The 62,437-nt window shown below is 32.3% G+C and overlaps 4 protein-coding genes across 5 annotated transcripts in view; 2 read left to right on the top strand and 2 right to left on the bottom strand.

The window, feature by feature from the left end:
• Positions 1–11,270: 11,270 nt before the first annotated feature.
• Positions 11,271–16,480, bottom strand: LOC141677761 (uncharacterized). 2 transcript variants are annotated; one of them, XM_074483828.1, is made up of 3 exons: positions 16,358–16,480; positions 13,739–14,519; positions 11,271–12,914 (listed from the first exon to the last, which is right to left on the bottom strand). In XM_074483828.1, the coding sequence occupies exons 2-3, from the start codon at positions 14,453–14,455 to the stop codon at positions 11,406–11,408; spliced, it is 2,226 nt and encodes a 741-aa protein (XP_074339929.1). In that variant the 5' UTR covers positions 14,456–14,519; positions 16,358–16,480; the 3' UTR covers positions 11,271–11,405. The 2 variants fall into 2 exon arrangements, with proteins under 2 accessions (XP_074339929.1, XP_074339921.1); XM_074483820.1 differs by having other exon boundaries at positions 13,739–14,455; positions 16,358–16,430.
• Positions 16,481–32,440: 15,960 nt separating this feature from the next.
• Positions 32,441–35,425, bottom strand: LOC141677754 (protein GAMETE EXPRESSED 1-like). The gene is made up of 7 exons (XM_074483806.1): positions 35,328–35,425; positions 34,247–34,749; positions 33,490–34,077; positions 33,278–33,404; positions 33,008–33,194; positions 32,790–32,940; positions 32,441–32,697 (listed from the first exon to the last, which is right to left on the bottom strand). The coding sequence occupies exons 2-7, from the start codon at positions 34,738–34,740 to the stop codon at positions 32,445–32,447; spliced, it is 1,800 nt and encodes a 599-aa protein (XP_074339907.1). The 5' UTR covers positions 34,741–34,749; positions 35,328–35,425; the 3' UTR covers positions 32,441–32,444.
• An 8,754-nt stretch (positions 35,426–44,179) lies between these two features.
• On the top strand, positions 44,180–58,177 carry LOC141677744 (sucrose nonfermenting 4-like protein). The gene is made up of 14 exons (XM_074483796.1): positions 44,180–44,435; positions 44,671–44,806; positions 44,917–45,004; positions 47,061–47,243; positions 49,969–50,103; positions 50,199–50,258; positions 51,574–51,663; positions 52,813–52,947; positions 53,864–54,008; positions 54,510–54,683; positions 55,273–55,336; positions 55,443–55,512; positions 56,676–56,790; positions 57,777–58,177. Exons 2-14 carry the CDS (start codon positions 44,676–44,678, stop codon positions 57,866–57,868), a joined length of 1,482 nt encoding a protein of 493 aa, XP_074339897.1. The 5' UTR covers positions 44,180–44,435; positions 44,671–44,675; the 3' UTR covers positions 57,869–58,177.
• Positions 58,178–59,944: 1,767 nt separating this feature from the next.
• Positions 59,945–62,437, top strand: part of LOC141677736 (putative serine/threonine-protein phosphatase 2A regulatory subunit B'' subunit TON2) — an 8,389-nt gene continuing 5,896 nt past the window's right edge. Inside the window, exons 1-4 of the mRNA XM_074483786.1 lie at positions 59,945–60,242; positions 60,967–61,058; positions 61,255–61,317; positions 61,603–61,701. Coding sequence (XP_074339887.1) covers positions 60,113–60,242; positions 60,967–61,058; positions 61,255–61,317; positions 61,603–61,701 — 384 coding nt within the window. The 5' untranslated portion in view covers positions 59,945–60,112. The remainder of the gene's footprint in view (positions 60,243–60,966; positions 61,059–61,254; positions 61,318–61,602; positions 61,702–62,437) is intronic.

Raw genomic sequence — 62,437 nt, 5'->3', positions numbered from 1 at the left:
TATTTCAATATATATATAAATTAAAAAAAAACTATCAAAACAGTGATCTAACTTTACTTGCTGCAATAATTTTTTCACCGGTATTTTTTCTTACAGCAATCCCACTAAACAAACATACTAAGTATGAGTGTAGTAGTGTAGAGAGGTTATACTATATTGTATATAAGATTGCGACTTCCGTTTATTTTAAAAAGCTCATGAAAACTTCTTTTTCTTTTCTTTGTTTTTTTGCTAAGAAAAGTGTGGATATTGATGTTTTCACTACGGAAATGTTACTTCCACGTTGACATTACTCTTTTTATATTTTTTTATTAGTTTTGGTTGAAATTGAGGTTGTTATTACATGTTCCTTCTTTTATTTGTTGATGCTAAGAAATTTATAATTATACTATTTTTTTAAAGAAGAATATAAAATTAATTTCCAAATAATTTCAAAATATCATATATCGGTATTTTATTTGTTAAATAAAAATAAATCCCCTTTATTGACTTATTTGACACCCACGGTCATGCCAGGTTATTTAATAACATTTCTTGTACTTTGTTGTGACTCTACTGTTACTAATGTTACTTAGGGGTTAGTGCAAAAAAACCCCTATTAAGAAAGGTGTTGGATTCTATTAATTTTAATTAATTTTGATCACAAAATTTTTGCAGGTGGAAAAATCATTAATCTTTCCAACAAGAAATGAAACTTAATGAAACGAAAGTGAAATATAATATCTAAAAAGTATACGATTTATACAACTTATTTCATATAGGTATTATATAAATCCACTTATTTGATATCACGTGTTTCGTACTTTTTTCATAATATCTATACTATATTATAATAACCGGAATAAAGATAATTTGGTTCAACGGTTTGGTTCAACGATAATTCCCTAATTTTGATTATTACAAAAATAGATAAATAGTATTATATATCTAATAAACTACTAAATTATTAAACTGCTACTAAATATAATATATTTATCCTACTAAACTACAAATACAACTTATCATATTATTAAAAGATATAAATAATAGTGTTACATATCTGCTAAACTACTAAATTGTTAAACTACTAGAAATAGTCTATTTATTCTACTAAATTACGATCACATGTTATTCTATTATTTTTATTATAAATTTATAATCATTATATATTTATATAAATATTTTAAAAATATAATATAACTTGATAAATAAAAATTTAAAATATTAATGGAAACTCGTGCATCGCACGGAATTTATGCTAATATTATGTAAATCTATGCATGTGATATCACACGTATTTCGTAATATCTAAATAAAATTTTCATGCATCTCTTATTAGTAACCGCTCATTATATTTTTGTTAGATGAATATTGCATGATTTTTTATCATCTTAATTTCATATCAAATTAGTAAGTTACAAATATTTATATTATTATATATTATTAATAAAAAGTTTATAACTTTATATTCATAATAAATGTGCAATCACATTTCACAACAGAAAAATATGATTTTAAAAATAAATAGGTAAACAAATAGAAGTATATACATTGTTTTTAGGGGAAAAAAGTGTTATTAAAAATGAGAAGACAAATTGTTCATGAAAATGACTATTTAATCACTCAACTCATCTATAACTTGCAAGTAAATCATTTAACTGAAAAATGTATAAACTCAATTATTCTATCGCCCATCTACTGAATCCATCCGTTGAACCCATTTTTCTCTAATTCTACTCAAAATCTTAAACATATCCACATTTATTTTTATAATAAACTTAATGAACCAAAATTGATAAATATAAAATTATTCTAATAACGTAGCAACTGCATTAACAACAAAATATTTTAACACTTGTATATTCATTTCTCTTACCCTCTTCTTTTCTAAAAAAATGTATAAAATGATAAAAGATTAAAAGAAAATACCCATATCTCTACCTTGAAACTTATGGTCATTTTTCGCACAAAACCCGCACCAACGTCAATAAAACAATGTTATCGACCTTAGAACAAGTCCAACAGTGCGCTAATAGCTTACTTATAAATATTATAAAATAATAACTTTTACTAAGTTAGGACATGATTTTATATTTAAACTCCAACAATGATCTCTAAACCCAATCTTTATCATAATTATAACAATAAATTTGAAAAATATATGAACACAAAATGGAAGAAAGAGAAGGAAAAAAGTGGAAGAAAGAATAAGAAATGAATATTTTATTAATAAAAATGATATAAGGCATGACTAGTTGTCCTTAAAGATAAGATATGAAGGTGGTGTATTAGTAATTTAAGAAATCAATGTGTTAACATGTTCCTTAAAAATATTATTATAATAATGAATGCTAGTGTTTCAAGATATTTTATTGTATGTCAACTCCAACAACATTCCTTATAAGTGTATCCTAATAATATTTTATTAATATATTCAAACTTTAGTTATGCATTTGATATGGAGAAATAGAGAGAATTGAATTTTTTATTATTAAAATGAAGGTAAGGATTCACTAGTGGTTACTTATAAATAAGGCATGAAGGGATGATGCTAACTTTTTAAGGAAATATTAAGATGTTGTTGGAACTCTATTTTATACTATATTCCCTAAATTTGAGTTTAAGATCTTAAATAACTAACTTGTTGGAGTTGCTCTAAAATACTGTCGGAGTGCAAATTTAAGCCAAGTTCCTTATATCTGAACTTAAAGCTCATTTAAGAAAGTTGTTGGACTTACTCTAATTCTAGGGTAAAGATAGATTCTCGCTCGGAAGAAGGTGATCAAACAGAATCTAATTCTAGGGTAAAGATAGATTCTCGCTCGGAAGAAGGTGATCAAACAGAAGCACATTGACTTTATTGTTATTTATATGTCCTAACTCTTTTTACAAGGGGTGTGTATTAAATTGAGATTTTGAATTTTTTTTATGGATCTTGAAAATTATGGGATATTCAATTTGGATTTTAAATAATCTTTTAAAATCTGAAGATATTCAACAAGAATTACAAAAAATCTTTTAAAATCTAAGGGAGGTGTATTCATTTCATATTTTAAAGGATTGATAATAATCCATCGATTTTGGAAGATTTTAATTGTTCGTGGATTTTGACAGAGTTGATGGAAAAATCTTGCAAATTCTTGCTGATTTTGTGAAGTTTTCCACAAATCCTTCAAAATCTCATGTATTTTAAAGATATTTCAAAAGATTAAAAATGAACTAGCAAATCCATTAAAATCCACAACTTTTTCAAATAAAAAAAAGTCCACGGATTTTTGAATACCAGCAGATTTTGATGGACTTTAAAAACTCCAATTGAATACCGCCAGATTTCAGTAGACTTTTTAAAATCTGAATTGAATACACTCAGATTTTAAAAAACTTTTTCTAATATGTATTGAATACCATCATATTTCAAAGGATTTTTTAAAATCTAAATTGAATACCTCTTGATTTCAAGAATCCAAAAAAATTGTTTAAAATCTTGATTGTATACACCCCTCTAAGTGTATTCAATTTAGATTTTAAAAAGTCAATCAAAATTTGGTGGTATTCAATTTGGATTTAAAAAATCCATCAGAATCTGATGGTATTCAAAAGTCCATGGTTTTTCTTTTTATTTAAAAAAGTTATGAATTTTAATGGATTTGCTAATACATTTTTAATATCTTGAAATCTCTTCAAAATACATGAGATTTTGATGGATTTTTGAAAAATTTCGTAAAATCTGCAAGACTCTGCAAGATTTTTGGATAACTTCATCAAAATCCGTGAATAGTTAAAATCAACGAAAATCTTTTAAATTCATAAATTATTAACAATTTTTTAAAATCTGAAATGAATAGAAACTCGTAAAAATGCAGCTCAGATTCTCTGTCTTCTTAATTGAGGGTTGTAAAGATGTATGTATTTATATGTAAATATATGCGCGTGGAAAGAATTAGAACGATGATATAAATAAGATAAAGATAATAAATACGAATATGGATCAGGTTTATAAAATATTTGGGTTAGTTATAGGATACTTTAATATGATCATAGTCTAGCTGAAAACAGATGTGTAAATACTTAATGGAATTCTATTAAGTCAAAGGTAATTTAACGATAATGAAATTTTTTTAGTGTTAAATAATTTAATTGCAAGTTACTTTAATTTAATGACCCGATTAAAAGTTTTTCAGTTGAATGACCCAGTTACAAGTCCGTCATTTAAGTAACGGAACTGTTATTTAACCCGGACAAAAAGTTTACCCATACTGTTTTGTTCCAAATGACAGTAAGTTTAACCACGTAGTTATCTTATATTCTAATATGAGACCGAGAAATAAAATTAATTTTTTTTACTAACAACTAAAATATTTTCCAGCCAAATCAGTTAGAAATGTCACCACTCTATCAAGGAATGAATGACAACGGGTCGGGTTCGGATCGGGTATTATAAAATCCAATTCCAAATATTTTCGGGTTATCCAAATTTAAATCCGTCGGGTTTCGGATCGGATTGGGTATTTTTCGGGTATCCAAAAATTACGACTAATGTAGTCAAATTTAATATTACTTATACATATAAACACTATTAATCACATTTATATGATAACTAAAATAAAATAAATTAACTAATAAGTATTTAAACACATTATATTGCACGGGCTGGCACGATAAGTAATATCTAAGATATGTTGATAACATAATATTTATTATTTGATCACAAATTATTTATTTTATAAATATATACAAAGTACATCTTACATAATAAAAGCTGATTTTGAAATTAAAAGTTATAATTCAGTAAATAAGTGTTGACAATCTTGATAATAATTTATTATTGCTCAAATAATATAAGAAAAATATGTAAATTATATGTATTACATCTAAAATATTACATATAATCTATAATAAATGTATCGGGTTTTAACCGGGTTTCGGGTTTGGATTGGATTTGGATTGAATTTCGGATTTCGGATCGGGTATCGGTTCGGTATAGTTGAAATCCAAATCCAAGTCTAAATCCAAAATTTCGGGTTCGATATATCCAAAACTCCGGGTTTCGGATCGGATTAATTTGACATCCCTAACCCTATCCAACCTTGTAATGATTTTCTGGCAATTCGATTCAATGATCACATTACCCAATCTAACGTAACATCAAACAAAATGGTTTTACTTTCTGCAATTTTTGGAAGCATGGACTGCTTGTCCTGCAAATAAAACATTAATTGAAGAGTTTCGAGGTGCTATACCTAAACCCATCCAACGGCCTCACCAAGGAAGGTATCATAGTTTATTTTAATACAGTCGAAGGGGGAGCTTGCCATGTTCTTGGACTGCTCAAAACCGATTAATCACCGCTTGATGTGGTATCTCTTTGTTATTGAAAACCTTCTCGTTACGCCTACTCCAAATGAACAATAAGAGCAACTTCAATGGTAACTTCTCCACATAAGCAAAAATATTTAAATTCTCTCTCTTCCAAATCATTTTTAGCACCCTTTTTTCAAAAAACACTTCAATGGTTGGCACCCCAAGATGTCAACTGGAATTCAAAATCTCGATAGATATGTATTATATTCTAAATGTCAAAGCAAATGGTACAGTCTCTTATACAAATGGGACAGTTACATTACTAATGAGACGGGGGAATGAGACAGTCTCTTTTAACTGCAGAATAAAAATAAATGCAGTATGCTGAAAACTGAATAAAGTAAAAATATCAGGAGTTTTCACTTGGTTCGGCCCTTAATCCTAATCTATGGCCTACATCCAAGTCCCTATGCCAACTAGCATAGATAATGTGTTATATCAACTTTAATAAAGAACTTACAGTTTTGCTTGATTACAAATATAGCACCTGAAAGAAACTCTTTCCCTGACTACCTTGCTACCTAACCCACTGCTATTCCTTAGCTTTCTAGCTACATTGCTATACTTTGAAATCAAGTCTTGCCACAACTCGGCACAAAGTTGATATGAATACACGAGTACAAAAATAAACAAATTGATTACAACTCAAACTATATCTTGTTTGACTGGATTTGTATTTCGAGAATAATGAACAAGAGAGTGTTTCATATGAAGAGAATTAGACGTGAAAGCATTAGGCTTAAATCTGAAATACTGGAGTTATATTTATAGGCAAAGTCCAACAGATTTTTGTTTCAAACAAAAGATAAGATAGCTGATATATAAAACGGTTTTGTCTGAAATGATTTGAATAAGTTCTGAAGATAATCTGTTAGAATGTTCGAAAATAGATAAACTTAGTTAAAGATAAGTATTTGAAAGATTCAAACTAAGTTTAAGATAGGGTTTGTTGAGAAGAAGAATATATCCAGTCAAACTAAGATGTACATTTAACCCTAAACCTTATCTACTAGAAAGTCTCGGGAAACCTTGTATCTGTTGAAGTATTCTCATTCTGTTGTATGTAGTTCATCATCAGAAATCTGCAAACTAACATCAACTTTATTAACTCAATAAAAAAATGCTTAATTGAAATATATTAGGAAAATGATATTTTATGCACCATTATGACCACATTGGGAGTACAAATGAAATTGACACCCTAATTTATGTGATGCCAACTTTTGGCACCACAATGACATCCCTGAATTCCAATGGAGTGCTAACAAGGATATCAAGCTACGTTATGCCACATGGCGTTGGCACCCCTTTTTGCACCCTCCATTGGAGTTGTTCTAATAGAGTTTCCCCCATTTGACATAACTTATAATATTTTCTATTCTATCAAACATATCTTTAAAGTCTAAGATGTTATCATTCGGGATCAATTCCTCGCAGTTACTCTATGTCCACATGTCACGTACAACCAAGTAACCAAATAATGTGGGACTGAGGGTCTCAGTCTGCATTACATTAGGCACATAAATCTTCGGTCAGTGAAATATCCCAGTTTCACATCGATAAAATTTGGGTCTTTTGTTTAATTTATAAGACAAAGTACTATTACTAAGTGCACCAAAAAATTATAATCTTTTGGGGGCCTGTGATGGGTTTATTGTTACCCAAGTTGGCTTATTTCGGACTCGGAATTGGGACTTGAACATGTTTTCGGAAAAGTCTCGAAATTTGACCTGGGTTGTCACATATTTGTAACATCCCACATCGATAAAAATAAGAATGTTTGGGACCTTTACAGATACAAGTCAACAATTAATGTGTACCAAATTATCAACTTTTTCGGACTAAACTGTGGTGGGTTGTTGGGTTTGGTATACATTCGGTTGTGGACCTGGATGTTATAAATGGTATCAGAGCTCTTTGAGGTCGTAAGTGCAGAGATACTGTCCGGGTTTTGCATGTGTGTTTGTAAGATCGACGGGGACATCAATCCTATAAGAGCGGGTGTATGTAATATCCCACATCGATAATAATAAGAGTGTTTGAGACCTTTATATATTAAAGTCAGCAACTAATGTGTACCAAATTGCTAATTTTTTCATACTGATCTATAATGGGTTGTTGGTTCCAGTATGCAATCGGTTGTGGACCTGGATGTTATAGTCAGTATGTGACAATTTTTAAGTAAACTTCGTACTGGTAGATGAGCTAGATGAGCTTGTGCAAATCTCTCCACAGGGCGAACTTTTAGAGTAGATTTTAGCTTCCAAATATCAACCCCAAGCTTGATAAAAATCAATATTCTTATAAAGAGGAGAAGGGGAAATTTAGGTGTCTCCTCTTAAATCGTCTCATTCCATTTTTATAATTTTCTCGATTTTTTGAGTTAATAAATATTAAAAACTACAATTACCATATATTTTGCTAAATATATTATTGTCGTTCGTAATATTCTTCTAAAATTTCTACAACATCATCCATTAAGATTTTTGAAATCAACTTACCATCATAATATTCTTCCAAAATTTCTACTTTCTTTTTAAATAAACCTATCATGTTAATATTCTCCTAAAATTCCTTTTTAATACCATTTATTTCTCTTCTCCTAAATCAACTTACTATATTATATTTTCTTAAAAATTTCATTTAACTTTTAACCTATGAAATATTACAAAGACAAGTATATATATGTATATATATAGGCACATGATCAGATAGAAACTAAAATTAAAATGGAAACTAAAAACTAATTTAAGCCATTAGATCAATCTAATCTAATGGTCACCCCTAAAAGCACCAAACCCGACTAATTTGCACCCTCCCACACACAATCTCAACTTTTCCCCTCCATTTTTAATTTGATTTTTCCCGTCAAACGATAATTTTTTTAAATCTGACTTCACTGTATTTTTCTCCATCTCTCAACAATCAATTTGCATACCATATATGATATATTTCGAAGTAATTTTTTTTAAAAAAATATTTGGTTTCTAGTTTCTTGATAATTGGAATTTATATCCACTTGGAACGCTTCATTTCAGACTTAAGTTGGTATTTTGGACTCAAGTATTTGGTATTTTTGATGTATTTTGTGTAAATTGCATTGCAGAACATCAGTCGTAAGAGGAAAGAGCTTTACAAGGATTTTATGTTGATAAGAGATCATATTTTGAAGTCTATCCCATTCTCAAGTTGTAGAAAATCTCGTTATCTTCGTGTGGGCAGTTGAATCGCCTAATTCTGACAAGCAGAACTCAAGATACGGCCAAAAGAAGAATTGTCGGAATATCACCAAAAGGCAGGCGCGCCCGCGTTAGAATCCGCGCGCCCGCGCCCTAGAAATCAGTAAACCAGCGCGCCCGCGCTGATTTGAGCGCGCCCGCGCTACCATTTTTGCCCCAAAATCCTGTTTTGAGTGGAATTTGATGATTTTAAGAGTCCACGTCCACTAGGGGCTTATATATAGTGATAAAAAAAGACATTTTTAACAAGAAGGAGCCAAGGGAGAGCAATACGAAAACCTAGAGAGCACAAGACGACTACGGAGAAGAAAACTTTTATATTCTTCAATATAGTTGATACTTCAGATGTTTGTTTTCGATTTGTCTTTAAACCCTAGTACTCTTATATTGTTTATTATCATATTTTCATTGGAACCCATTGTGACGATGAGTTCGATTATGAACTAATCGTTGTCATGGGATCCTAACGGATTTATTTATGGATTTCAATAGTTAATTATTTTAAATATTTAGTGTGTGGTGATTTGTGATTTCCTAGTTTGGTTGTGCTTATTCGTCTTTGATGCGTAGCTAACATCTAAGATTGTTTGTTAATCTCTATTGAAGCGACAATGAATATAGAGGTTTAGAACTTGCCATGCTAGCATAGGTTTATGTATGAATTGACATGCATAATTCGTGGGTAATTTTAACCATCTTATCCACCCTATGTAATCACGATAAATAACTTGCTCTTAAACCATTATATTTTCAATCTTTAAAGACATATTGTGACTAAGCATAACTGGTGTCTATTCAACTTCTATCTTAATTATGGATGTTTGATAGTAGGGTATACGTATAACGAAAGTTAGCGTATACTAGTTTCGTGTTATCTGATTAGTTGTCATCACCATCACATGCTACTGTTAAAGAACATAACTTTGAATGAAGTATTTAATGAAGTTAGAATCTCATGTTTATTCTCATTTAAAGTAATTCAATTTTAATTCTCTTAGTTAATATTATTTAGTATAATCTCTTAGTTAAATCAAAACTCAAATTGTTGCTTGTCTTAGCATTGAACGATAACCATACATTGTTGCATAAGTGCATAATCTGAAGTTAACCTAAACTGAGTCTATGTGGGAACGAACATGACTTATATCTTATACTACTCGTGATCGCGTACGTTTGCGTGTATTTTCGCGTTTGAATTATAGCGAACTCTATTCTAAAATTGGTTTCTATTGGAGTAACCCCTATTTATTTATTTATTTATTTATTTATCATCATTCATGATATTCTCCTAAGATCTCTACAACATCTTCCATTAAAATTTTGAAATCAACTTATTTTATAATAAAAATCAGTTTTTGGATTCAAAATCTCTAGTATAACAACATATTTTAATTTGGTGTTATTTCGAGATATTTGAATTTGTTTTTTTTGTTTCAGTTGGTTCGAGTTATTTGTGTGTTTGATTGTCTCTTTTTATACGATGTGTCTCGTTTTGTGCGATGTGGTGATTGTGTTGAAAATAATTTTTACGGTGTTTGGGAGATCTGAATATCTCGCATCAAAAACACTTTCGACATGTTTATATTTGATGTCCGACATGTAGATAGCTGGAGTTCGTTTAGAACGGTGGTGAAAATCGCATGTGCTCACCTCTCACAAAATAATTTGTTCATAATATGAGGCCCACTGAGTCCTCCAAACATTACACTATTCATGGAATTAATGTGAATGTCAATTGTGAAACTATTGTTTACCGGGGAAAAACAAGATGGATTGCTGAGAAAATCATTATCTTTTTTTTTTAATTTTCAGAATATTTGTATTCAGTTAGTTAAGCAATCCGGAAACAAAGCGCCTAATTATTTAGCTCGTTTATTTGTTTTTCAACTTGGTTGGATGATAGTTGAGAATTTATCTCGATTGCATCTCTTTCATTTTATTAATAAATCTGCTTTAAATTTGGGGAAAAAAAACTTAACATCGGATATCCTCCTAATTTTTTTTTATTTCAAATTCTTCTCTTTCTCCTCAAATAAGTTACTATATTATATTTTCCTAAAATTTTCTTTTGATTTTTAGTCAATAAAATATTCCAGAGATAAGTATTTATAAATATGTAAAATAGAAGACAAGGGCTGTGACGTGACGCCTATAGATATCGTCTCAATCTATTTATGTAATTTTCTCATATTTTTATATTATTAAATAGGAAAAAAATTATATTCATTATCGACTAACAAATAATATAATTTTATGATATTAGATTTGTGAATAATGAGAAAGCGACTCATTTGAGTAAAAATGTTAAACGAGAGAAAGCTTTATTAATGATTCATTTTATTTATTTATAATTTATAATTTCAGAATGATCAAGGTCATATAAGAAAGGCCTCTAAAAAGATCAGATAAAAAATAAAAATATTTTAGAAGGCCACTATAAGCGTTTAGTATTGCCATGATGCATTTAATATACCTCATTGAAAGTTGCTCCAATAAGGTCATAGTTCGATGTCAAAAAAAAAGGTCATAGTTCAATTCTAATTTTTCAAAATTTATAAATATTTACATCTTTTAATTGCCAACATCTTCTGATTGTTGCGAAAATTTAATATTTGTTTAATTATCCTATTAAAATATATAACAAAATCAACATTTCTCCTTGCACAAAACTTAATTTGAATAGTAAGTTGCTTAAAAATGTCCTTAAAGTTCATCAAATAGATAATTATATTTAAAAGACATTACTACAAAACCTGTTTTCCTAGCAAAATATTACAAAAATATTTTATAGTACATAGTAAATGATCTTATTGTTTTGTGGGCACATCAGTACTTCCCCCTCCTCCATGCTGTCAAATCTCCGTTTACTATAGCTTCAAGTGCTCTTGCAGTTGGTGGTCTGTTCCTAGTACTCTGTCTTCGAGAGTTTATGTTTGCAGGCTGCTTAGGAGCACTAATGTCTGCAGAGGTTTTTGGTGCACAGAAGTCATCCTGTCTTGTACTGTTGATATCATCTTGCATGTTTGGGAAGTCTGCTGGCTGTTGAGGTGAGTTCGGTATAGTAAACATGCTGGATTGAGTACTTTCTTGATCACAAAAATTATCATCTTGAGAACCTCCGGTGCTCCAACAGGGGCTTCCTTTTCGTGAACTGGTCGATGCCAACCTATCTTTCGATAAACCTACTTGAGGAGAAGATTTGTTGACTGGATCATGAATGTTTGAGTAGCTAGCATGGCTATGGTTTCCAAATAACTGAACTAATGGAATAGTGGTCTTGCTGGAACCTATCTCCTCGCTACAAGCAGCTATAGTCCTATACCTTTTCGTGACTGCTGAAGTTGAAGTATCAAGATTACTTCGCTTCAGCTTTTGCCTCGGGTGAATATCTACAGACTTCCTTGCCTGCTGGTCCCCATAATTTTTTTTCTGCTTCGTGGATTTTCCTGCTGGATTCATGGAATCTGGATCATTTATCTGAACCAGTTGGTCGGACCTGCTGTCAAAAATCTTTCCTGTATCCGAGGTAATCTTATCACGAGAGATGGAATTTGTCTCCTGAGCCAATAACATGTTATGAGCACAATCTGATATATTAGTTGGGGCATTGGAAGTACCCTGATCACCATCTTCTGGAACAATTTTCATATTTGAATTATCCTTAGGCAGAGTTCTCGGCGCTCTGAATTTAGAAAAATTCCCATTTTCAAGGCTTGTATCAACAATGGTAAATCTAATGTCATCCATATCACAAATTGAAGTCCGAGGCTGCAAACAACATTGACGTTTCTTATGCAAATTTTGTGGTTCCTTGATCTCCTCAATCCCCACATCCTCTTCTTTCTTCTTTCCTTTATTATTTTCAGTGTGAAGATCGAGAAGCTCTGGCTCAGAACTAACTTTGTCCAGAACATCTGTAACGGAGTCAAAAAATTGGTTTCCTTTCACTAATTTTCTTGAGAACTTCTCAACACCTGGGGTAAGAAAGACCAGGGAATCCTTTGCACCTGAAACATAAGTTTGGTTCTTTGGCTGTTCCGATCGCCATCCTCTTGCCAACAGAAGTGGCCATACAGCTTCCCAGAAAAAATCTCTAGACTGAGCTTTGCTTAAGCGATAACCTCCAGTTAGAAAATTGACAATCTCAGTACATGTGAGATCGGAACATGCTTTCCCAATTGGTATCCGCAAAAGCCCAATGTCCATGCTTGTGAGATCTTCCTTGCCTTTCCCAATGCCAACTGCATCAACAAAAGTTTCTAGCCCAACCATAGACTTTATAGAGAACACATACTCGATCAGTGAGATATCCTTCTTCGCATATGATTTAGTGACCTGCCAATTGAGCAAACAGGCACAACAAATAGAAAATTTTATTTTTCCGTGACAGAAATAAAAAAGAAATTCACCTAAAATTTTCAAGCAGTGACAATCTTTAACTCGACATAAAATACACTCGCACATACAATCCACCAATTAAAAGAAGAAGCTGAAACATCTTTTGGAGGAAGTAAGCAGTGGTCCAGTTTTACTGCCACAGGTTACACGTTTTCTTCACTTGAGCTTATAAAGTACCCATGTTGAAGTTGACTACCAATATATTGAATTGCTTTGGGTGGATATAGATTGGTCTTGTTTATATAGCTACTCTGACAACTAAAAATTATCCCAAGATATCTGTAGCCCGTGCACAAACTCCGGCACGTGTTAATTACAACATATTTGATTCTACTTGGGCAACAAAAAATTCTATGATGATTTACAACAAAACCATCAGAATGTTTTTTAACTAGATGAAGCAGTTTGGTAAAAATTTCAAGTTACAGATTATACATAAATAAGTATCTGGGAAATGCCTATTAATCTACGAGTGCACTGCAGTAATTACATACAATAAGTGTAACAAAAGCTTTTGCGTGAAAATTTTAAAGAAAATATCTGACCTAGAAACAACAGCAACAAAAAACCTAAGTTATGTAAATAATATTTAAGGGTGTCCATTGCTGTGCCTAGTCCAAAAGAAGATTTTGTGAGCTGCAGAATTTTGCATAATATGTCCTTCAGTTGACAGGATATAAATTTGTGTGGGTATTTAAATTCCTAAAAACTGACAATTTCTAATAAGAAGTAGAACACAGAGAAAGTAGTTGATGCATTACCTCTACTAGTGCTTTTTGGCATTCCTCGGACACCCGGGAAAGCAGACGAGATAATAGTTCCTGTTGCCTCAAACCACTAATTAACAATTTGCCAGATACACACTTTCTTCTTCTTCCTTTGCGGCATGTTGACCATCTATTGTACTCACCGGACCTATAAAACTTTGAGTAGTAGAATAACAATACATCGCCCATCTTTTTACTTCCAATAAATCTTTTCAAATGCACAAACTTCTTCTTTAAGATATAAACTCCTAGGAGAAAGCTTGTCTTTTCAATGTCATTCCACGAATCACCACAAACCTCAGGAACCAAAGAATAAGAAGACCCCTGGTATAAATCGATAGTCTTTTTGACACTTGCAAATATCGAAGGTGCAGTAGTTGATTGAATAGAAAAGCCTTGCTTTGTATCTTTAAAATTCTCGTTTGCCTTGTTGACATAATTGGTCCACGTGACTGGTACCGACAATCCCAGCCAAAAATCAAAGGCAATGTGATCTTTTTTTTCAGCATCAACTAGCGTCTTCAAATAGCTATCATACTCCGGTCCAGTGATAAGAGCTGGAATTTGAGCCTGGTATTCATCACCAAAACGAGGAAGCAATTTTGATTCCCCAAAGACACCACATGCAAAAGAAGAATCTATAGGAAGCAACTGCTGAGTAGATATATTGTCAATATTATCCCCATTCTGATTCACTTCAGGTGACACCATCTGATGTATATTGCTGACTGTTGTCAAATTATGCAGAAGCGAAATACAGTATCTAGTAGAAAACCTAAGATGATACAGTACGATAAATTCAATAGTAAGCACTGCCTTTATACTAAGCAAAAGTTAACACCTATAGGACCAAAGATACAGTAGCTAGATTTTACTTCTTACCAAATGAGTCCAAATTTAAATACCTATGCAGTTAAAATAAACAAGACATCATCTCTTTAAAAAAGGAGGACAACATTAACGCTCAATATATCAATGAGTTAATTAGGCATAGAGATAAGCATGAAATGCAATGTTGGTTCTACATGCCACTTTTAACATTTTGAACAACACACGTCCAACACTTACAGTAAATTTCACCAGATAACAAGCTGAGCAACATAAGTCTAGAAGTTCTACAATGTCGTTTTTATTTCAATCTTAGCACACAAACTCACCCTGTTTGAAACATAAAAGGTGGACAAATCTCCGGTTAAGAGATGCCCTTAAAAGGAACAAACTAATTTGTCATTCGAGCAGCACCAACAAGACTAACACTAAACCAAAACAGGGGGTTGCCCATTTTACATGTTTTAGTCTAACATGACCCTCTGTTTAGTTTGGTTACAAGAATACGAGGATCAAGGAGCATGTGCACATGAGCATTATAATTTTTGCCAAAGAGTAGCAAGTACCATTTCCAAACACACTTGCCCACTATATTGGAAAGAAATACACATGTATGTTGTAATTTTATTAACATAATAATAATAATAATTTATGATAACTAAAAATATATTTGGGCTCTACGAAGAACCACTTTAGTTGCAAAATATTAATGAATAATTTTTTTATTACAAACCAAACATAGATTATGATACAAAACTTATTGGTTCCCAAATTGGTTCTCATTCGGAGTATATAACACTAACATATAGTATTATGTAAAAGTAAAGATAACATGAAAAGCATACAAAGAAAGAAAATGTTCGAATTTTATTTACCAGAACAGCATAGTGTACATCCTTTCACAAATTTCTTAACTGGATTTAAACATCAAAAATACGATTAGTTGCAGCTAATATATCAATTTGGTCCCTAATCAACATCTTGACTCAAGTCAGCATTCCTTGCTTTTTAAAATATACATTACGTTAAGCACAATGATAAATCCAATTGCTACATTGAATGCAACGAGTCATGATTTTTTATTATTAATTATACATGGCTCATGCTACATCATCACTGGAAAAGAGTAGGACTATAATTTTCACCCAGATCCATTATTGAACATGGAAACCAACTCAAAATCCAGAATCATAATCAAACAATCAACATTAAATCACACTCTAATTTTTTTTAAAAAAAAGAGACAGCCAAACTAAATCAAATCAATGCCAAAAATCACATGAACAGCTCAACAAAAACAAATCGTCCATTGCCAACGAATGATGGTGCAGTGGTTGAGCTCTTGTCCCTCGTGAGGTCAAAAGTTCGTTTTCTGGTATGCGTATGTAATTAATTAACAATAAAAAACCGTCCATGTACATTAAATCATTATCTTAAATTCACTAATTAAAGTCCAATGCGATCTCCTTCAATTAAACACCTCAAAGCAACGAACATAAAATTGTGTTATACAAGAAAAACACTGTGTACATAAAATTGTACATGTTATGTATTACATACAATACAAATATATCAGAAAGACATAAAAAAATAGGAAAATAATAGTAAACTCAGTTGAGATAAACAACATGAGACAGAAGTAAAGTGGGTCAGAACTCAGAAGTTGCAGATGCAAGAAAATCATAACATGAACATGGAAACTAACTAAAATACATCTATTACTTGTAAGTTGTAACATAAATACATACATGAGCTAAGTATGTAGAGACTGGGTTAGAATTGTACCTTGTCTGTCAACACCATGGTGGAGTTCAGGGAATACGAGAGAGAGAGAGAGAGAGGGAGAGATGAAATATTGAAGAGTATTGCATAAGAATATGTATACACTATACACAATGTTGTAAATATACGGTTTAAAACATGTGAAGTAATTTACAGGTGTGTTACATAGATAACGTGAACACGGTACTAAATATTATCCGTGTTTGAATTAGAAATTTTTGGTACACGAACAAAACACAAACACGAAAAAATATGAATATAATTAGTATGTATATAATTAGTGTTGGGTTTGGTTTCCAATATAAGTACATGACCTAGAGAAAAGTACACGGAATAAATAAATAATTAAATTTCTAAAAATATATAATATACATATTAATAACCTAACCTTTATTAATAAGCGAAACCTCCTTTGAGATTGTACTTGATTTCACTTATTTTTTGGTACCAACACCTTTTTATTTCACTTTTCATGATTTATGTTATAAGTCTAACTCTAATTGTATTATAATTATCCTTTTTATTCCTATATTACTTATAATTCTATATATATATATATATTATATTTACCCGTTTTTCTTAGTTAATTAATTTTTTTTAAGTGATACTTTGTTTTCACTTATTTTTTGGTTCTATCACCTTTTGTTTTTTTGTTTTTATGATTCATGGTGTAACTCTAGGTGTAATATTTTTATCCTTTTTGTTTCCATATGACTTATAATTCTACAATATATATATTGTTTTTACCCGTTATTCTTTATTAATAAACGAAACATATTCAATTATTTTTTAGTTACACCACCTTTTGGTTTCACCTTTTATAACTCCAAGTGTATTATTTTTATCCATTTTTATTTCTATACGACTTATAATTGTATATGTATTATTTTTACTCATTTTTGAATTTTTTATAAGCCATAATTTTTATTATTATTTTTATAGGTTTAAATCCTATTTTTAATTATATTTTAAAATAATTAAGTTCATAAATTGGCTCAACTAAATAGGTTCCGAGAAATATAAACCACGACCAAGTAAATAGACCAGTGTTTAAATTGAAATTTTTTAATTTAGAATTTTTTAATTTGTAGGTAGAATTCCATTTTAATAAAATGGTATGAATATTATAAAAAATTGTATTTTGGTTTCACCACTAGAAAATAATAAAATTGTTTAAACCGTAATATGATTACAATTCTATTTTCGTAGAACTCCAAATTATTTTTTGATAGTGTACTTGGTTTCATCTTAGTACGATTACGCCTTATTTTGGTTTCACCCCTATAGTTCTCTTTCATGTAGAGTTCCATGTTATTTTTTAACAAAATATAGATTGAAATCATATTATAATTACGATATTTCTATTTTTCGTAGAATTCTTTTTTATTTTTTATTAAAATAATAAAATGGAATCCTTTTAACAGTGTTATTATTAATTAATAAGGAAATCATCTTTTAAGGGATACTTTGGATTCACCTCTTTTCGGTTTTACGAACTTTTGGTTTCCTCCAATTTTAAATCTTGCTATAGCTCTAAATATACCATTTTTATTCTTTTTTATTCATATATGACTTATAATTCTATATGTAATATTTTACCCGTTTTTTGATTCTTATATACCACATATTTATATTGTTTTTATATAAACAAAATCGTATATACATTGTAATATCTAGGTTCATACCTCCAGAATGCTAATTTAGCGCCAATTGTAAATTTATACAAATTCAGCTAATAATAAGAAATTTAATATATTAAATATTGATATTTTGATCTCGGCACGTGCTTCGCACAGGTTATCTACTAGTATATACTAAATACTAAATGTGAATTTAACTATTCAAAATAACATATATATAATTGTAAATACTAAAATATATTTTATTGTTCTTTTACTACGTGAGTGAGTATTTAATCATTTAATTATCTATTACATTTTTTAACAATTAATATTTTTCGTATATAAATCTGTGTACTTTAGTGTACTAAAGTGGGTAAGCATGAAAATATTAGTTTCGGGTTAGTGTCACCAAGTTGGTACACGAATGCAAATCCGAGTTGGGTTTGGGTTTAAGGTTTGGTACACGAAAACACGAATGTACACGAAATGTTTGTATACGACACGGGGCATTGCCAGGTCTAGGGCTATATAATATATAACGATTAATTTTGACATTTTAAAGTTTTCATCCGGTGTTAAAAGGCCAAAATTATTTGTTCGTTCAATTATCAAAAGTGTTGGTAACCTATTTTTGCAATCAAACTCTTTCAATTAATTAAAATCTATACTCCGATTCACGAAATCAAATCCGAAGTCTACAACTCGTGGATGATCCAAGCAACAAGCAATAAATAATTAGGTCCCATGTGAATAATATTATAGGTTAAGATTTATTTCCAATCTTTTTTTTTGTTTGTCTAGAGTTGATATTAATTTTTGTGTATACGTTGCATTGTTCTTTTCACTTTTTATTATTCTTTTCACTTTTTTATGTATTTTAACATGCACCCACAAACCATGTGTTGTATTTTATTATTCTTTTTACATTTTATCGTAACTTTACACGCACACGCAAGCTGAGGGTATTTCGGAAAATAATCTCTTCATTCGTTGAAACGAGGGTAAGGTTGCGTACATATTACCGTCCCCAGACCCTGCGCTAAGCGGGATATACTGGGTATGTTTAGTTTAGTTTATTTTTTATTATCAAGAAAACTAATCGTAAAAAATAATACTTTTTATAATACCTTAGTTAACCATAGTATTAGGTTAACCAATCACATATTTTCCATTCAATTTTAACTAATGGGAGACATATTTTAAAAATAGACCAATCAGATTACAAATATATTATTTCCATATGTATTCCTCCTCTGGGTCTTACTAGATATGCAGTTAACTAATCAGAAAATTTTATTTTCTATTCAATTTTAATCAATGGGAGGTCATACCTGAAAAATAAACCAATCAGATTATAAATATCCTATTTCCATACATATCCTTCCTTTACTTATCATATAAAACGTGAGTTTAACGAGATATGCAGTTAATCAATCGGGAAATTTTGAATTATTTTAGACCAATTAGGAGAATATTAAGTTGATTTAAAGAGAAAGTAAAAGTTTTAGGAGAATATTACGATGATGAGTTGATTTCAAAAATTTTAATTGAGATGTATAAATTTTAGGAGAATATTATAAATGATGATAAATAATTATAAATACCCGTCTTTGTAATATTTCATAGGCTAAAAATTAAAAGAAAATTTTGAGGAAAATTTAATATAATAAGTTGATTTTAGGAGAAAAATGAGAAATTAATAACCTTTATTAATAAGCGAAATCTCTTTTTAAGTGATACATAAGTATTAATTTTGATTTTACCAATTTTTGTTACCACCAACTTTTGGTTTCACTTATTCATGTATATCTTATAAATTTTACATTTGTATATCTTTTAATTCCCTTTTTAAGTTGTACACATTAATAACCTATATTAATAATCGAACCCCTTTTTAAGTGGTACACAAGTATTACTTTTGGTTTTACCAATTATTGGTACCACCAACTTTTGGTTTCACTTATTCATTCATGTATATCTTATAAATTTTACATTTGTATATCTTTTAATTCCCTTTGTAAGTGGTACACAAGTATTAATTTTGGTTTCACCAATTTTTGGCACCACCAACTTTTGGTTTCACTTATTCACTCATGTATATCTTATAAATTTTACATTTGTATGTCTTTTAATTCTACTAAAACTTTTGATTACACCCTTTATTCATGTATGTATATATTTTACTTCTACATGTCTTTATTCCTAATCCCGTTTATATTTTTTTAGCCTTTTTGAATCATATGCATTTTTCATATAATTATTAGAATTCTATTGTAATTTTACTACTTGATTTTTAAACAAAACCCAAATCATCCTAATTCCATATAAAAAAATATAGATATTGTAGCAGACTCATATTTGAAAATATATTATTTTTAGCCGTTTGATTTAGTATAATTAGTAGAATTTTATTTTATTATACTTCTTGATTTCTAAGTATCATTAGGTTATTCTTCTTTAATTTCTATATTGCTTGTAATATTATATGTATTATTTTATGCATTTTTTAATTGCAATTTTTATATTGATTTCAACTCAGTAATCCTATTTCTCATATGAACTGATAGTATATTTTAGTGAAATAACAAAATTTTTGAAATCGTATTATAATTATAATCTTTTTTTATTATAATTAATAAGCTTTATTAATAAGTGAAACACTTTTTTAAGTGGTACTTTGGTTTCAATTTTTTTTTATTTCATCAATTTTTTATTTCACCCTTTTTAAATTTTATTATAACTCTAAATGTATAATTTTTATTCTTCTACTACTTCTATATGACTTATAATATTATATGTATCATTTCTTATATTGATTTCAACTCAGTAATCATATTTCTCATATGACTCAATAGTATATTTTAATGAAATAATAACTTTTTTGAAATCGTATAATAATTATAATTTTTTATTATAATCATAACACAAATATCGTACCTATAAGAGAAACTCCTTTTTTAAACGGTCCCAAATTTTATATCACCTTATTTTTGTTTAACTCATATTTTGGTTTCACTCCAATCATCCTATTTCTGATACAACCCTATATTATTTTAAATTTAATAAAATATAACTAAATTGTTAAAATCGTATTGTAATAATCCCTATTTTTATTTTAGCTCGATAAGCCTACTTCCGATATGACTCTATAAAACTCTATAGTATTATTTTATGAATTAATAAAATTACTGAAATTATATTATTATAATATTTTTTATTATAATTCTAATGCAAAAAATGTATTTATCACATGTATATTACAATTTTTTACTTTTCTTAAATTAATTGTAAATAAAAAAAATTAACAATACATTTAATTCTGATTTCTCCTTAGCTTTATTTCAAATCTAGATTCATATAATTTGTATAATTCTAAATTATTTTTTAATAAATTAATCTGATTATTAGAATTATATTTGTAATTGTAATTTTTTTAATAATCAATTATATCGTAATAAATAATATATTTAGATTATAATGGTGATGTATAATAAGAAAATGCACGGACTACCCCACTTTTAGAACTGGATGCCCGAAAATACATATTAGCATGGAATAGTGGTTAAAATACCGATCAACTTATGCATACTAATATTTTATTTGAACTATACACATGTTTCTTATGCGTGACAATTGCAATAAAAGTTTTGAGTTTGGTCAACATGTGTATCATATATTAAAAGAAAATTATAAAAACATGCATGTTCGAAATGTTTATGCCTAGATATATAGAAGATGTATTACCCAAGTTCGTGTTTAGTGGATATTTTGGGCAATCGTTCTGACCACTAGATAATTTAAATTGGGTTTTCTGAGTAAAAATTAAAAATTTTGACATAACACCCATACTGTTATGATTTTTAAAAATTATTTAAATAAATTAACTCGGCTCGTGCTTGGCACGAGTTATCAACTAGTGATATTAAAAATGAAATTTATGAGAATATCTTGATGATAAGTTGATTTAAAGATAAAGTAAAAGTTGTAGGCCCGCAAGGGTTGGCTCAGTTGGTTAAAGAGGGGATAACTATCCACTTGGTCATAGGTTCGAATCCCACAGTGGTTTGTACGTTATTGAGTGAGCTCGTAGGGGTATTGCATGAGCCGGTAGGGTTTACCCAGCGCACCCGAAGGGTAGCGGCTGTGGGTTACCTACGATAAAAAAAAGTTTTAGTATAATATTATGATGGTAAATTGATTTCAAAAATCTTAAGGGAAGATGTTGTACAAACTTTAGGAGAATATTAAGAATGATGATAATATATTTAGGATAATATAAGGTGTTGTGCAAGACATGCCTTAATATAACAATGTTTTAATATGATAAGACTGAGTCGTATTGACAGTCCCAATATTTAGTTGACTTGTAATTTTAATGTAATATGTAATGGTATTTCTTGAGTCTGTAAAAATGCTGAAGAAGACTAAACCGGAGTATTTTTCAGTAAACAACCAACAAGTTAGGAATAAATCACTAGAAGAAGATCAAACATGATCATGCCTCTTAATGAAGATAAACAGCTTGGTGAAGAATGATGTTGTAGATTGAAAAATGTTCCAAGTCAAATGTTAAGAAGTCACTGATCAAGGAATATCGAGAGGTATATCAAGAAGTCAATTTGACTTGTAGAGAAGTCATTTATCTCATAGAGAAGTCATCCCACTTATATAAAAGTCATATTACCTATTGAGAAGTCAAAATGCATGTAGAGATATGGAGATGTCTACAAGTCAAAATGCATGTAGAGAAGTGGAAATATCGACAAGTTATTTACACATGTAGAGAAGTGGACATATCGACAAGTCACTTACACATATAGAGAAGTGAAGATATCGACAAGTCATTCTACATCGCGATACAGACATCTCTATACACTTTGAAGATCTCCATAACAACTTCAATTACAGAATACAACTTTCATGAAGATTCAAAGTTAGGGGAACTCTTTTGATGTTTTTAAGGCAACTACACCTAGGAAGCCTCTGTGTTGGTATTTTGCTCAGGGTTGCTGCACTATGATGAATAAAGACGTCCACACAGACACAGTTTTCTGGAGCTCGATACAAAGTGTTTTGATCTGAAGAATGTGCAGCCTTAATATTTTGACTATTTTCTTGTGCTTCATTTACAGTAAAATTTTGAGATTCTTGAATTTTCTATTCTGATGATTGATGCTAAGACCTTGGAGCTTGTTGATTTCTTCTACCGAATTATAAGGCCCATAAAATCATGGTCAGGACTTGAACGGTCTACCAAACAGCATTTTTGGAACTATAGTACTACCAGTATCTGACATGAGATAGCAATTCCATTTAGGAAAGTTATATCAGAGTTTGAAGATAGCAATTCCATGAGATAACATTTTTGTTATTTTCGTTTGAAGATGCAGGGTTATGGTTTATTGATCTTGTACAAGCCATGCATAATTGTTTATCTCATAGTAAATCCATTTTCTTCTTTAATCTCTTCAAGGATCAAGAGATTATAGCATTTGCAGATGGATCTTAGAATGCTCAAAGTGGTAAAGCTGGTATTTGAGGCATGATTGTATCTATATCTCTAGCCATAATATATGTTTTCTCTGGACCAGTTATAGTTTCTAATACTTTTGATGCTGAGTTCGCAGCCTGCATGCATGTCTGGAGGATCTTGGGAGATAAATTTAAATTTTCTCGATCAACAATCTATATAGATTTAAATTTATTGTCAGAAAAGATAGATTTATTAAAGGCGGGAAATGTTGAAGTTGATCAGAGAGAGAAAGAGTTGGTATTTTTGATTAAATCATTCCCTTGGATTAAAATTAATTACATTAAACGTTATTGGAATAATGTAGCAGATGATTTTGCTAAGGAGGGGAGAGAGGGTGAAATTAATCCACGGATGGTTTTAAATCAACTTTTGGGGATTATGGAAAAAAGTATGATATTTTATATGTATAACAGTAGTATTACTTTTGGTTTTACCAGGACGTTAGGATTGGGCAGCTTAAAACAGAGGTTAGACTGGTGCTCTATGTGCCAAGGAACAGTAATTATAGCTCTGCAGCTTAGTTGCTTTGATATCTACAATATTTGCATGGGAAATATGGGATTTTTGCATGCTCAGTAGTAAGTTGGCTATATAAACAGCAACTGAGCTATTCAAAGAACTCATTCCCAGCCTCTCTCTTCTAGCATTCTTTAGTTCTTATTTCTTTTCCTTTTACCTTCATGGCTGTAAATTGGGTACCTCCTCCCTTTGGCACTCTCAAAGTAAATGTGCACAGTGAGGCTTTTGCAGCTCCAATGCCTAATGGTAACATGAATGGCATTGGAGTGGTTTCGAGAGTTTCGGATGGTGGCCATGTTAACTGTATTGCTGGAGCGATTCCAGGTTTAACAAGTTTGGGTTCTCAATTGTGGGCAGTGCAAGTAGGGCTTCGTAGAGCTTTCGTTGAAGGTGCTAAATCAGTCATTATTGAGACTAATAACATTCAGGCTTACGGTGCTATCCAGTTTGCTCACCTCTACCTGCATCCTCATTATGATGATCTAATATATCAGATTCTGACTGTTCTTAGGAACCCTTACTGGACTTGTTCTTTCCGTCTAGTACTCTCCCAGGAACACTCTGGCCACTTATCTGTCTATCCTGGGAGGAGAACTTTTCTATGGGTTGTATTTCTTCTGTGAGCCAATTAGCCGCATGGCTGAGCTTATGGATCTTGACATGGGACTAGGTCCTCATGGACCTCAGTTTGTAGAAGCTCCCATGATTCAGGAAGAACAAGAGGTGTTTGATGAAATTTTGGAGGATGGTGATGGGATTTTGACAGATGCTTTCATGGAGAACTTGGTGTTCCAGCCTCTTGGTGCTCAGAATAAAGAGCCTCAGATGCAGGATGTGATGTTTGAAGAAAAGATTTTGGCCGACTCAGAGGAAGATGAAGACAATTTGTTTGATCTATTCTAATCGATTTCATAACATGGTGATGGTAGATGTTTGATTTCGCTGGTTGTGTTTTCAGTTCAAGAATTTAAGTCGTTGGTGTTGCTGAAGGAGTTGTTGGTGTCTCTTTTAATTTATTTATTAGTTGTCGTTGTTGTTGTTCTAGGTCTAGATTGTAGTGTCCTTGAATGTTAGGTTAAGCAAGTGTCTTATTTCCCTGGTGGCAGTTTGGTTTTGTTTGGTCTCGTGTTCTTTCGTTAGACTTTTAAGAGTCCACTCCTACTATAATTGGAGTTTGTTTTAATGCTATTGATATTCAAAAAAAAACTAGGAATAAATCTCTGGAAGAAGATCAGATCATGCCTCAGAATGAAGATAAACAGTTTGGTGAAGAATAATGTTGTATATTGAAAAATGTTCCAAGTCAAATGTCAAAAAGTCACACATCAAGGAATATCATAAGTATATCAAGAAGTCAATTTGACTTGTAGAGAAGTCATTTCTCTCGTAGAGAAGTCATCTCACTTATAGAGAATTCACATTGTCTATCGAGAAGTCAAAATGCATGCGGAGATATGGAAATGTCTACAAGTCAAAATGAATGTAGAGAAGTGAAGATATCGACAACTCATTTACACATGTAGAGAAGTGGAGATATCGACAAGTCACTTACACATGTAGAGAAGTGAAGATATCGACAAGTCACTTACACATGTAGAGAGGTGAAGATATTGATAAGTCATTCTACATCGCGATACAAACATCTCTATACACTTTGAAGATCTCTGTAACGGTTTCAATTACAGAATACAGCTTTCATGAAGATTCAAAATTTGGGGGACTCTTTTGATGTTTTTAAGGCAACTACACCTAGAAAACCTCTGTGTTTGTATTTCGCTCAGGGTTGCTGCACTATTATGGATAAAGGTGTTGGACAAACTTAGTATTTTAGACTAAGTTGTCAATCATTTTGAGACTCTATATGAGTGAGACACATTATGTGTTAGTGGTGTGTATTTATTGGAACGTATTCTTCTCTTCGAGGGGATTCCAACGCATATTAACACGCTCAAAATGAGTAAAAGGTGAATGAGAACTGATGTTCCAAAGTTTTACCTTTTAATATGAAAAGTGGTTTTGTACCACATCGAGAGTAGCACAAACCTATTCCTTAGTTTTTCTTATAAATACCATGTACCACATCGAAAAGAAAAACAAGTCCTTTCAAGCCTCTCTTTATAAATAGAGTCTTAGGGCACCAGTTTTATTAAGTCGAGGAAATAAGAGTCATCTCTTTCATTCTCGGTCTCTTTAGTCTTAAATTTTTCCAATATTCCGGTGATAGTTCTCGGGCTCAGTTCAAGTTCGCTGAGAGTATATTCGATCTATCGATTATACTAGTATCTCGTTTTATCCTGGGAAGCAGGTCGCTAAACACGGATGGTGCGGGGCGAAACTGCTTTAAGGAGACAGTTTTCTGGACTCGAGATTAAATCCAATCTCTGTTTGTTTTCTCAAACCCTTCTCCTAATTTAATTGTTAATTCTCATATGCTTATGTGATTTAAGAATTAACAATGTTTTGTGAAGTAGTTATATATTCAATATATATATATATAACAATGTCTTTATCGTACAAGATTGCTAACAATCTTAAAGCAGTTTTCTTCAATTTTCATACTTTCTTGTGAGTAGACGCAAAAGTCAATTTGATTGTTTAAATTGGATTTATTTATGGGTATATGAGTGGCCATTATTTGCCTCATTAATTAAATTAAATTTAGTGCGTTAATTTCTTTGATCACTTGTTGCCATGTGCTTGAAATTAATATAAATTTGATTTTAAGTGGTGCTTTGTTTAAGCATAACAGGTACGAGGCAAAAGTAAGCACAAAGTTGTTGGATAATTGGTTTCTTATAAGGCTATTGATGCTTTAATGGTTATTGATTTATGATCAACTTATATTCAAGTGGACATATTTGGTGACATCTCTTTCGGGTTGATCATTATAAATTGGTAGATTAAACCCAAATTTATAATTCGTCCATGTTTTTGCTATTAATGGATAGCTTATTATGTTTTGTTAACATGGTGATTGATTTCTTAATTCTGAATTGATTTTGGAATTATTAGTACACTGATACAAGAATCATATATGCTATAGTTTACATGCATGTTTGCAAGTTCATAACATGATATTGCTATGCAATTAAATGATATGGCTACATAAATGTGACCCTTCATGATGGAACTTGATTATTTGGTGATTAATTTTTTAATCATTGTTGAGTGATGATAAGGCATCAATTATTATTGTTTAATCTTTAATAATGGAGTTATATCACAAACTTGTAATACTGGATAGAATGCAGTAACATGTTTGTTGTTAAATAATGTGACGAGGTGGGCAGCTGAAGTGAACCAGATTTACAATTGCTCAGGATTCTCCACATTAAAAAACCTAATGGGCCTGGAGTACAGGTTATGGGTCGGCACATAAATTATATTTTTCTGGTTGGATTTTTCCTCCAGTTAAATAGTAATTTCACGTGTTGGTGTCGGTCTGCTGCGGCAGTGACACACGAGCCTATTATAGTGATCCATGTGATACTTAATACGGCGAATATTGATATCAGTATTTATGCTGAACTTTGGAGAGAATCCGAAAAGTTGTTAACCCTAACGCATCAGTTGATCAAGGATCACTGAATGTGGGTTTATTGGAGATTTATGTTCTTCCTTGGGCCTTTTCTGGTTGTACCAGTAGGTGAGCCATAAATGTAGGTTCGTGTGAACCATGTAAATATTTTCGAGAAATTCGGTAATTGAATTTTTAATGATAAGAACTACGGGAAGTTCTTTTAACATGATATTAAAATCTTATAGGTTTTAATGAATAACGTAAAACCTGCTCAGATGAGAGGTAGTGACACGATACGTGTTTACTGTCTAGTTTGATAGTAAAACATTTTTCACTCGTACTCGTAGTCGAGTCAATATTGAAGCTAAATAGAGAGATGTGTGCTCTATAAACTCAAGGGTAAATCCAACTTAATACAGATAATTAAGATGGCTGTGAATAAGTTTGATGATGAATAATCACCGGGCAAATTCTGTTTGCAACGTGAATATTCATGAGGTCGTTGCACCTTACTCGCATTATATAAATGGAGTAGATGCAGACTTGAGTTGCGCTCTGAAAAAGATGCAAAACGATTGTGATCAGCTCAGACTATCACTGAATTTGAGGATATTAGTTACGAAGGGCTAATCGTTCCTTAAACATGATACCACAGAAGGAAATAATTAAATTTCCTATTAGTTTTGGAATATTTTCTGACATTCTGTAAAATATTAAAATTGTGGGGGTATCTAAAATAGAAAATTATTGAATTTTCTATGAATAGTGGAATGTAATGAAACATTCTTGAAAATAATTGAAATGTGGGGGTATCTCGAAACTTGATATCAATACCTCTGTTGGTAGCATGAGATCCAAAATCAATTGAGATATTTTGGATGGATACATAGACAATGGTTGAGTCTAATAATATCCGATATATGAATCTAATTTTTGAGATTCGTAAGAATACTATTACAGAGTTTAGGAATGCTTATGCGATAAGCTAGTAGATCCTAGTAGATCTGTAATTAAAAGTCATCTAAATGAACTTACGAGTTATTGGATGAATGTGAGGATGAACCTGCAGAGAGCAAAAGACTTGGATAATTGCTAGTCCCGAATGTCTTGATAATTTGCTTGAAGGTGAACTCGTAAATTTAATAGAAGCAATGCGCTTCATTTATAATTTCTTGATAAGTGAATATATCAAGAGAAAATTTGACTATTACTGAGAGTCAATAAATCAAGATTTTCTAGCACGTGTACTAGAAAATGGATTGTGCATGTTCTCTCTATGTCCTTTGTGGGGGAAAGGATGTTAAGAAATAGAGAGAGTGGTTCTGTTTGACAGAATCTTGTTTAAAAAAATATATAGATCTTCTTACGAGATAGAAGCATTAGGACCCAAATGAATTTTTAAATTGGGAAAATATATCTGGGTCTGAAGGAAGTATAAGGTCAGACTGATACAAAAATATTACAGTCGAAAGTGATGACCTTATATAATTTATGAAATATTCTCGAGTTTTGAGAATAAGGTTCATTAAGATGATACTAAAATTATCGTATTGTGAAATTTAAAAGTACATCAATGAACATTGAGATGGTCTTTCTAAATAGATATTTGGAGAAATATCTATTTACGTGAACCCGAGGGTTGCTCTAGATAAAACAAGAGTAGAAAATCTGTATTTTCGGTGATCATGTTGAGTGAAACAACATTGACACGAAATAATGGCATATTAAATTTGATATTGCTATGATAAGCAATGGCTTCAAATAAATGACATGGTTGCCATTTTGAGGACGCTCAATATTGGTTGCTATGTGAATAATGATTGCCAGTTTAAGGACGCTTAAACTCGGTAATGATGCAAACTGAAATTGCTGGTTTTTGGGACGCTAAAATCTGGTAATATCAATAACAAGTGAAGCCTTAAGTAATAACTAGTAAAGTTATTTCACAAATATGAAATATGTCAATATGAGATGTCAAACTGATTCAAAATCAGAGAATTGACAAGTGTGCATGTGTTATTTACACATGATATGCAAGTCATAATTGATTGCATGTGAGTGATCTGATCATTACGAGAAGTAATGACAAGAGGATCATCTCTGAAAATCTTGATGAGATTGAAAAGTTTTGATTTGAAGATTACAATCTTCGTGACTTTAAAAGTTTTAGATGATACATGTCACATGTTGGTGATGTGAATTTTGAAGAGGTCAACGAAGCTAAAGTTGTCATAGCTGGAATGGATTTATATATATCCAAGCGTAGATGAACAAGGATCTCTCAAGAAGGATTGCAAGTCTGTTGTACTTTTTAAAATTGTACAAAATTAGACATAGGCTACACAGTTGGTAAACTGGGTAGATACACGAGTACAATGGAAATTGGTCACTTGGAAGTGATTGCAATGAGATTTAAAGTGTATGATATGTGCTCGTTAGCTTGGACTGCAATACGAAAGATATCTAATTGTACTATGTGAATATAGTATGTAAATTAGATATTTGACTTTAAGAACTTAAAAGTCATTCGAGAATACATTTCACACTTAGCAGCCGTGTCATGGAAATCCTAAACTTAGCTCGATTCATGATGGAATACGAGTCTGGTGCATAAAATAAATGCAGTTAAAAGGCCGAGTAGCCACTTTGTAAGGATATTCCTAAATGACAAGGAAAATGTGTCTTCAATATGCATATATCGTGTAATCAATATGCAAATTGGGAGATCACATTATTGTGTATGAAATGGTATGTCTCACATCTATGATGAGGACATAATACCATTAAACAACTATTCTCAACGAGAATTATCATGATTGACTATGTAAAGTTAAATGATAATGTTTGGATCCACTAACCAGATGGTTAAACTGAGCGAATCTGTTTAAGCCAAGGGAATCTAGTTAGACCGAGAGATAGTTGTCAAATCATCGAGAGGAATGGGCCTTGCCTATTGCTTAACGGCGTCATGGTGGACACCCAACCTTGCTGACTGGAGATCCCAAGAACTTGGTTCAATGGGACAACTAAATCATGATGACCAAATCACTGTGGGGGTAACCCCTGGCCTATTTCTATGATGATGAAACAGTGAGACCCGTAAGGTACGAGGTTAAGCTTTATGCTTTTAATGATCTTTGACGAATACAGGGATTTCAAGTTTGAATACATAATATTCGGTTAAGTAAATGCGGGTTACTCTATAAGATAAAGATCACCTATGTAAGAGAGAAGTATGGCCGCTTCAAAGGAGAATTGCGAGGCACAATTCTTTAGAAACTCTTGCAGAACCAGGACGATGTTCCAGGGCCAAAATGGACATAATCATGAGAACTGAATGAGTCAGGAAAGTTATAGTGATGAGTATGTCATCGTTTACACAAACGGTCGAACAGTTCAAGGACATCGCGTCATACTGTCTACCAGTAAAGTCGATATACTTATTCGAGCGAAGGTTCAAGGAGCATTCTCTACCTATCGTATGCTATATCCGACCGCCGGAACTATCACCAAGTCAAGCTCCGCGTCTGTCTGTCTATATGGTGCGTGCTACTGGACCATCAATCTCATTTGTGGGGGATTGTTGGACAAACTTAGTATTTTAGACTAAGTTGTCAATCATTTTGAGACTCTATATGAGTGAGACACATTATGTGTTAGTGGTGTGTATTTATTGGAACGTATTCTTCTCTTCGAGGGGATTCCAACGCATATTAACACGCTCAAAATGAGTAAAAGGTGAATGAGAACTGATGTTCCAAAGTTTTACCTTTTAATATGAAAAGTGGTTTTGTACCACATCGAGAGTAGCACAAACCTATTCCTTAGTTTTTCTTATAAATACCATGTACCACATCGAAAAGAAAAACAAGTCCTTTCAAGCCTCTCTTTATAAATAGAGTCTTAGGGCACCAGTTTTATTAAGTCGAGGAAATAAGAGTCATCTCTTTCATTCTCGGTCTCTTTAGTCTTAAATTTTTCCAATATTCCGGTGATAGTTCTCGGGCTCAGTTCAAGTTCGCTGAGAGTATATTCGATCTATCGATTATACTAGTATCTCGTTTTATCCTGGGAAGCAGGTCGCTAAACACGGATGGTGCGGGGCGAAACTGCTTTAAGGAGACAGTTTTCTGGACTCGAGATTAAATCCAATCTCTGTTTGTTTTCTCAAACCCTTCTCCTAATTTAATTGTTAATTCTCATATGCTTATGTGATTTAAGAATTAACAATGTTTTGTGAAGTAGTTATATATTCAATATATATATATATATAACAATGTCTTTATCGTACAAGATTGCTAACAAAAGGCGCCCACACAAATACGCACACATAGTTTTCTGGAGCTCAATTCAAAGTGTTTTGATCTGAAGAATGTGCAGCCTCAACATTTTGACTATTTGTCTTTTGCTCATTTGCAGGGAAACTTTGAGATTCTTGAACTTCCTGTTCTGATGATTGATGCTAAAACCTCCAGAAAACCGTGGTCACGAGTAGAACGGTAACAGCAGTTTGGGAAATATGGTATTACTAGTATCTGGCATGAGACAGCAATTACATTTAGGAAAGTTATACTACAGTTTGAAGATTGGCTGACCAAACATAATGTGTTGATAAAGGAGCTTGGTGGGCATTTGAATAAAGCTGCATTCATAACTTGCGGAAATTGGGATATAGGGTCTAAAATCTCTTTACAATGCAGAATATAATTTAGATAATGAATTAATAGCATGCTTCTATATAATTTTCTCATCATCAAATTGCAATATACATGTAATGACCATTTCAGAGTACATCAATCCTCCAGAGGTTACTTAACCATCTTGAAGTTGCTACATTGCATCTTAATTGCTAATCTCCTCGTATTCCAGTGCTATAAACTTGTGTGCTGAAGACTACTAACGATGTCGTCTGCGTAGATTATATCTGGTGGCAGTGGTAGAGGATACAATTGAATTCTCTTCGACTTCCTCTGGAATCATAAAATCGGGATCTTCCAATTTGTCTGCATCTTCTGGCAAGTCCGCGTCAATCCATGCAGACCATTCGTCATCGCTGTCTATGTCCTGTGACAGTTCTTTTTGTTTCTGCATGACATTGAACTTCTCCACTAGTGTTAAAAGCATCTGATAGTTCAGAGACTCGTAGTCCCTGCATATTTCGTATTATGTCAGATACCTAATGTTATAAACTCAAACCCTTTTAGTTGTACGATAAAGGTTTTACTATAGTTCTAGTCTCACCTGTAGTTATAAATTGCAGATGAATACTGATAAAAAGCATAAATCGCAAACGCTAGCCTGACTGCATTTGTTTTCCATGCACAATGGTCGATGATGGTGTTTGTCCAATACCTCAGCACTAAAAATTCGAACAAAAATGCAACACATAAACCTGCACAAATCAAACAATCAAATGACTAGTCTTAAGGTAAAGATGCAACTAGGTTGAACAAACATACCCATATAAAGCCTAGGTCTGACTGTGTGTGTCTGCTTGGCACTTGTGAGCATGTAGATGACAAAAATTGCCATGGAGTACACTATGAATGCTTTGATTAGTCGGGATTCGAGAAGAATAGCATTGTGTAGAGCAAATAGCTTGTCAATTGCAAGAAACATGGTTGCTTGCTTTGATTCAAAGGCTTCCTGTAAAGCAACAAAAACACCTTTACATAACATCAAGATGAATGCACTAATTAAACTACACATCTATTAAGTAACTTACTTACCTGAGCTTCCAAAATTTTCCCTGAATTCTCGACCAAGTGATCATGAGCTAGTTCTAGCTGTTTTTGTCGATTTAAAAGCTCTTCCTGCTGCCTGTGACCAAATTCAGCTAATTGTTGCATGATAACCCTGCAGAAAAGATTACGAAAATGACTTGATTAGTACTAAAATTCTTATATTTTATAGATCTGATTTTTACGTTCAAGGAACTTACTTGCTTTCCTCAAGTGATAGAGACATAAAATCATTGAGTCTGCGAAGACCTTCAACAGCTGCTGATTGTCCGGCTAGAAGTTCATTTTGTCTGTCGAGAGTAACTTCAGTTACATTCCCAATGTCTTCAGCAGTGCTTTGCAAAATATTCATTTTTGACGACATTGCATCCCCAACCCTAATGATGTGATTTTGTATATCTACCGTTTTACTTCCCAAGAGACTAATGTCCTGGTCTAATTTGTTGTGAGAGTCGCGAAGCATTATCATTCCCTCTTCAATTGTTTCAACCATCTTTCCTTGACCTTCGCGAAGTTCTCCTTGTGAAGTTGCTATCACTGCAGATAGCTCATAAACTGCTTCAGTGTTAGTTAACACGACATTCACATCATCTCCAACGCTTTTCAAGGTCTGAGCCACTTGGTTGGTACGAAGATCAACCAATGATAAAGATTCCTTAATTTGATTCGAGCTCTGTATTAGTTCATCTGCCCTCTCTTCTATATTCTCTATCTTGGTTTGTGTATTTTCTGCACTCTCTTTTAATTCATTTACCAGCCTCTCCATTTGACGCTTGAATGCATCAGCCCTGGCATCAGAAACACACAATTCTATTAACTTCTTTTGAAAAGTTGATTAATACACAATGATTAGTTAAATTTATGCCCTGATCACACAGGATGACTACAAAGGATCAAGTATGATAAGTAGGATAGACCAAAACATCGATAAATTAAGTGGACAGGTATGGTACTTACTGTAATTGATGACATATGGAGTTGGTTTCAAGAAAAAACTCGAGATAGACTTTATGAGCACTCTCATCTAGTTTTTTACGACAACTCATCATGGTAGATTTCACATCACAGTAAGGAAAATCAGTCCTTCCAGAATCCCTTTGAAAGCAATCACTGAGATGCCAGGCAAATCTAGACCTCATCTCCTCACCAGCAAGAATCTCCGAACACCCTGCAAACAGATTTCTATAGGCATTTTGCCAGCAAGAATTCGAGGACACCACCCTTCTTCTGGCATTATCCAGCAATTTCATTCCCTTGTGATTATTAAGAGGCTCCATAGAGAATTCTGCTATCATATCCTTCGGGCCTCGACTTTCTTGATGATCATTCCCATGAGCCTCTTTAGAGAACCACCAACCAGCAACTGGCTGATAATTGTGCAAAAGCAGGATAAAAGCCAATGTGAACTTAAAATAAAGCCTTACTGTTTCAGTTCTTTTCCTGGTTATCATCCTTTTAGCCTGGAATCAACAAAAATTGATCTGCAACATTTTAGTACTTGTTGCAAATATATAAGACAGATCTTCAAGATAATCTTGTCTAATAATAGTAAATAATCTTACAATAAATAAGCTAGCAACTGTAGAAGGAAAGCGAGAAACGAATAGTGTGACAATGGGAACAAGAACAACATAAGTAGCAGTGAAGACAGGTAAAATCAGAAACAAAGGACTCTAATTTTCAGTTTCCACAGTTTTACTGCACTCTAGACAAATCCTTATGACCACGATAACCAACTCCAACTTATAATTAGCTTTAAGTCAAATAATTTTCTCATAAAACAGCCACCTCCAACTTATAATTAGCTTTAAGTCGAATAATATTATCATAGAATAGCCAACTCCAGTTTATAATTAGCTTTAAGTCCAACAATATTATCAAAGAAAAGCATTATAATCAAAATTTTGAACAATGAACACGTTACCGGGATAATCATAATCCAACAAGTAACATCGAAAACAGAAACTGCAACCGAAAACAGACCTGTAACGTGTACAGCATGCAAAACAGCATGCACAATTAAAAACATAATTTGTACCTTGTTTGCAAAGAAGCTAAGACTTAAGAGAGCTGGATGTATATAGATAGCTCTGTTTTGAAAGCAGAGGAAGAGGAAAATATTAACAGAGCAATGAATAATTTATTTTAGATTCGAGACTCTGTATGTGACATGTAAGGGGATGATGTTGGGCTGGGAAATCTTAAAATAAGTAACTTATGACTTAAAATTATTAAGTGCGAAATAAGTGATAAGTTGATAAATACTTATAAGTTCATAAGTGTTTGGATAAATTTACTTATAAGTCAGAATTTTTTTTACTTAAATGAATTAAAACAAATAATTATTAAATATAATTATCTTAGTTCATGAATCTTAAATTAGAAAATATTTAAAAATTTATATTTTAAAATCAAAACTTTAGAAAAAAGTGAAAAAATGAAAATAAGTTGGAAAAAAGTACGTGTCACTGCCAACTTTCAACTTATCAGCTTATAAGTTGTAAATTCAGCTTATAAGTTGGGTCGATAAACACTCGTCGATAAGCTGTTAAGGGCTTATAAGCCATTAGTGACTTATGTAGAAGGATGAAACTTAGGCGCCAAGTTGTGTTGCATGAAATATGAAATTGAAAATTTAATAAATCTGAAAGTAACTGAAAGTAGATAGCCTGATGGTGATGGCCTGATCATGGGACATATTTCTCTAACACGCTACAGAGAAATTGACTTGGACACCTGTAATAATAGGAAAAAATGTTAAATTCATAACAGTTTTTTAAAATTCAGAGCATAAATGAGATAAAAAGACTAAAATTCCCTCTTGATTGTCCATCAACAATTCTAGTAAGAAAATAATATGAGGGTAATTTCGTCTTTTCACACTCTTCTGCTCTGAATTTTAAAAAATTGCTCTGGGTTTAATACTTTCCCTGTAATATTGTGTAGTATAATCATAAATAAAATTTTATTATACAAATTTGATTTCATTTAATTCCGTAAAAAAAGAAAGTATTTTTAGTTTTATTTTTTTTCAAGAATGACGTTACACAATATTTAATGTTAATCTGAATTTGAATATGATTATTAATTTTAGGAATTTCACGGAAAAAACAAAATACAAATAATTTAAGGTTAAGACAAGAAGTGCCTCCCAAACAAAATATGCTAAAAACAGAAACGAACTTGTCTCCTGATATATGATAATAAGATCTTAGGATGATTTTCATGTACAAATACATAAAAGTAATCAAGTAATGAGAGAGAGATTTTATAGGATAAAAAATGGTGAAAAAAGGAAATATAAAATACTACTCCCTCTGTCCCTTTGAATTCTATACGTTACTTTTCGACACGCTTTTCAATACTCATTTAAAATATAATTTCATAATATTTTTTTTAATTTTTTTTTCTGAATAAAAGTTTTATGTTTAAACTTTTATTCAAAAAAAATTTGAAAAAAACATTACGGAAATATAGAGTTCTCGAAATGCGTGCAAATAGTAAACGTATAGAAATCAACCGGAGTGAGGGAGTATCCATGATCAACGAGGGAGGGAGAGAGAGAGACCAGTGTACTGTCCAGTGACAGCGAAGATGATATAGAAGACGAAGAATACATGTAGCATGCACTAAGAATCAGTTAAAATTATGTGTGTGTTTTCTACTTTCTATATGTTTTAGGTTTACATAGTGGTAGGGACACGAACTGACTTTGGGTAGACAGATTAAAAAATAAAAAGAACTTTTGGTTGGAAGTAGATTGTGTAACTGATATGTTGTCATTACATGAATAATTGTTTTTGTAACTGACCATATGTGGCTTTTGGTTGGAAACATGGCACATACGCGAGAAGCACAACACAATCGGAAGCTATTTTTATCTCATTAGGCTAATTATGTGATCTAAGAAGTGAAAATGAAGTTAAATAGTTATAATATATATATATATAGCTTTTGAATACATAGCTACTGCAAATTAAGGTGTAGTTGTGCAGAGACGTTACGCCTAAAAAATTGATTAAAAAAATAGAGAAATTTTTTAGGAAGGTTATTGAAGTCCGTCTAAATATTATAACTTAAGAGCCTATAAAATATAATTTTTATAAGGAGCCTCTTCCAAGCAACTCTTGGAGTTACTCTTAATACACGTACAGGTAATATCCTTCTTCGTTGGCTATTTTCGCTCTTGTTTTGTTTCGTTAATGGGAACTAGTTCTCGTTTGAGCATTTGGCATTGCCTTCTTGTTTCTTTGCACTACTTGAAATATGTGAGGACATTGGTTTTTGCATAATTCCGTTATGAATTTCGGTTTATCAAAATTAGCAAAAAAATGTCGGTTTATCAGTGTGTTCGGAAATTTGGTAATGTGATTTATTCACCATAGACCTTGTTCAACATATTTGCTAGATGAAAGAATGTAAAGCATCTGTAAAAAAATTATATACATCATCAGTCCACCAAGGCGTTTATGAACTGTGTCGCATTGAGATCCAAGAACCAAGATGTTAGATTATTGACAAGGCCATTTCTCAGACAATTGCAGTCCTTCGATATGCCATTAGGGAATTCGTGTTCTTGATAATCTAGATACCTTATTGTTCTGATCATATCATACACAAGGATCATTGTAATGTCTGTAGTCTTACCATTTTAAGCCATCCCTATGATGGAAATCTCTGCAAGCTTATGCTTTGTAAATCTTGCGAGTTGCTGGAATAAGCTTCTTGCGTCCACCTAGAATCCAAGGAGATATTTAGATCAGGATTAGATCAGGCATATGAACATGTCTTTGAAGTTGTTGGAAGAGCCGGATACCATAGGAAAGGCATATGAACATGTCTATGAAGTTGTGGAGGAGTTTAGATCACGATTAGTAAAATATAACAAGCAATCCAAAGTAATCAAAAGCATTGCAATGTAATGGTCCACAAAGACCTAGCTTCGGCAAATTACGAGTTCTGGCTAATACATGTTGACATGGCCTAGTAGGGCTCACTAGTGATATGGTCTACAAATTTTCCAGTAAGTTGTGCTCATCTTCAATATTAGACATATTAACAAGATTCTCTCCTGATCTGATACACAAATGCCTCAAGTTTATCATATTACCTACAACAACTAGGCTTCGTTGTATAAGATTCATCAAATATTCCTCTGCAACATTCTCAGAGTTCTTTTGGGTTCCATCCTGATGTATGAATCCCTCTGTAACCCATAACCAAAGCAACCTACATACAGGGATGTCATGATCTTCTGAAAATGCTCCAAAAGAGAGAAAACAATGTCTTAAGTGTCGAGGTAGGTGGTTATAACTCAATACTGGTGTGCCCATGTACTGAATTGTATCAATTATAATGTAGGAACCTACAATTTCTGCAACCGAAGCCCATGAATCTACCTCGAAACTATTTTTTAGTATACCAGCAATCATAACAATTGCAAGAGGCAAACCTCGACATTTTTTTGTAATACTCTCCTCAATCAAACTCGAATTGCCAAACATTTGTCCATCTCTAAAAGTTTTAATTTTAAACAAATCAAAAATTTCATCTTTCGTAAGGAAGCGCAAACAAAGTGGTTTCCCATCAGACTGTGCATGCAAAGCGACCTCTTTTAGCCAGGTTGTTAACATAATTTTACTCCCCTTCTCATCAGGAAAACAGATTTTAAAATCATCCCATGTCTCGTTGCTCCATACATCATCAATTACAATCAGGTATCTTCGACCCTTCAAAGCACGGTACAAGGCATGGGCTAACATATTATCACTCATCCTACAAATTTCATCAGTAATCTTAACAACAGACCTTAAAATGGCAAGAAATAAATCCTTTTTTTGATAGTTCTGAGTAAAAGTTATCCATGATCGAACATAAAAATAAGATACTATAAAAGGATGAGTATATACTCTTGCAGCTAATGTAGTTTTACCAAGCCCAACCATGCCTACAATGGAGATAACTCGAAACTTCTTCTTAGTGATAGACACTGGTTGTTGGAGTAAATCAGTTGCCTCCACTTTGAATCTAACAAAAACTTCCCTATCCTGTTTTAGAAATTTGGAAATGTCCAAATAAAACTTGGAAGGGAGATGTTGGGACAAATACTCATCCTCGGCCTCTCTACCATTCGAGCTCACCAATCTGCTCATTTCTAGAAAGAAATTCCATTCTATACTTGGGCTTAGTGATATCCGTGGAGGCTTCCTAAACACTTCAACAAGCCGGTCTCCAACAAGGTCAAGATGCAGAGGATGATTAAAATCGAAAGATTCAACAAAAAGCTCCAAATAAGAATTTTCCACCTTCTTAAAACCTTGATTGGTTGCTCTAAATATCAAAGCCACTTCAAATGCTAGCCGATTTCCAACATGGGTAAGTTCCGTAGGATCATTAAATAAAAAGTATGCACTTGTACTCACACTCTTATACTTAAGTATCCTAGTAACAAGAACATTTAGTGTTGGATCACTTAACAACTCAGATAAATAATCCTCATCTCGATTTTGAAATGCTTTTCTAGTAACAAGAACATTTAGTGTTGGATCACTTATCAACTCAGATAAATAATCCTCCTCTCGATTTTGAAATGCTTTCAAGAAGTGTCTTAGCTGTTGAGAATAAAAATAAAGTAGAGATATTTCTATAGGTTTCCGATCAGGATATTCAAGAAACCTATTCACTTGCACTAACAGAAGATCAAACAGAATATGAGTAATGATTTTTAGTTGGGCGGTAGATGCACAAAGCATACCTTTAGAAAAAGCTGCTTTCGACGTTCTCCATTTGGAAACGATAGCTTTCTTCATCCTCAAATCCCCTGTTACTTCCACTTCTTTATTTTGAGAAGGCTAATTATGTAGCTTATAAGTTACTTATAAGATATTCCAAATGAAACGAGCATTAGACTTAGAGGAGGCGAGTACTTGAATCATTCAGGTTGAACAGGTGCTTGGTTTACTTTCTAAGACACCCTCTTCATCATAAGCTAATTTAGAAAAATTGATCATCAAGTGTGTACTACAATATGGAGAATGCAGCTCAAGTTGCAGACATTTGGAACAGAGTATGATTAAAAAACTTCCAGGAAATATAATCGGAAGTGCCAAATCTTCTGATTTTGCACAAAGGGATCGTATTTAACAACTTAAATGTTTCAAGGTGTATTAAGAGGCATAGATCAGGACATTTTAATTCCCCGCACATTGTCATCAATGGTCCACAAAGACCTAGCTTCTGCAAATTACGAGTTCCGGCTAATATATGTTCACATGGCCTAGCAGGACTCACTAGTGACATGGTCTGTAAATTTTCCAGTAAGTTGTGCTCCTCTTCAACATCAGACATACTAGTTGCAACAATTCACTTGGAAATTGGAACAATTCTATGAAGGATATATCCAAAGCCCTAACAAATTGAGAAGGATACCATACAACCAGGGGAGGATCTAGTAAGGGTCATGGGGGGACATGTGTCCCCGAAAATATATGAAAGTGCCCCCGAAAATTAAAATATATAAATATGTATGATACAACTGATACATCCTTAAAGAATGATTGGGATACTTCAGAAGAATAGCAAGAAGAGTTGGATGGAAAAGTATAGGAACTATCACTGAGCCAAAGTTGGGATTTTCTGTCAAGATTTATTAAAGAATGAGAACATAAATAAAAATGTTTGTTGTGCTCGTAAATATTTGTTGAAAACTTTTCTTTTTCAGTTTTTCTCAGGCACAACTCGCGTAAAAGGTCATGAACACGGCATGTTTTCATTGCACCATTTAATCCATTCCTACCCACAACAACTAGACTTCTTCCTATGAGCTCCATCAAGTATTTCTTTGAAATATCTTCCAAAATCGATTCAGGGCCATCCTGATATATGAATCCCTATGCAACCCATAACCATATCAACTTGTGTACTGAGATAATTTTGCTCCCATTGTTGTCATTAGGAAAACAGTTTTTAATATCATCTCATGCCTCATTGCTCCATACATCATCAATTATAATCAGGTATCTCTGCTCCCTTAATCTACGGTGCAAGGTCCGGGCTAACATATATTCATCCATCCTACAAACTTTATCAGTAATCTCAATGACGGACCTTAAGACAGAAAGCAACAAATCCTTTTTTTGATAATGCTGAGTAAAAGTTATCCATGATCGAACATAAAAGTAAGATACTACATAAGGATGATTATAAAGTCTTGCAGCTAATTTAGTTTTACCAAGTCCAGCCATACCTACTATGGAGATCACTTGAAGCTGCTTCTTAGTGATCGACGCAAGTTGTTGAAGTAAATTAGTTTCCTCAGCTTGAAATCCCACGAAAACTTCCCCCTCTTGTCTCTAGAAATTTGCTTTTGTCAAAATGAAACTTGGAAGGTGAGACTCGGGTCAAATACTCATCCTTAGCGTCCCTACTAAGGAAGCTCCGCCTTTTTAAGTAATTCCATCGAATGGACCTTCGTGGGACTTCAACTAGTGTGCCTCCAACAAGGTTAAGATCCATAGAATTATTACAATCAAAAGATTCAACAAAAAGTTCCAAATAACAAGAATTCACCACCCTCCTAGAACCTTGAATCGCTGACTTATACATCAAAGCCACTTGAAATGCTAGTCGATTTCCAACATGAGTAAGTTCATCAACTAAAATTTCAGCACTTGTACTTACAGTACTCTTATGCTCAAGAATTCTAGTAACAAGAACATCTATGGTCTTCAGATCCGAGAGGGACACAAGTAGTTCAAATATTACACCATACTTGTCGATTTTGACTTACTTTTTAAAATAGAAATAAGGCAAATATTATTCCTTCTCTAAATTTTAATTATATTGATAGCAGTATTTATCAAGGCACTTGTAATAGAGTGTGTTAAACAGTTGAGGTGCATGTTCAAGCTATACGTGTAAATTTGACATGCATACTTTAATCAATGGCGATTGTCAACTATCTGCAGCCTGATGTCAAAGCAATCAAGGAGATGATCGAAGATTTAATAACTCAGGACTATCGCGAAAGAGACAAGGACAATGCTACTTTGTTCAGGTATCTGCAGGCATGATTATGCAAAATGTATAGTCGAAACAGATTCAAGATTCCCACTAGAGCAAGTAGCACTCCAACATTCGAACCGATTCATGGCTGTACTGCTCTATGTTCCCCGGACTAGGGTATAAGTGTCGGACACGGGTTCGTATCCAAGTGTCGGACTCAACAATATTCTGAAAAATTTACATGTTTTTGGCATAAAATAAGTGTCTAAGTGTCCATAAGTATGTCCGAGTCGAGTATCCGACACGCGTACTCTAAGTAAAATAAAGAGTCTGGATAACTAAGGTACTGCTGCGAGATGAAGAAACTAGCAACACAGACTGCAGTGTATGTTTCCCTTATGAAAGTTGTGTACATGATTTATACATTGTAGAGATGCTGGTTCTGAAGTGTGTAGTGATGTGCAATAATAAAACTATAGAAGTAATCTGCAGGTGTAAATTACAACAAGCTGCAAGTGTAAATTATGCTTCTTAGAAGCTTAATTTGATCGATTATTTTTCAATTTTTTCATATTTATTCAATTTGATTCGAGTTCGAGAAATGATTGTCCTTTTTTTTCAAAGTTTCAAAATTGATATTTTTGTTATGTAAAAAAATGATAAGAAAATTACAGCCCATATCCAACTTTACTTGAGAAAACAAAACAAGTACCCCCTCCGGGCAATTTTTTACATTGGGGACTGGTGAGACAAATAAATTTTTAATGTATAAAGTGGTTATATTTTAATAAAGTAGTGAATGCAATTAATTTTTATGTTATAAAAATTACTAGGAAAATTTTGGAATATAAAGAAACTAGAGGAATGACCAAAAAAGAAAAAACTGAAAAATACAATATCATTTTATAGGATTCCTTGGGACTTGTTTTAATTATGATATAATTTGTTTTTTTAAAACTCCATTTTTCTGATGTACCATAAGTCTACTATTTAAAAGAAATAAATTTGTCCCCAATAAAAATGAGAAGATTTTGTTTTATATAAATTTATGTAGCATTAAAATGCTTTTCTTAATCTATTTACTAATTTCCATAAATCTGACTAAAAACTCAAAATCCAAGACATAAATAAAGCAGATACATAAGAAATATATTGGAATTATATTAAACTTCTTTTAAATCTTGTAAAATTGAGTAGAATTGTGACTGAATTTTACCATTTTAGATTTTGATGACCATTTGTCAAATGGAAAGGATTGCTCAATTACAGCATATGCAAATATATAAGTAAGTAGCTTGACAAGTCAAATTCATTCATATCTTTGTAATATGCAAAAATTATTAGAATAATATTATAATATAGAACTAAATAATATATAATAATATTATAATAGAGAATAAATTACAAATATTTTGAATATTATATTACAAATTTAAAATTTTGGATCACCAAAATTAGAAGCTTATAATGTTTATCAATATCTTTGGAATTTATTTTATATTATTTATTTTTTGCATAAATTTGTATATGTAAAAATTAAATAATATAAAATAATATTATAATATAAAATAAATTACAAAAAATTTGATTATTATATTACAAATTTAAAATTTTGGGTCACCAAAATTAGAAACTTGTAATGTTCGTAATTTATTCTATATTATTTAACTTTTTATTTTTTTATAAGTAAGTCACTTGACAGGTCAAATGTAAAATAGAACCAACTTAATCTTTTCAAAAAGAATCACATATGATATATTTAAATTTTCAATTGATTTCATCTAATAATGAAATCAAATAAAATTTAGTCAAATATAATATTACAAAATCAATTTTCTGAGTTTAATTGTCTAAATAAAAAATAAAAGCAAACAAAGAAAAAGATCAGCTTATTTCTAGGGTTAGGTCTTTTTCCCCTCTCCTCTCTATTTTTCATTCAGAAAATCAACATAAATCTATTTACAATTCAATTCACTCATAAAGTTTCAATCTTTTCATCTTTTTGCATTATATACATACGCGATCGAATGTGTTTGTGTATGTATACATAATTTTTCAAGCTTCCGTACATCTTTTTCATCACATCTTTTTGGGTTTTGAATTTGATTCAATTCTAGCATATCAACACTCAATTGAAGTTCTGGTAATGACCCTTTTGTTTATTTTCTTGATTTTCTTGATTTTTATAATTATATAGTGTTTGTGTGTGTTTTGGGTGTGTGAAAGATTGAATCTTTAGTGGCTGCATTGTGATTTCTTGATTATTGTTTATGTGGGTCCTGCTTAATTTGTGTGTTTGTGTGTTTTATGTTATCTTTTTCAAGAATTATGTGTTTTGGGGATATAGCTAATTTGGGGATTCTTGATGATTTTTGTAGAGTGGATGTTGCCATCGAGTATGGAGTATTCTGGTGAAAGTGGTCCGGCTGCTGTGGCCGGGACGGTTTTAGTTACGACTAGATTCGTGTGGCGGTATGGAGGGAGGAGTGTTTATCTTAGTGGTTCTTTTACGGGGTGAGATTCTAAGTTTGCGTAATTTTTGGTATTTAGCTTAAATTTTGTGTTTTTATTGCGTTTTCTTTATGTTTATTAATGATGGTGTTAATGTGTTAATGTGTTTGAAGGTGGACTAAGCATTTTCAGATGACTCCGATGGAGGGTTGTCCGACGGTTTTTCAGACTATTTGTAGCTTGACGCCAGGTTTCCATCAGGTAAATTAATGATTGTGGTTCCTTTTATGGCGGTATGGCGGTTTTTAGGCATAATATTGCCACACAGATGCATACCCCTGTTTGGAAATGATTTGTTAACATTTCATTAGCTTAAATAATTATAGGGTTTATGATATAGTCTTGAATTGGTTTTTGTTGTTAAATTAATTGATACATATAATTAATGTTTTATTTATACTGCACCTTGTTGTGCTTGGAAGTTGATAAATACTGAATAATTTGACCCTCATGTAGATAAATGTTGACAGAATTTGCATTAAAGGCTTGATACGACTTTGGTAGTTTTTTTTATCTGTAGACTATCCATAGTGTCCACAAGATTGTGGAGCCGCAGAGTTTAATTTTAATAAATATATAATATTATATAACCACAAGTGTAACATTAACAAGTTTCTGCTAGTTCCTTTTATGATACTGGTTTCTTTAAGGGCAATTGGATGCTCTAATCATATTATTTGCTACATATGCATAAATTAGGAAATAACCGTCAGCCATATATGACTTTAATTACTTTCAAGTCATGAATAAAATTGATTTATCTTGATGTATATGTTATGATGATCATTGCACCGTGATTGATGCAATGCATGTAAGTCTAATAAATGCTATCACTAATTAACAAATTTAGTCAATAGAAGCATTTATGTGATAACTCATGAGTTAAAGCTTGTGGATCAATTTGTTGGTATAGATATGTACTATTTTTGTTATCCATTGACTTTTCACGCTAACCACGTGAGCATGAAGCTCTAAAGCTTAGCTAGATTGAACTTCCACTACTTGGACCTTAGGTTTCAATTGGTAAAACATTGCAAGTTTGACTTAATCCTTCAACTTTTTCCACTATCATGTGAGTTTCTAACACCCTGAATCAAACCCAGTGTCTTTAACCCAGAAACATGTTTTTGCCTATCCAGAACTAGTTGACTTATAAGTTAGAGAATTGGATTGAAATAGATTTTAGAGACCTTTTTTTAGGACGTATGAGATCAGTTTACCAGCTTAGGCCATATTATTAGGCCACCCTCTAGTTCATTAAAATTTCGGCCTATTAGTTATGTCCCCATTAAACTCCTTAGACTACATGTTGTATTGAAATATTAATCATTCCCCGTTAAATTTCTAACATCCTCTCAGGCCTGATAATGTAGTCAATTATTTTGCATTGAACTTTGGTGAATCAGCTTCAGACCTGATAATGTGAGTTAGCTCAACTTTGATTAAATAGCCCATACCTTTGCCTCAAGCATTACAGGTTTGGCTTCGACACAAGGGTTGGCTTCAATCCAGATCACATAGCTATCATATTATCTCCTGCTGAGAGTAGGCTCTGGTTCCATTGTTATTTTTAAGTCCATTGACCTAAGTTATAATGTGTACCATCTGACCCATGAGATCGTAGGTGCCTTGGTATACATTGACAGTGAATCTGATGGCATTATAGGCCTTTTAAACTATTCTGAAATTTCTATGCTTTCACATATAATAATCCATCTTTCTCTATGAGACAAAGATATGTTGTCACTTCAAGTTGCCAAATGTGAAATATGGATCTCGGAACTGTTCATTAAATTCCACAAGTTGACAACAAAAGTTGCACTGTTTTGGTAAACTGACGGTGATAAGCCGGAGGAAGGTGTTTTGGATTGTTGATTTTGTTTGGTCTAGGAAATTTTTGAATTAATTGAAAGCTTACTATGCTACAAAGAGATACAAAGTTTAGAACTTATTTGATCTTCATTGGAGCATTACATGCTTTAATGCATTGAAAGAAGAGGGAGGAGAAAGAGCTTCTTATAATGGCTTCCTTCTATGTTCTTGGCCCTTTCAGCATTAATCATTTGGAAGCATATTCATGTTTTTGCACTACTAGAAGCCTTTGATTCATATTATTGTGCAACTAATGTTTGCTAAAGAACTGATAGAATCTTATGAAACATATATGATAAAACTGCAGAGAAGGATGATTGTGCTTCTTATTTTCTTGTAATTCATATTTTTGATTCCTGTATAGTAATATATTTTTTCTATGCAGTACAAATTTATTGTTGACGGTGAATGGAGACATGATGAGCACCAAGCGTTTGTGAATGGTAATTTTGGAATTGTCAATACTATCCTTGTGTCTAGGGAGTCAAACTATATTGCAACAAACCCGAGTCCCCATATTCCTTATGGTTCCAGCATGGAGGTGGATAATGATACTTTTCAGCGTGTGGTATGCTATAATCTAGTCATTTGTTTTTTTATTTCTGAAAATGGATTCAGTCCATATTTCTTGATTCTTCTAGTTAAATCACTACTTCTCAGATAGTGAATTTCAAAAAAAATAAAATAAAAAAATCAGTTTATGGGTCTAATAATATGCAATACTTATATTTATGCATATAAAAGTATGCTTGCTTTTATATGCTGATACTCAAACCAGAATTATATGCTAATGATTGTCTAAACTATAAATTAATCGGGCATCAAGTGTGAAATTTAAAGTAGAAAAGAGCTTAAACTCTTATTGTTGTGAAACTTTAGTTCTCGATGGATTGAGATTTAATGGGAACCTTTATATTCCTTTATTGCACTTCTCGTTGATTGTCTCGTAGTCATACTTTCTTTTACATAATTCCTTAACAGCTTGACAATATTCTATTGTGACTAGTGAATCCTCGTACAAGATGTGAACTCTCAGCCATTTTTAGAAACTAAAGAGAGTTGAGAACTTTAAAATAAATTTGTAAGTATTAAATGAGCTAGACACTTAGATGTTGAGGTTAGCTATCCAAGAGAGATTAAAGTGTTGTTGTGAAAGTTCAAAAGATTAAACAACAGTGCTATACAATTGTATAGGGTGAACAAGTATTCCATAAAAAGCTAAATTCAAATTAAAATATGTTTGACCTATTTCATTATATGAAGTTTTCAGACAACCGATTTTTTTTCCTAATTAAGCAGCCGAAATATTCTTTATTTATGGAAAGAAAAGCATGATTTACATTCGAAGCACAGTATGAAATTTTTTACTTGTTTGCAATATGAACATGATGTTTTCTAATATCATCAGTTTAAATACCAAAGCTATAAAACGAGGTACATACTTGAACTTAAATATATGTTGCTCGGAGTTTTTGATATAAATCTATAATTAAATTAGGAATTGAACTAGAAAGGAATTTAAATTAACTAGCTACATCCGATTTCACCTAGAGCCGACAATTTTGTACACGACACAAAAATAAGACACGAAAATGACACAAAAATTTCGGTATTGGGTTTACCTTTTGGGTACACGAACATGAAACTACACGGATAAATTTAGTTTTGGTTATGGGTTTACCCTTCGGCACACTACACTAAACGAAAGTACACGAAATAAATTATTAAAAAATATTTTCAAATTATATAAATACATATTATAGAAAATGTTGTGTAAATTTAAATTTATACAAAATAAATAAGAATAATATAAAATTTAAGTTTGATAAAACTGGACCAAACGTTAGTTAGTAACAAAATTAATTTGAGACCATGCGTCTTTCAAAATTTGGGTTTTAACATTTTAGGGTTTCTTTGCTCTCTCCCCTCTTTCACTCCACCGCTTACAAACACTATCTTCTTTCTTATCGCGATATTGACTTCTAATGGAGGAAACAAACACAAATATTCCGGTAATTTTCATTCTTCACTCTTTTCCGATAATACGTTTTTTATTCCATCCAATTTCATTTCTTCAGAATTATTGTTCGGAAGATCTTACTCTAGATACTATGAACTTGACATATAGATCTGGTGCTTGGATTTATGGAAAAAAATTGATCATGTATTTCTGTCACATATGGTGTTTTTCTATGTTTTGATTTTATGTTCCACTAAATTCTAATTTATGTTCATTCTGATGTAAACAGAGGTGTTAATTTTATTGGTAGACGAGAATTTTACTTATCTTCGTGTACTATTTTGTGTACCGTTTTTGTTTCGTGTTCATTTTCGTTTCGTCTTTGTGTAATTACATGAAACGTACATGAAATGATTCATGTACATATCATTTCGTATCGTGTTGACACGGAAATTTCGTTTCATGTTTCGTTTTAGAATATAAGTACACGTTTTTTTTTTGTTTTCGTTTATGGATCAACCTGTTCAGACACGAAACATGAAGGTAGACGACACGACACTACATGAATTGGCAGGTCTAATTTCACCTGCAGGGTTTTAAGTATATTTTTTTTTATTAATTACACTTGATCAGAAGCTTGAATTTGCAAAGCAAGCACAGAACAGAGTGTTTTCACTATATACTGCATAATTAATTGAATATGAATCTGTTAATGATGATTCTAAGTGGGGGAAAGTGAATTCAGTTGATTTCAGAAGCAGGTTTGTGAAATTTGAGTGAGAATTAGAGGTTTTAGGTGCCAGGGGAGAAACAATGACGACTAGAGTTGGCAAAGAGAGCAGAAGTTGTTGAATTTATCTGATCCCGATTTACAGAACCATCTTTTCTGGATCTAATAAGATTAGAGGAAGACAATAAACAGATTGAGATTATAGAGAAAGAGAGAATCAGAGGTAGAAAACCCTGGAGAGAGATTAGATGGTTATACTTATCAATATTAAGAGATAAGGCTGCTAGTGTTGTTGATAGGAATAACCTGAAAGTACATAGAATCGACAACTGACGTAATTTGACTTAGCTGGACTTCTACCACTAACAACTTGAGAATCGTTGACTTCTTAATACTAAAGATAAGAACCTACTGCTTACTAGAGTACCATGGTACTAATAATCTTCAATGATGAGTAGAAGTTTTTTATCTTTGAAAGAAGGATTTAGCGCAGTGAATGTATTTAGCGTATAAGTACTGGATATGGATTTGTATCCCCCCAGTATTCTCTCTTTCCTGTATCATTTGATGTCCATAATTACCTCTTCCCTGTATAACTTGTAGGTAAGAGTTTCTGATGGCACAATGCATGAGGCTTTGCCAAGGATATCAGAAGCAGATTTAGAAGTCTCGCGTCATCGTATTTCTGTTTTCTTGTCCACTCACACAGCTTATGAATTGCTTCCAGACTCGGGCAAGGTTCATTTATTTTCCCAAATACTACCATGTTTTATTTATCTTTTTCTTGGACATGATGAATGCTGATTTTTCAAATATGTTAATATTGGTTACAGGTCATTGCTCTTGATGTTAATTTACCTGTAAAGCAAGCTTTTCATATTCTGCATGAACAGGTAGGGGCAGTTTCATCTTTAATTTTCTTTACTTATACATGATATAGTGTACTGTATGTTTAATTGTACGTAAATTTTTATGTACTAGACATATTCAATGAATCAGTCTATCTCCATTCTGCCAGAAGGAACAGTGCTCTGACACCCTTACCTTAGTTACTTTCTCAGATACAAATAAGTCAGAAACATGAACCAAAATTATCTTAAGTATTAATCTTGAAGATTTTCCGGTCTGATAATCAACAGCAAAGCGCCCGTGGTAACCATCCTTAATGACCTCCCACCTAGTATATCACCATTTTTTTTGTCAGGGAAGCACAAACATAGTTTGATGGAAATCCCGATGAAGGATCAAGCAAACTAGGAAAGAAACTAAAAGGTTGTGAGATCTTCTGAAAACATTTTTGGTAGATCTTAAGATGTTATGTGGTCAAGAGCGGATTCAGAATTGAGTTATAACTGCAAAGAATATCAAAACAAATTTTCTTGTTTGTGCAGACTGGGTTCAGGAGTTTGCGCAAACAAGAAAAGTCTATTTAGCATATTCTTGGTGGTTATGCCTTAGTTTAAGAATTGGCTCTTGGCCACGTGGGGTCTCAAGATCCACAATCAAAAATGTTTTTGGAAGATTTGGCTTTACTTATGTGAGTGCTTTCCTGGTAATCATTTCCACCGTCCTACCAAGTATGTTACCATCTGCCAGGGTTTTACACCCAGTTTATGTTACCAATGAAGGTGGAACAGCCACGAAATTCGTGCTCTTTGCTGAATATTTATCAGCATTACTATCCCAGTGATGAGCAATTGGGTTTGGGTGTTTAGTATCTGGGGTTTCATTTTGAGCGAGTTGTGAATTTTCTTCTTTTTCATGGGATGTGTTTCTTGGATTGTTCTGTTGATGAAGCTAGGTTAATAAGTAAATTAAAATATTTACAAGGTAGTCCTGCTAAAGGAGCATATATACCAGTAATAGAAAGTGTAATGAGATCTACAGAAAATACTTTTGGTGGATCCTGAGATCCCATGTGGCCTAGAGCCACTTCTGAATTAATCCACGGCTACTAAGAATGCACTTTTCTGGACTGTGCAAACTCTTCCATGCAAACTCTTAACATTTAACAAGCTCTAGTTCCATTGCCCTTGATATTGTTATTTTCTCAATTAGTAAAATGGAACATAAGTCTAGCTTATCCTTCCTGTTTTGTAGTTTATATATGCCCTGAAATCCCATCTACTGTTTGCCTTATCTTTGTGATGCTATTATCTCTGATAACAAGCGTTCAAATGCAACTCTTCTGAGTCAAGCTATTTCCAGGGTATTACTATTGCGCCTCTCTGGGACTTCGGCCGAGGCCATCTTGTCGGTGTTCTTAGTGCACTGGACTTCATCTTAATAATGAGAGAGGTATGTTTGTTTACACAATGCCGTTGCCATTAAATGAGAATTGAGTTCCATTATGCAGTCTTGGTAAATCATACTAAAAGTCTTTTTTCTAAAACCTGAAAAGTTCCTGGTCATGCAATAGTCAGCGAGTCATATCCGTATTTCCCCTATGAAAAATTCGTACAGACTTGTGATTAAAAAGATGTCAACCAGTTATCAACTTATTCTATTATTGACAATAAGATTACCTAAGTTATAATGTGAACATGATAATTCACAAGTCCGTTTTAAAGCTTATTGTATCTCTAGGGACAACTAAGTTTTATCTAATTTAAATTGAACCTGGGAAGTTGCTAAATTTCAAAGAACAGAGTTAATTCTTTCTAGGAATTACTGGAATTAACATCTAAATGAATCATTTATCCACATAAATAATATTTGTCAATAATCTGAAGAACGTTTCTGTTCCCGGAGGTTTTCTTGTGGATGTAACATGAAAAAGTTTTTTTATATGCTATCAGTGACCAACTACTGCTATATGCTTACCAACATTTCCATATAAAACCAGGAACAGGAAGTGACTGCTGCCTAATTGAAATTAATATAGTTTCTGATTGCAGGCTGACTATGAAAAGTGTTGTGAGTTTCTAAGACAAATCGAAACATAATCCCAGACTCAGTACATAACAATTTGTACATCAAAAAATGGGATTATGAGAGTATAACAGAGATTAGTAGATACAACCATGTAGACCAAGATTAGAAGTATAAAGAATTTTCAGAACCTAAAATGTGGTAGTTAATTGAATATCTTTGTGGTGTTTACAAACTTCTTTTTTCTTTATCGAAAATGAATTATTATGTTTTCTTTGTCGTATTCTTGTAACAGGAATATACCAAATTCTTGTTTGTATACTCATTACCCAATATGTATTTTAAGTAGTCTGGAAGTTTCTTTAGTTCACCTTGTATCAAGCTATTATGTTGTATGAAATATTTTAGATCATTTTGACATGTTATGTTTACATTTGCAGTTAACTCGTAGTGTCTGTAGTGGTATAACTCAATAGTCAACAGATTGAAGTTTATGACGAATAAATGTCTTGTGAGACATCATCAGACTAATCTAAAATTGTTCAATCAAGTATAATTAATGGACTCATTTTGCAGCTTGGTGCTCATGGGTCTAATCTGACAGAGGAAGAACTTGATACTCATACTATATCTGCTTGGAAAGAAGCAAAATTATATATGAACAGACGAAGTAATGAGCATGGCAGTGCATTTCCAAGTCAACTTGTCCAGGTGACTGTCCTTTGCATGCTGATATCCTATTATAGATGAGCTTTAAACTACCATGAGATTTTGGTCACTTATGTTGCATACCATTCAGTCCTGATGGACGCACCTGTTTGCATCCTTTGGGAAGTCATTTACTTACTGTTGGTAGTCTGTATTGTATTTGTCTTGTAAGCTTTGATAGTTTAATGGTTATCCAAAGAATTTTATTGGATTTATCTGTTTCTAGTTTATGCAGTTGATTGATTCCGCTTTCTATTAATTTTTTGTGTAACTTATTTTGGTTTTGAAAGGAGCAATAATCAATTTTTTTAAGTATTAATACAAAATTCAAAGTGTATTGTTTGGTTTGATAAACTTAAATTTTGTTTTGAAAGGAGCTATCGTCAATGAATTGATTGGTTTTAGGTTTGTAGATTTATTTGTTATTCTTTTAATCTTTACTGATGCTGTGACTATACAACAGAGCTTGGTGCAACTTTTTGTCCTACATGTTTGGCACAACCTGTTCCTATTACATTAGGCCATCTCTAACCATTACTCTACTAAAAACAACTTTATCTTCGAATTTTCATTGTTTTCGCTTCATATCACTATTTCTGCTCCAGCCATTACTCTACATTTTCCTTCCAATCCATATTATCTCCATACAACTATAAAGTATAGGCTTTCAACGTAGACCCGGGGACAAATCTTTCAAAATAGAGACAGAGAAATAGAGTTGTGAGAGGAATTTTTTTTATATGAATAGTGTTGCTTCAAAATTTGGAGCCGAATAGTAGGTTTCTTTATATTTGAAGATAGAGTAATGGATTGTTTGAGGAAGATTACTTCATTGTTGAATGAATGGTTGGAGGTGCCCTATAGTGTTGTTATCTCATAATAATAAGTCTATTTCAACGACTCACTGTTGCTTATGCAGGCAGCGCCAACTGAGAATTTGAAAGATGTTGCCTTGAAGATTTTACAAAATGGTGTTGCTGCAGTGCCTATTATTCATTCATCTTCAGAGGATGGATCATATCCTCAACTGCTACATCTTACATCTCTCTCTGAAATACTAAAATGTGAGTTTTCATTAATATGAATTTATCCGTTTAAATGATGAATTTAAAAAATGAACGCAGAACAATCATAAAAGAGTAAATACTGAGGCTGGTTGGGTCAAACACTATCTACTTCCACAGGGATGGGAAGAATAATTTGCTATATTAAGTCATTAAGAACCAAAAAATATCATACTGGTAGTTGGAGTTCGCCCTTACACAAGTAGCTTAATTACATTTCTGATTTCTCTTTCCAAAATTATTCTACAATTCTCATTGAGAAAAACATATAGGTTATACAAAGAGTTTAACGAGCTTAGGAGATACTAAGAGCCCAACCACAAGAGTAAAGGGTTTTTTTTTTGACAAGTGAATCGAGATATTTTCAGCATTTCATATTTTGCATTTGGCCTTCTATTGTAAGGAATATTTCAAGATATTCAACATTAATGAATACAGTTTTTTTTTGTAAAAGATCTGTTGACAATAGGCCTAATGAAAATTGTCTCTGTAAATTTTCAGGTATATGCAGATATTTTAGGAATTCTTCTGGATCATTGCCTATACTCCAGTTACCAATATCTGCAATTCCTCTTGGCACTTGGGTTCCAAAAATTGGGGAGTCAAATCGTCGGCCATTAGCAATGTTGAGACCAAATGCCTCTCTTAATGCAGCATTAAATTTGTTAGTTCAAGGTGTGCTCTTTTTTATAACAATCACTTTTAGAAAATGTAAATTTTTTCCTTGAGATTGATCTGAAGTGCAGTACTCTTTCCTGAGGATGTTTTTATAAAAAATGAACTTTTGATAACTTTATTTCCTTCTAAAATTGGATTTTTGAGGAGGTTTTTATAAAAATATAGTAGAAGTGGACAGAGCTAATCCTCCAGATGATGTATGCACAATATGTAGCATCTCTGCAAGTTGCAGTATCTTGAAAAGTCGGCTTACTCAGAAATAAGAAAAATAATTTTATACTATTTGGATGCGCTCTTAATGTGAGATATATGTATACATATGTATATATAGATATATAGATATATATTCTAAATTGATGTTGGTTACTAGGCTGTTATGATTACTCTTGACCCTTCATCAGCTTGCAAGGAGAATGAGATGAGCAAGAGTGTCTATTAATACTTGTCATTAGTTCAAAAATGTTTGCCACCTATTGAGACTGATAAATCCCAAATATCAAATTGTATAAAATATTTTATTTTGTGACAAAAAATGGAAGAGAGAACAATTTACTGTAATCTTGTTAATGATGCCTCTCTTTTTCAGCTCAAGTTAGCTCAATTCCTGTAGTGGATGATAATGACTCTCTGCTGGATGTTTACTCTCGTAGGTAAAGATGTTGGTCCTCGTTATCATAGATGTCTCCTGTTGTTCCATTGGAATTCTGAAATTAATGGTTTCCTTTTTAATGTAATGGTGTTGTATCTCTTTGGCAGTGATATCACCTCTTTGGCTAAAGATAGGGTTTACACTCACATTAATTTGCAAGAAATGACCATTCATCAGGTAAGCAATTCTTTTTTTCAGAATTCACATTTTCATTAATGAATTCCAAAATGATACAAATCGGAGAAGTAGTTTCTTTCATTTAAAATTTTTTATCATCTAACGGCAAGGCAAGCATGTTTCCTCCAAACGTTTAGACAATAAAAACCATAATGTCTGAAAAGGAAACACCTATGTAATGAAAGATACACTTTACAATTACAACACAAGATAAACAAAATTATCAAGACAACATGAAAAGAAATACTTAAAAATTACAACCCAAAATAAACAAAATTATCAAGAATTTGATTGGTACACGATGACTGTGCATATTTTTAGATTGCTTTTCAGAGTACTTGTTTTTATCATCAAATATATTTTTTATATTTAGAATTAGCAGATTTCTCTGTTTAAGATTGTTATCATTGTCAAAATTAGTGGAGTCGCTTCATCTTAGAGAAGTTTTAGTTTATCTATCGCCGTGAAGAAAAATGACATGCATTGGAATTTAAAGCCCGAGGATGTAAAATTTCATATAAATAATTTTTTTGACTCTAATTAAGAAAGTTGTCCGGAATATGCCCATGTTTGATTCCGAGTACTTGATAAGCCGAATTGCAACGGACGTTCCTCAAGTGAGTGTCTTAAGCTATTATCAGCATCAAGCTGGTGATTTTGATGATGATAATTTGTTAAATAAATATAAAACAAAATATGGTCCAAGTTGTTTCTTGAAGCGCTGACGCAGCTATATCGTGTCTTAATACCCCATGACTTTTTGTATTGGAAACTAAGCAAATTTTAACCCCAATAATGAATGGTGTCTCTGTTTTATAACTTTATAATTGTCACAGATCATGTATGTTTTATAATATGTTGAGAAATAGTGAACCGTCTGTTGGTACTTGGGAGAGATCTTTAGCTATGCCAGAAACATATACAAGCTTTGTATAGTTGAAACCTACATTCTTTGAATTTCAAAAAACAATATATTATCTGATATACCTTTATATTTATCATTTCAAATTTAATAGATAATATTATATATTGCCGAGAAAAAGGGAGGTGGCAGTATTAATGGAGAACAATCTTGTTTCTTACGTGATGTATGCTTCCAAAACTGCTTCAAGGTGATGAGGGATTTCTCACCTTTTTTCTTGTTTTATGACTATTTTTTATAGGCATTGCAGCTTGGCCAAGAACCATACTCTCCATATGGGATCAGCAGTCAAAGATGCCACATGTGTTTGCGGTCTGATCCACTACATAAAGTGATGGAACGATTGGCAAAACCAGGTTTTTTTTGTTTTTCCTTTTCTTCTTTCTTACAGTTTCAACTATAGTCAACCAACATGTGCTCAACTAAGGTTATACCAGCAAAAGAGAAGGAAAAAAACTGCTTAAAGCTTTATAAGCTGTTCATTTTGCTATTTTTTCTCAACCCTTTAACATATAAACATGGTCGTAGTGCAGCCATCTTAATAGAAGAGATTGTAGCTATGAAAATCTTGGTTTAAAATTTAAGCTTCTTTTAGCTCAGAGACATGTGATACTCTAAAAAGTCCATAACAGAATTGGCATCTATAGTTAGTAACAAAGTTTCATGTTTATATCTGTTGGAACATTTGCTGCATTAGGAGTCGAAAAATAAAAGTGCAACCTGAAATGTCTCTTCCTTCCGCTTAAACTGTCAGCCTATCAAATGCATCTTTTGAATTCGAGCTCCAACTTTATTTTTGGGCCTCTCTTTAAGTTCTTATGAAGTAGAGATGAGAGTTTTGCTGCTGAATAGGGTTCAACATTCGAATTTCAGGTTGTGTTCATGTTCGTAAATCTATCTATCTCGTGTCATAAGGTTGATGTTTTAAGCCTTAATGGATTCATGGTACAGCATTATCAATAAATTCTGAATTGTGATTGAAAAAGAATATATAAGCTTAAAGGAATGAACTGTTTACTAACCAAGACATTCAGGGTCCTATATTGGATTGATCTAGTTGTGTCATCTTATTTTTGAGTTCTGTTCAGTCTGTAATTGTGCCGATAATTTTTACATACAAGGGTCAGTTGTCCTACCTACTGCACGGGTGTTACAGAATCTTATAACAATCAGAATATATATGCATATTATTTATTTATTTTGGAGCTCATACTTCCATCATGATCTCTATATGGATCTCAACATCCAGAACTCTGGTTAATAGAATTAAGTTGCGAATTACATGATTTTGTTTTTATGTTCGTCTCATTTGAAAATATAAACTTTTATCATGTCTTCTCAGGTGTGAGACGGCTTATTGTTGTGGAGGCAGGAAGTAAACGAGTGGAAGGTATCATATCTCTGAGCGATGTTTTCAGGTTCCTGCTCCAGTAGGAAGGGATGTAATTTATCACAATTCTTTTAAATATACAGCTGGGCATATTGGGTTATCCTCATCTACTTCATGGCCTAATTTTAGGATGTTAGGTTTAAGAATGAGGGTATGTAAATTAAGAATCGGTTGTCCTCTACAATCTGTCTATTCATCTTACCCCCCACCCTTATAAATTAAATTGTACCGAGAAATGTAATCGACATTTTCTGTAAAGACCGCATGACTTGTTGACATTTCAATGAGGTTACCGATGAAAGAGATGACAAACTAAGGACTTAAGAGAATGTTCGGTCTCTTTTCTTGCTTTACCAAGTTACAATCAGTGTCGGTTCCTGTGTTGCCAATTTTTAGTACCCATTCTGCAAATTGTTTTAAGCTTTCAACCTCTTCTGCATCTTCTGTTTGGTTAAGCCTCGTGTTATGAAAAAGTATCAAAATCTTGGATTCATGCCACAGCCTTGATCTTGTAATGCATGCAGAAACATGCAGAAACTACATTTCCGCGTAAACCCGGATTTATTACCGGAAGAATTTCTCTAAAATCACAGTCAAGAACAACAGTAATACCTCCAAATGGCATACTGTCTGTACCTTGTAGAGAACGATCTAAACATTCAAAAGCGTAACGGTGTTGCATTGGTGCTTCGTCTCATATGATACGATGAGGCTATTCGACGCTGAATGAGCTGGTTACTGAATATACTATATCATACTATATTTTAAAGATCGGATATGCTGCATTAGAGGATTAATCGGGATTTTTAGAACAATGCATTCAATATACAATAATGCAGGTCTGCAATATGCATAATCACGCGATGAAATGATGCGATATGTATTGTATTTTCTATACTGTTTGCCCAAGCAACACATGTAGAAATGATAAGATTTTTACGAGAAGCAACTTATAAAAAAAATATTAAGAAAAACAATTATACGTTTTTATGAGGAATAGCTGACATAATTTTTTTTATGGAACCTGAAATTAAATATAGAGAGATAACCAAACAAATGCTACTTTTCTTTTTATTTTATTTTTACAATTTTATTATATTATGAAAATATTTACAAAAATATGATTCACAATAAAAAATCTGATGCAAAATTATTCAGAAAAGTAATTAAAGTTACTCTTGGTTAAATTTAATTTAGCATTTGGTTGCGCTCAATTACTTTTTGTTGCAAAGTCGTATTTTGTAAAGAAGTTAGAAAAAAAAACTTATTTTTCAAAAAAAATCTCTAAAATCTTTATCACTTATGGCTAAACCTTGATAAATTAATACTTTCAGAATTAGATTAAATTATTAATTTATCGGATAATTAATTTATATTAAAGAGTTTGAGTCGTGAATATATTATTTTTATTAATCGAGATTATTAATTTATCGAGATTTAACCGTAATTATTTCATCACACTCTTTTTTGAAAAAATAAAAAATAACACTTTTTTGGGACAAAGTGACAAAAATATCTATTTTCAATATTTTGGCCATTTTTACCAATTAAATACCCATTCTCAAACTAGGTATTTCAAAAAAAAATTATTTTCTTATTTTCTTTTATAAAAATGCCTTTTTCAAAAAATTAAAAAAAAATTGGTTGAAATACCCGGTTTGATAATGGATATTCTGGCACCCAATCTGAAAAAACATATTTAATATACTCAATCTCATGCGTTTTTCAACAAAATAAAAAAATCTCAGCAAAATAAAAATTGATGTTATACGCGGTCTGAGATGCGTATTTCAAATACCCAATATGAAAAAACGTATTTTATTATGCCTTCTGAAATGGAACATGTCGTTTAAGTGCGATTTATCTTGATTTACGTGATTTGCGGACTATTGCGTGAACCCTCGGTGCGCACCGAAGAGTAGCGGTTGCCAGTTCCCTACAATAAAAAAGAGAGCATATTTAATCATTATTTTTTACCGTATTTCTAAAATTTCGTATTTTGGTCACCATCATCCTACTTTCTAAACAATAAAATTTGTGAGGGACCACCTTAGAAATTAAATTGATAACTGAATAAATATTTTTAATAATTAAGCCATTTTCCCCCAAAAACTTGTTATTTTTAATTTTCACCTTCACCGCTCAACTCGGATCAAATCTGAAACAAATCAGTATCACTCAAAAGAGGGATTTTTCAAAACACACACACACTACAATTCAATCTCACTACATTTCTAGGGTTCATTCAAAACCCTAAATTACACACGCAAACACACACACAATTGAAAATGTACAATGGATCACGCGACAGCGACGAAGCACAATCGAAGCCTCCACCCGCTTCTTCCATGCTTTGGGTCCGAAATCTTCGCAGATTCATTGGATCCGGGTCGGGTCTTGGGTCCGAAGCTCTAATGGGTAGATACACACAATTAAACATATACTAAACATATAAATTGTGTAAAAATTGAATCTTTAGTATGATGCGTTTGTTGATTTTGTGTGTATGTGTGGAATTTGTAATTTTTTCGAGTCCTATTGGAAATGTCGATTGAATTGTTGTATAATATGTTTAGAATTGTTGTTTACGTGTTTAGTTATAGTTTTCGGCTAAATTATTGTTCGGATTACGAAAGTAGAGGGAAGTAATAAGTTTAATTTACTGAAATTTAAAATAATTTAGACGGAAATGTGCGATTTAAGGATGGTAAATGTGCGATTTACGGATAGTCAAGTTAGAAATTTTTGTCGTTGATTAATTGAGGGAGTTTGACTAAAGATTATAGATAAGTTGACTGATTCGTGAGCTGCAATTGGTTCCTGATAAGTTGAGTAATTGAAACGGATACGTGGACCTTTACGTTACGTAGGATCCGTAGGATCTTCCTCTTTATCAGCTCTGTATAGAATCCTTGCTAACGACTGATTAAGTATGCTCTTTATTTTATAGTTTTTACTTTCTGAACATGTATACAATTATGTTCGGGACTTTGAACTTATTTATATACAGTCAGTTACTCATAGGGATGGTTAGTTGTGCTATGAAATGAAATATGTTTGCAAACGTGAAATCGTGAGACCTGATCATATTGTGTTTTATTCGCTCTGAAACTTGACTAGAAGGGTGTTGCCTCCTTTACAGAGCTTGAAACAAAAAGAATTTTGCTTGATATATTTAAAGAGAAGCAACAAAAGAGTGCCGAATCTAACTCCATACCAAGCTTCTATAAGAAGGTATGTGTAGGTTGTAAATAGGTCTGAATCTTTTTGTTGTATAATTAGAGAGCCTTCTCGCAGACATGCTATATGCCTAGATGTTGAATGTTGGTAGCTTACACATCATTTTTTGTCCGGTTTTTGTTGCATGGTAGTCTCTGTTGCTTCTCTTGATTGTCTTCTCATTATTATTTTTTTGTTTTCTGCTGATCAGAAACCTGAAGATGGCTCTATTAGTCACAGGGTCCAGAGACTAGCAAAATATCGTTTCTTAAAGGTACCGGATACAAATTATTGTGCCTTGTTTGATTGAATATGGACAGGTTGATTAATATTATAATTCTGTGGCTTACATAAAGCTAGAAATTTATTGTTATGATTTGATTAGTAGGATTCTTCTGTTTGTTAAGGAGGTTTGAATTTTTTTACTAAGTTCCGAAAACAAATTTAGTTCTATACTTCTATTGTAATTTTACACAGAATGATATTATTATTCATTATATCTTATACAATTTATTGTTTTTTATTCAAACTACTCTAAACAAAATGCTCAAATGTGCAGAAGCAATCAGATCTTTTGCTAAATGCTGATGATTTAGATGCTATGTGGGTATGTTTAAGAGAGAATTGTGTTATCGATGATGCCACTGGTGCTGAAAAGGTTGGTACACTTGCATCAAAGAATAGTTGTTCATTTACTATATCCTTATTATAGACTTTCCTGTGTAAATATTTTTTCCCCTCTTTTAATATTACAGTATATCGAGGGTCTTTTAATTCTGCAATTGTTTTACAGAATATACCATCTTAGTTCTTGATCCTTCCCTTCGTATTCCCATACCCTAAGTTACCCGGACTCGGGTACGGGTGTCGGATACGGATGCAGATCCAAGTGTCAGAATTTTTTTATTAAATTAGGATCCGTGAATATGGATCCAAAATTGGACACGGGTGCGGGGATTTGGCATATCACTGAAACATAAACGAAATTATATTTACTTTTTATACATTACATTTGTAAATTCGTGCCTTCTACCACATAAAGTAAACATATACATAATTTTTTATGTCATATATATAACATAAATCAAAAGGATGACATGAAACTAGTAATATATAGACATCCCTCTCTAGAATTAAGAGGATTAAGTTGTTGTGAGGCCTTATAAATCATTTTGAACTAGATTTCTTAAGTTTAAAGTGTCCAATTTTCATATGAAGGATCCGACTCAGATCTCATACCCACACCCATGTTAGGTCCGATGGACATGGGTATGAGGGCAAAATTGAAGAGTCCGGGTAACTTAGCCCATACCGTTTCCCCTTCATTACTATCGTATCTGTTCAATTGACACTTGACACCTTTGTCTAATATTATTGCTCAAAACATAATTTTT

This window comes from Apium graveolens, chromosome 1, assembly GCF_009905375.1.
Source record: "Apium graveolens cultivar Ventura chromosome 1, ASM990537v1, whole genome shotgun sequence".
In the NCBI taxonomy this organism is placed as follows: Eukaryota; Viridiplantae; Streptophyta; class Magnoliopsida; order Apiales; family Apiaceae; genus Apium; species Apium graveolens.
This window is presented reverse-complemented; position numbering and strand designations above follow the sequence as displayed.

Excerpts from the sequence above, each read along its gene's own strand:
- LOC141677761 (XM_074483820.1), bottom strand. Across the intron at positions 12,915-13,738 it reads GCCAAAAAGCACTAGTAGAG|GTCACTAAATCATATGCGAA; the intron begins GTAATGCATCAA and ends CTCAATTGGCAG.
- LOC141677744 (XM_074483796.1), top strand. The coding sequence starts at position 44,676 with ATGTTGCCATCGAGTATGGAGTATTCTGGTGAAAGTGGTCCGGCTGCT. Across the intron at positions 55,513-56,675 it reads AAGAAATGACCATTCATCAG|GCATTGCAGCTTGGCCAAGA; the intron begins GTAAGCAATTCT and ends TATTTTTTATAG. Across the intron at positions 56,791-57,776 it reads GGAACGATTGGCAAAACCAG|GTGTGAGACGGCTTATTGTT; the intron begins GTTTTTTTTGTT and ends ATGTCTTCTCAG.
- LOC141677754 (XM_074483806.1), bottom strand. The coding sequence starts at position 34,740 with ATGATAACCAGGAAAAGAACTGAAACAGTAAGGCTTTATTTTAAGTTC. Across the intron at positions 34,078-34,246 it reads TCCATATGTCATCAATTACA|GGCTGATGCATTCAAGCGTC; the intron begins GTAAGTACCATA and ends TTCTGATGCCAG. Across the intron at positions 32,698-32,789 it reads TCTGCAATTTATAACTACAG|GGACTACGAGTCTCTGAACT; the intron begins GTGAGACTAGAA and ends CGAAATATGCAG.